Raw genomic sequence first — 72089 nt, 5'->3', positions numbered from 1 at the left:
GTTTCACGAATGTATGCCTATTTCCAAACTTCTCAAGTTGTATACATTAAATGTGTGCAGGTTTTTGAACATCAATCATACCTCATTAAAGTGATTAAAACTAACCCTCATGTTTATATTTTTCTCTTTCTCTTCTCTAATATTATTTGTAGTGTCTTTATTCTCTCAGCTAGTTTTGTGTGTGTGTGTGTGATTTTTTTGTATAGACAGGGTCTAACTATGTTACCCAGACTGGTCTTGAACTCCTGGGCTCTGCTCAACAATCCTCCTGCCTTGGCCTCCCAAAGTGCTGGCATTACAGGTATAAGCCATTACACCCAGCCTCTCTCAAATAGATTTACTTTACTAAATATCAACATTATTCAATACTTATGAATACTAGTAACAGCTACCAATGTGTGAGGCACTGTTTTTAGCACTTGACATATATAAACTCATTTGAACCTCACACCAACCTAATTAGGTAGTTGGTATTTTCCCCCCATTCTACAACTGAGTTATTGGACACAGAGAGGCCTAATGACTTGCCTGAAGTCACCCAATTAACAGGTGATGAAGGTAAAATTCAAACCCAGATTGTCTGGCCACAGAGCCTAGGTACATGGTACCAAACGTGCAGTAGCTTAATTAATATTTAAAAGGCAGAAGAATTGATCTTATTGAAAAACAAAGAAGGGAAATAAAATGATATGCAGAGATGTTAAATAGGTCAGTGGTCTACCTTCCAGGAGGACTGATCCAAGAAAATTTTCCATTCATTTATTCATCCATTCATTTACTCATTAATTTAATTCACTATTTGTTAGATGCTTTCCAAATTTTTATTATACTCCTAACAACAATTCAGCCACTAATCCAGGTGTTTGAGAAGCCTTGCCTTTGTGGATCTTACATTCTAGTTAGTGGGATGGAAGCAGGGGGAAAGTAGAGATGACAAACTTTTTGCCACAAAATATAACGTGTAGATGGCATTTGGATACATGATTAGGCTACTGAATTCTGCTGTGCACTGGTATTTCTAGTTAGCTGTGTTTATTCTATAGATGATCCTGTTCTACAAATAGTTACTAGCCTGTGCAGGGCTGTATTCATCCATTCTCTCATTGCTGTACAGAACTATCTGAGACTGGGTAATTTACAAAAAACAAACAAAAAAAGAGGTTTAATTGACTCACATTTCTGCAGGCTGCACAGGTTCTGAGGAGGCCTTGGGAAACTTACAATCATGATGGGAGGTGAAGGGGAAGCAGGCAACATCTTACATGGCCAGAGCAGGAGGAAGAGAGCTAAGGTGGAGGTGCTACAGACTTACAAACAACCAGATCTTGTGAGGACTCACTATGATGAGAACAGCAAGTGGGAAATCCACCCCCATGATCCAATCACCTCTCACCAGACCCCTCCTCCAACACTGGGTATCATAATTCAATATGAGATTTGGGCAGGGACACAAATCCAAATCAAGGGTCCTGGAGTAAATGTAGGAGCCAGACAAGCACTAGATGAGGAAACTGAGACTTGAAAAATTTAAATCTGTCCAACTTCTCATAGGAGATAGTAGAGTTGGATTTATCTATGTGACTTTGACAGGGAACAAAGAGGTGGAGCCTGATGCACCTCTATGAGGGCTCTTCACAAAAGAGAAATTAATCCACATTTTTGAATGAATGAATGATATAATTCCCAGACTTCCAGGGAGATGAACATCATTTTAGAGAATTCCAATCATCAAAAGCTCGTTCTGAGAAAAGATGAAATCGACCTCATCGCCCATAGGAAGCAGAGACATTTAGCTGGTACCGGGAGACCTTTAAATAATGACGTGCACACTCCAGGCGCTCTCAGATTGAAAGAGACAGGCATCTCAGTGGCTTTCCCTGGGCCTCACCTCCCCCTTTGGTCATCAAGGCAGACTGGAGCTGCAGACGGGACCCGCTGCCTTCAACACGGGCCTTGCATTAGATGCATGTCAACAGAGATTAGCTCAGCCTCACATGCCACCATTTGCCATTTGTTAGGCCACCTTCACCAACCCCGTAATCTAATCTTGGCTGGAGCAATGCCTCTTCCAGGTTAAATGTATTAAAGGAGCGGGGGGACGTGGGCTGTTCAAGGCGGCCGTGGATTCTCCCTTTCTGACAAGCCTGACCCCACTCCAAACCCCTCGTCCCCAAGAGACGCCAGGGGTCAGAACCTCCTTGGTGTAGAAGGGAGCAAAATGCTAACAGAGAGAGACGAGAGGATATTGGAAACATATTCTCTGGGCCTCCGTGCTTTAGAAATTCGAGAAGAACAGGAGGTGACAAGTTAAAGCTTTCACTGCTGGAAATATTTTTCTTTTCCATGTTTCAACAAGAATTTGATAAAGATATTTGTGAGGTTGGAGAGCAGAGGAGGAAGCAGAGAGAGTCCTAAAGCAGATGGTACCTGAAGGAAGGGAAGGGTACTTTAGACACCTTTAGAGGAAATTTATGCGGGACAAGTTTCCATGGCACACATCCATTCTTATTACATGTGTTTTTAAATCATGTGACATTTTTAAGCAAGTAAATGTTTCGTCAGAAAATCTTGCATTTCTTTTTCCTTTGAGTTCCTTTGATTCCCTGGCTTGGTGTAGGGGGATATCTGTGTAGTTTCCTGCTATTCTCACTCCACTTTATTAATAGAGTCGAGATGAATGATTTCCCTTTTTCTTCTGAACATACCTGGAAATCTCCAGCTCTTGTGGTTGTTCTCATGATGTTTTTCCTGCCCCCAAATCTCCCTCTACCCCCATTCATCATTCATCTCTGCAAATCCAAGTTTAGAGGTTTTATCTCCTATTTATCATTTTTTAACTCCATTCTTGAAAAGTTTGAGAACCACTATCTTGGGCCAGTCACCATTATTTCTAAAATGGTACCAAAAAAGGTCATTTTTAAAATATTTAAATTCATGTGCCATCAGAGAATGGCACAGGTCTCAAGTGTCCAGCTTAATAAATTGTCACAAACTAAACACATCGTGTAACCAGCACCCATGAGAAACAGAACCTCATCAAACCCCTGTACTCCTCTTTGCCCGAGGGCAACTGGTATCTGGACTTGTGACACAATAAACTAGTTTGATTTCTTTTTATCCTTTACCTAAGTGGAATTTTAAGGCATGCCCTCTCTTGTATCTTATTTTTGTGAGAGTCATTTGTGTTACTGTGTTTAGTTGTAGATCATTCTTTTTCATCTCTGTATAGGACTCATTATGTGAATGTGCCACAGTTATTCAATTATTTCTTAATTCTGCAGGCATTGGGCAGTTTTCAGTTAGGAATTCTTGATTTTTATAAAATTATAAAAAATTATGTATGTATGTATGTATGTATGTATTTATTTATTTATTTATTTTTGAGATGGAGTCTCGCTCTGTAGCCCAGGCTGGAGTGCAGTGGCGTGATCTCGGCTCACTGCAATCTCTGCCTCCCGAGTCCCGGTTCAAGAAATTCTTCTGCCTCAGCCCCCCGAGTAGCTGTGATTACAGGCACATGCCACCATGCCCAGCTAATTTTTGTATTTTTAGTAGAAACAGAGTTTCACCATGTTGGCCAGGCTGGTCTTGAACTACTGACCTCATGATCCGCCCAACTCAGCCTCCCAAAGTGCTGAGATTACAGTCATGAGCTACCGCACCTCAGCCAGGAATTCGTATAAATACTACTACTATGATTAGTCTAGGTCTTATCTTCTGGTGAGCGTATTATACACCAGAGAGTTCTTTTTCAAATCACAAAACTCCAATTGTTCCCCTCTTTCAAATGATTTAACAGATCCTCATTGCTTTAAAGATAAAGACCAAACAGCCTTCAAGGGTCTAGGGGATCTGGCCTCTGCTGACTTCTCTATCCCAACAACGGGTATCAGAAGCACAACTGTGTGCAGAGACCAGCTAGAGAATATAAATAAGAGAAGTGGAAGGCAAGTGTGAGGCAGTAGAGATGGGTGGAGACTATGGCAAATTACAGAGATAAGAAGTAGAAGATACATGTTCCTGGCTGACAGGTGACACATGCAAATCTGGGCCCACTGTGGCCAGATTTTCCCCCATTTAAAAAATAAGTTGAAAGTTTATATGTTTATGTGAAATCTGCCAATTTTTAAATGATAACTATTTCAAAAATATTTTTCAACAGTACACGAACGCCCCAAAACACACATTTTAAAGGTAGCGTCTGGCTCTTGAATCTGCAGTTTGGAACCACTGGCCCTTATTTATCCTTCCAGATTCTTAATTCCTATGACCCCCTTCATTGCCTACTGAGCTGCTCTTACCTCCTCAAACTCCCCATGTTCTTAACCCCGAGCTTTGCATTTTCTATTTCTTCTGCCTGGAGCATTTTATCCCTTGCAGACTCTTTCGCTCTTAGTCACCATCTTCCATCAGGAAATCCCATCTGAATCCTTGAAGTGAGTAAAGGAATCCTCTGGTACATTCTTAAGGCATTCTGCCTTACCCTCATCATAGCACCTAAAACAGTGCCCGGGGCTTCAATAGGACGAGGCGCATAGAAGGTGTTCAACAAATAGTACATGATTAATGACATTTACATAACTGGAATTGTGTTTACATGTCTATCTCCCCTATAAATAACAAAACAGATCTCTGTCACATCTGTGCTTAAAACCTGCTGTAAACTTCTTAACAATTTCAACAACAAATATTAGAATCTCAAATGGTGACAGGGTCATGGCAAGTAAGAAATGTGTAAAGCAGACTAAGGGTAACGATAGGGAGTCGCAGGGACTATGGCAAACTGAAGAATGCCTGAGAGATCCTTGAGTAAAGGGAGAACATCTTAATCTTCACTGCCCATCACAATACCTAGAACACGGCAGGTCCGCATTCAATATATTCTCACTCTAGGTTTTCAAGGGATCAGTGGAACAATTCATATGTGGGGTACAGTATTTCCCACCCGCATTTCAGAATGGCATACACCAAGGATAGGGCAATAAAAGGCACATTTGGCAATACAACTGAAGGCAGAGAGAGAGAGAGGGAGAGAGAGAGAGAGAGAGCGAGCAGGCAGGCTTTTAGCGTAATAGCACATCGATAGGTGAAGAGAAACTGAAAGTCATACTTGGAAGGTGATGTGACACCATCCCCATTGTCCTTTCCAGAGATGAGCCTGATGGACCTGAATTACTGACAACCCACAGCAGAAGCTGAAGAGGTGAGGGGGGTGCGGCGCCTGTTTAGGTGAGAGAGATGGAGAGAACTGAGCCATGGAGAGGGATGGAGGAGAGAGCCCCAGGATGTGGTGGTGAGGCAGGAAGTACCTGGTTACAAGGAGCTGGGGTGGTGTTTGGAAGAGAAGGTCCAGGAAGGGTGCCCCTGAGGATGTGCCTTTTGTACTTTGTTAAATAAATAATGAAAGACAGCTATGTCTCAGGCAGAGAGAAGCTCAGGAACAAAGGTCCTGGGACAGGAACCGGCTTGGCACTTTGGGGAAACAAAAACAAAGGCCAGTGGAACTGGGTGGGTTGAGGCTGGGGAGCTTGGGACAAGGTGGGCTCTGTTCTATGCTCCAGGGCCGGATGGGAATGGAGCCTCAGTGCCATTCTGTGGAGTGTGGATTTTACTTTCAGTTAGGCAGGAGCTTGCTCATTCTGAACTCTAGCTCTCTGCTTTGGAGGTGACTCAGCTGCCTCCTTGTTTTTCCTCTGATTCTTGGCTTCTGTTCCTAGTACCACTGCTCACGCTCTTTCCTCCATGCCTGGGCCCCACCCAACACCACTGAATCATTCTTTCTGGAGGAGGAACCCCAGATTTGTGTAAGTTACTAAAGCTCTGCATGTGATCCTGATGTACATTCAATATAGGGAACCAGAGGATCTCTCTCTCTCTCTTTCTTTCCCTCTGTCTCTCTCTGACTCTGTTTCTGTCTCTGTCTCTCTCTCTCCCCCTTTCTGTCTCTCGCTCTGTGTGTGTGTGTGTACATACATGCATACCAATATGTATCTGTGTATCTATATACACAGTATTTATATACATAATTATATATATGATATCTACCCATCCATTCACCCTACTTATTATCTGTGTATCTATCTATCTGTTTATCTATCTATCTAATCTACCTACCTGTCTATCATCTGCTATCATCTAGCTATCCATCTTTGTTTTATCTATCCACTTTTAATTAAGCAGAAAAGAAAACTTCAAAGAATATTAAAATGACATCATCTTTATGTCTCTTAGTATAACGTTAATATAAACAATAAAAAGGAAACACAAGGAAAGAAAGAATGGGCAGGTCTCACTAAATAAAATAAAGGGCTCATTTTGCTATCATTTGCAACACTACAATGATTAACCAGGTCCCTGAATATTTTGGCAGGTTCATTTGGATTTCCTTAGGAAAAATTTCCAGAAGTGGAATTGCTTACTCAAGGAGTATTAAGTTTTAAAAACTTCCAGTACACACTGTCAAATTGTTCCCTTAGCACTTACACCAATTCAGATCTCCCCAGTATCATTTATTTATTTATTTTTAAAAAGATAACTAAAAGGCAAGTGACATACTGGAAATAATTTTAGCTACATATGTATTCAACAAAGGGTTAAGTGCTCCTTTACATAAAGCAGTCATAGAATAAGCAAAATTCTAAAACCCCAAAGGAAAATAAAATGGAACTGGGACATAAACTAATAAGTGAAAGGGAATGAAAATTTCGCTAATGAATATTTAAAACTGTATATATTCACACACATTAGTTACCAGAGAAACACAAGCCATAATTGCAATAACATATTTTACTCTCAAATTTGTGATTAAAACCTACTTACCATTCTTGTGAGAGTGTGATGAAATGGACATTCATAGAATGCTGATGGGAATCTGAATTGGTATAAGCTCTATGGCAGCATTTTGACACTGCATAGCAAAACTCTTAAAAGCATTCATTTTTCTTAACTGGCTGATTCTACTTTTAGGTTTTTTTCTGAAGAAATAAATATGCAGAAATATTTTGCCATCAGCTAATTCATTGTTGAAAATAACAGCAGAGTTGGTATGACCTTTATGGAAAACAGTACGGAGGTTCCTCAGAAAATTAAAAATAGAGGCCGGGAGTGGTGGCTCATGCCTGTAATCCCAGCGCGTTGGGAGGCCAAGGTGGATGGATCACCTGAGGTCAGGAGTTCAAGACCAGCCTGACCAACATGGTGAAACCCCGTCTCTACTAAAAATACAAAATTAGCTGGGCATGGTGGCGCATGCCTGTAGTCCCAGCTACTCAGGAGGCTGAGGCAGGAGAATCGCTTGAACCCAGGAGGCAGAGGTTGCAGTGAGCTGAGATCATACCATTGCACTTCAGCCTGGGCAACAAGAGCAAAACTCAGTCCCCCCCACCCCCCAGAAAAAATAGAACTACCATATGATCCAGAAATCTCACTACTGGTTATACATCCAAAGGAAATGAAATTGGCATGTCAAGGAGATAGCCACACTCACATGTTCATGGCAGCATTAGTCACAACAGCCAAGTTATGGAAGCAACATGTGTCCATCAACAGAACAACATATAGATGAAGAAAATGTGGTAGATGTACACTGTGGAATAATATTCAGCTTTATTTTTAAAATCCTGTTATTTGTGGCAATGTGCATGAAACTGGAGGACATTACACTAAGTGAAATAAGCCAGCCACAGAAAGACAAATATTGCATGATCTCTCATTTATATGTGGAATCTAAAAACATTTAACTCATAGAAACAGAAAGTAGAATGATGGTTTTCAGGGGCTGGTGGAGGGAGCATGGTTGTTGGGGAGATGTTTGCCAAAGGACACAAAAGTTCAATTAGATAAGAGGAATAAATTCAGAAGACCAGCTCTGCAACAGAGTGACTAGAGTTAATGATGTACTGTTTCTTAAAGAAGAAAAAAAAAATGACCAAAAAATTAGAATCTGAATATTCAACAAAAAAGACTGGTTAAATACATTAGAATATTACAGCCTGAGAAAATGATGCCATCTCTAAAATCCAAGATGTGGAAATGATAAGAAAAAAAGACAGTATGCAAAAATATGCGTACAGAGTGATCTCCATTTAAAACACAGTCACTCCCAGCTTATGCAATAGTTTTTATTTTGGAAAGTCTTGTGCAATTCAAATTTTGCATAAGTCAAGAAGATCCTTTGTAGTCACTGCATATTTTAGAGTTGCAAAACTTTTGATTTGCCTTTTGTGTGCATGTAATTCGAACTGTCATTCAAATATTTTCCTTTTTGTTGTTGAAGTAGCCAGGGTTCACACGAAAGGGAGCGAAGAGTTTTTTGACTATCCCCCATAGTGCCTCACTTTGTGTGGGTTGTTTAATCAGTGCTTGGTAAACACTTGTTGGATTTATTTGTAGGAGGCTGTGATGGTTTTACTGATGCTTACCAAATATTTCTGACTCTTCACCTTTCCCAAATGTAATAGACAATCTGTGATCTCCTTGTACTTAGTTAGGGTCATGTGATTAAATCTAGCCAATGAGTTGTGAACTTCTTGATGGGTATTTAATGCCAGTGTGAGATCCACCAGAGATCTTTTCTCCTCTGCTCTTGTGAATGGCAGTATTCCATATGATAGTTCCTCCATTATTCTTATTCTTAAAGTGAGGATGTCATGGAACAGAGCCCTCAGCCAGCCTGTGATGAACATGTAGCATGCATAAAAAATGGGCCCTTGTTATTTCAACCCATCAAGATTTGGGGGATGTTTGTTACTGCCACAAATCCTAGCCCCTTGACACTCAAAGAGTGCCCTGCAGATTGACTGCATCAGCCTCGTCTGGGGGTTTGTTAGAAGTTCAAAATCTTGGACCTCCTCTTCCAGACCTACTGAATCAGGGGCTGCATTTTTTTTTTTTTTTTTTTTTTGGAGACAGAATCTCACTCTGTCACCCAGGCTGGAATGCAGTGGTGAGATCTCAGCTCACTGCAGCCTCCGCCTCTTGGGTTCAAGCAATTCTCATGCCTCAGCCTCCTGAGTAGCTGGAACTACAGGGGTGCACCACCACGCCCAGCCAATTTTTGTATTTTTAGTAGAGACATGGTTTCACCACATTGGCCAGTCTTGTCTTGAACTCCTGACCTCAAGCGATCCACCCACCTCAGTCTCCCAAAGTGCTGGGATTACAGGCATGAGCCACTGCGTCCAGACCTAGGAGTTGCATTTTAATAAGGGACCTCAGGTGATCTGTGCACACAACAAGAATCCCAGAGCTCTGCTCTAGCTTATCTAGATTGCTACGCAGGCGAAGGGAGGCAGAATCCGTGGAAGTTGAGAAGCTGTACGCAGGAGCCTCATTCCAGCAGGTATAAGTCACTTAGCTTCTCTGAGTCTCAGTTTTCTGAGAGATGAACATGAGAATCCAATAAAAATAACGTACACTTCATAATGCATATTTTAAAATAAAATATATTATGTATAGTTATCTGTTATATATATTTATCCATAATGCACATTCAATAATGTACATCAAGGGTCCTAGTAAATGCTCAATAAATGATGGTGGGCATTATCATTTCAGAAAGAGGATAGATTGCCACATGCCGGAACTGGAGTCTTGGCTTTCGAAAGATCTTTTCCATTACCTCTGCAGCAAGAATGACGTCTTCTAAAGACTCAGGATGGCCTCTAATGTAAGGATTCAGTAAATATTGATCAATTAACCCACCCACGATGAGGTTCCTGTCAACCACTTAATCACCTTCAAATGGCGTGTTTATTTACTCAATTCCTCTGCCCTGTTTCTGCAGCTTCATGGTCTAATTCCCTGATCCTCCAACCAGGAGGCCCCCCCAGGCCTGACAGAAGTGTTTGTAAAGGTAAGAACAGCTTTTAGCTTTGCATGCTTTTGTGGGATCAATGTTCTATCCCTCTTATGCCTACAGAGGGCCACTTTCTCTGAGAACTATGGTGAAATTGTTCAGCAGCAGTTAATACACACACACACACACACACACACACACACACACACACACACACACACACACACACACACTCTTCCTATTTCTATCCAAGGCAAAGAAAAGTGAATACCCCAGGGAAAGGACCCGGGTAAACAGTAATGATGATTGGACTGTTCCCCACTTGCTTTTGCTAGAGAGAACCATCTACAGTCTGTTTGTTCATTCCACCCTAAATCTTCCTGTGAGGAAGAAAATGCAGGGATTATTTATCTTTTTGTAGTATGGAGAAACTGAAGTTAAGTGGCTCCCTAAGGCCATAGAGGACAGTGCCTACCAGGGCAGTGTTTGGAGTCAGACAGGCCTGGGGATGAAGCAAGGGACCACCGAGGACGAACCTGCGGCATCCTGAGTGCAGAATTTAACTCTCTAAGCCTCAGTTTCCACATGCAGCTCCTCCCGGCTGGGAGAGCCCCGCCCCAGGCACTCCGTGATGTCAATTTTGAGTTGATTTTAAAATCAGGGAGTTGGATGCAATTATCTTACACAGAACTTTCCCAGGCATGGAGCGTTAACTCATTTAATCTTCCTAATGAGAGGAAGAAATTGAGACAGAATCAGAGAGAAGAAATATAAGGGGGGAGAGAGAGAGAGAGAGAAAGAGAAAGAGGGAGAGAAAGAGAGAGAGGCAGAGCTGCTTATGGGAAACAGCATTTCATCCTTTATAAATAACAACCACATAAACCCAAACTACACTCAAAAAACTGAAGCCCACTATGAGACAGAAATGATGCTGAATCTCTGACATGGGGACCAGCAGTCCCAGTTTGCCAGGGACTAAGGAATTCCTAGGACATGGGACTTTCAGTGCTAAAACGAGAAAAGTCCCAGGAAATCCAAGGTGAGTTGGTCACCCTCATCTTTGATCAGGCCACAGAGATCACAAACTGGCCCAGAAAAGGTGGCATTTCAGGGCATGCTGGGGCATATGTAAAAGAGAGATGTGGCCAGAAATTTCAAGAGAGGAATTGAAAATCTCCGTGGGCACCCACCACCCTCCTTCCTCATGCATGGCCTTGTCTGAGCTGAGGTTTGCAAGGCTGGGGTTGCTGGGCCAGGGGTTGGATCAATTTTTGATAGGAGAGGGAGGTGGAGAAAGAATGGGAGGAATTGAAGCAGAGAAGCTCTTTAGAAGATAGACACTAACTAGTAAAACTTAAAGAATAAATTCAAAATCAGAAATCATGAATGTATCACAAGACATTTTTTAAAAAGATGGGGCTCATGTAATTATAGAGGAGACGAAGGCTTGCTTTTCCCTGGCATTCCCTTCTGGCAGGGAAGGAAACCAACAGGGCAACTTCATCACGCTGATTCCTTCACGCTCTGGCAGGCAAGTGATAAAATTATCAGATGAGGGTCCTCAGTCTCGTCTCCTACAGCCACTTTCGCCAAGTGTGCCGTGTCTAAAATAATGAAGGTGGCTTGATTAAATGTTCGCTGGCTGCAACCGCTGTGCTAATTTGGAGATGGGCTTATTAGTTTAATGACCGCTCCAAATCATCAGAATTCATTAGCATTAGTGCCACGGCTTCATCCAACCTCAGCCCAAGGCTCCAGGCTGCCACCGTCGCCATTTCTCTATTTATATCACCCCTACTTCTCAGGGAGGACTGTGTGTGTGTGTGTGTGTGTGTGTGTGTGTGTGTGTGTGCATGTGTGTGTGTGAGACAGCAGGCACGCATACATGTGCATATGTGTGTGTACACGTGCAGGCACCACAACTAGGACTTCCTATGCACTTTACCTGCATAATGATTTTAGCTTTTCTTCCCTGAAAGAAAAGTTGTTGTAGCCTTTTTCTGTTTTTAACGCCTCCATACATGTGCAAAGAGGGGCTCTGAAAGTGCTTTGGTGAAATATTCTGTTTTAATTAGACTAAGGAGGGTAAAACCCAAATTGCTTACAATGACCCACAGGCTCTATGTGGCCACCCACCCTCCACCTACTGGGGGGTATCTGATTTCATCTCCCGCGCGGTTCTTTTCCTCACTCTCCTCCAGATGCACAGACTTCCCATCATGCTCCTCAAACATACCAGGCATGATTGCCACCTCAGGGCCTTTGCACTCACTGCCCCCTCTGCCTGAAACGCCTTCCCAAGATAGCATCATGGAATACTCCCTTACTCCCAATTGTTGTTCAAATGTCGCCTCGGGGAGGCCTATTCTGGCCATCTTATTTAAAAACATAACCTCCCTAATACCTCCCCCTCCACCTCACTCTGCCTTATTGATTCCTATCAAATACACCACATAATTTACATACATATCAATTTAATGCCTGACCCCCCTACCCACACTGGGTCACTGTTGCCTGTTTTGTCTACTGTTATATTCCCAGTGCTTAGAACTACCAGAGAGTTGGTGCTCAATACATAGTTGTTGAATGAATACATGAATGATCGTATAAATGCAAGAGTGGTGTCAATATACAAGGAAATAAGGACCACCATGGACTCAGGGGAAGTCATTTATTGGTTGCCTTTCAGCTGAGCTGTCACCGGTGGTGTTACTTGGCACAGATGAAGGTGAATAGGCCAATGTAATTCCCTGTCTTTCTGTGAGTTAGCTGGGAGGACACTGAGTGGCGGTGACAGGGACGTTCGGGAGCTAAAATGTTGTGCGGAGACATCGTGTGGGGCAAAGCTAAGGCTGGAGGAACCATGGTAACTTAAAGCTGCAAGGAAGAAGATGCTGTAAGGGACAAGGAAGATACACAGGTGGGGAAATGAGGAAGACACTCAAACATGAAAAGTGAATAGAACTGTGTTACATTAAGAGAGGAAAGGTCTCCAAATGACTGGCCCTGGGTATTTGTATTGATTCCAGCGACCTTGTAGCTAGTATCACCTTCCAAGAGGTTTTTCTCTACCTTGCTTTTGTTTGGGGTGTTCCAAGAGATTATCTCTCTTTCCATCCACCACCCTCTTGGGGTTATAAAGTAGGTTGTTAGACAACAAAAATATCCTTGCTAAAATATAGGGGTTGAAAATTCTAACTTGTATTCGACTTGATTCTTCTTCTTCTCATCTATAAAATGGGCCAGCTGTAGGTCAAATACTAGTGGTCTCCAGAAACATAGCTTAACCCTTCAAGGAGTAGACAGGTCTACAGATCTCTGCCCCTGTGGGTTCATACAGAGAGAAGGCGCATAATGAGAGACGGGGTATAATGAGAGACGGGATATAATGCAGAAAGACGTTTTTGAATGCAATTACTTTGTCTTTAAAATAAACTTTTAATTATGACAAAAGTGATAAGTACTTAATGTAGAAAACATGAGAAATGCAGAGATAATAAATAATATTTTGTTCCTTGGAATATTTTGCTCCTTCTTTCCTTCCCTCCATCCTTCTCTCCCTCCCTCCTTTCCCTCCCTCCCTCCTTCCTTCCTTCATTTCCTCCTTCCCTCCCTTCCTTCATTTCCTCCCTCCCTCCCCCCCTTCCTTCCCTCCTCCCTCCCTCCCTTTTCTTTCTTTCTTTTCTTTCTTTCTTCTTGACAGAGTCTCACTCTGTCGCTCAGGTTAGAGTGAAATGGTACAATCTTAGCTCACTGCAACCTCCGCCTCCCGGGTTCAAGCAATTCTCCTGCCTCAGCCACCCGAGTAGCTGGGATTTCAGGTACCCACCAACAAGGCCAGCAAATTTATATATTATTGGTAAAGACATGGTTTCGCCATGTTGGCCAGGCTGGTCTCGAACTGACCTCAAGTGATCCAACCACCTCAGCCTCCCAAAGTGCTGAGATTATAGGCCTGAGCCACCATGCCCGGCCTTTGGTCCTTATTTCTGCAAAGATTATCTGCCGTGAGTGTTCCTTGATTCTAAGGTACACACGTGCTCTCCTGATTTCTGAGATCCTGACACATCTTAAAATAAAGGATAGGTACATATATTTAATATTTCACACCATTCATCTCATACCCCTCTAAATAAAAGAGGACATCAAATCAATATTGAATCTTATAATGACAATCATCTTAGATGAAAATATAACATTCTCTGTCTTTCTCTCTTTCGCTCTCTCTTAGAAAAATGGTATCATACTCTTTGCTGGTCTGCTTTTTTCTCACTTCATTTTAACCACACCAATATCTAGAGCTTTGGTCAAACAACTTGGCTCCTAGAAAATGTGGTAGAGAGTTTTCAAATGAGTGTGAGTTTTGCCCTTCCCTTTAACTCTCTAAATTGCTTTCTTAGGAATTAATTCGATAGTTCTTTTTCTAGATAATGTTTTTAAAAATATCTTCACATAAAAAACACATTCCTTTTTTTTTTTTTTTTTTTTTTTTGATGGAATCTCGCTCTGTCACTAGGCTGGAGTGCAGTGGCTCAATCTCGGCTCACTGCAACCTCCGCCTCCCGGGTTCAAGTGATTCTCCTGCCTCAGCCTTGCGAATAGCTGGGACTATAGTCGTGTGCCACCACACTCGGCTAATTTTTGTATTTTTGGTAGGGACGGGGTTTCACCATTTTGACCAGGATGGTCTCGATCTCCTGACCTCGGTATCTGCCAGCCTTGACTTCCCAAAGTGCTGGGATTACAGGCGTGAGCCACAGAATCCAGCCGATCCAATCTTAAACTTACAACTTACGAGTTTTGTGACCTTACGCAAGAGTCTTAATCTTTCTGGACTTTACTTTTTTGATCTGCATAATAGGAACCCTCCCTGTGGGGTATCTAAAGGATTATAGGAGGTAGTGGATGTAAACGGCACTTATGAAAACACAGAGCAAGTATTCCATAAGTGGTAGCAATATTAAAAAGTTAAAAATCTGAAAAAAAATCAATATAAACACTAAGAGAAAAATAACAATGATCTGCAATTTTGTTACTTAAAATGAAAACTATTTACCTTTTAATTTATATTCATCCACATTTTCTGTACATTCTTAAGTATGATATATATACCCAGACACACATAGGCATGCACTTATATGTCCATACAAGTGAGATTAAACTGTATATGTGTTTCAGTAAGCAACTTTTCCCATTCACCAATAAAGTATAAATATCTTTCCAGGTCAACTCCCTTAGATCTTTTAAATTCCAAGAACAAAGATAAAAGAAGCTCTACCAAAACACAAACAACAAGCAACAACAAAAACAACAACAATCTTCCCACCTTGATGTGTACATCTGTAATTGTGGTGTTAAAGTTATATAGGGAAAAAGGGAGAAAGCTTCATTTGTCTTCCTCTAGCTTGAGTTGATAGTTGGTGATTGGACTAATGGTCCCATGTACTGTTGTAACTTCAGGAACTGCTGTGAAGCAAGGATTCATCAAAGAGGGGAAGTGAGAGGATTTTGTTTGCTTATTTAATAAAAAAAAAATTTTTTTAAAATAGAGATTTCCTTTAGCTTGGAGGTATGGTTTAATTAGAATGATTTTTTCCTGGGTTTTTGTGCCTTCATTCTCCACCCCTCCTCCATAGAGCCTGCCTGAGAAATGGCTTCTTAAATATGAACAAATAAAATCATCCTAATTATTTAATCTACTCTTATGGAACACAGCACATGGAAGAATCCTCCTTCAGTTTGACCTTCTGTGGTAGAGGAAAAGAGAGAAAGTCTAGATTTAAACAAACAAACAAACAAACAAATACAATGACAAAAAGCTCTGCTTTACTTTGGCTGTTTTGCTCTTGTCTGCTTACTTTCTCTCAATTGTGGAGTCCTTGAAGGAAGGTACCCCATCAGATTTATTTGTGCACCCTCAGAACCTCCATAATACAAGGTACAGATCTCGGAATGAATAAGTGAATGAATGGATGAATGAATGTAAGAGGGAGTGATTTGCAAAATCATTGCCAGCTTTGCTATTTCTCTTTTCTCTTAGACACTATCAGTAATAGAAGACTACTACATTTTATTCATCTAAGGAAGGGATGTTCAAACTTAGGTTTCCTCTACCTTCTTTCCCCAGAGAGAAAAAAACAATAGATTCCTATGAGGAAATTATAATAAAGAGGAGGCCATACACAGTGTTACATAACTCAAATTGCAAACCGTGATTGGTTTTGGTAGGGAGGTGGGATTTGGGGGATGAGGAAGAACTTACTCAAGCTCCTCACATTTCAGTGCCCTAGGTAATCATCCACTGGAAATCCTCTTAAAGCCTACATTCATGCATTCCACATTTAAAATGCATAAACTTTTGATGATTCAAAAGGTTCTGCTGGGGTGATGTGGTGGTCAGGGCCATGTGAATCCTAGGCCTTGTGAATCCTTATACCCCATAATATGTCTCAAGGGATTTCTCAAATCCCATGTTTACGAAAGTGAGCCTTATGCCCTTCTCTACACTTATACATGTTTAAAGGATTGTCTTGAAGTGTGAAGAAACAAAGGTGTGGGAGTCAGAGCCCATTTCATTGTCTGTGGAGCCAGGATCCCAACAGAAAAAAAAATTCCATTCAGCTGTTTAACTGAGAGATATTTCTATAAGGACTTTTTACAGAATTATGAGCTGAGTTAGGAGAACCAGAAATGGATGATGAAGCACCATCAGGGACTTCTAAAAGCAGGAAGTTGTCACCAGCCCTAAAACACAAGGGGCAGTGGGAGGAAAAGGACTCTTGGGGTCCAATGAAAGCTGGAGCCATGGAGGTGAGGCCACCCAGTGAGTGGTGTAGACATGGGGAGCCACAAACCCTTTCAGATATATAATACAGAAGCAGAAAGGGAATAGAGGCATTGATACCCAAGCGCTCTCTCTTGCCACCCTCAGTCTTCTGCTGGTGTTTATCATTGGTCAAGCCCAACTGAAAGCCAAGGGTAAGGGAACATGAGTTTTATAGTCTGCATGCATCACAGAGAGGGCAGAGCAAGGTAGAGAATTAACTTTTGTGATAAAGTTGGAGTTAGAATAATCAGCATCCTTGGTTCAAAGTGGTAGGAGGGAAGACAATGCCACCTGCCTGTTTGTTGAGGAGACTGAGTTGACAGGAACGAAGTTTATTGGGCGATATTCCTGTGCAGAATCAAGATAGAAACTCCTCATTCTTTGGCAGGAAATGTTCCCTCCAATTGTATACATTTGACATTGGTCTGAGTGATGGATGGAGAGAAAAAATAAAGGATACTAGGTCCTCGGTATGTTGTTTCACATGAAGACCACAAAGATTTTCTAGCTGAGAGATGTATTCTTATGGTAACCAGCTTCTAATAGTCCTATCCTTATGTAGTTCCCTCCCACATTGTACCAGGGTTGGTCTGACCAATGGCATACAGCAGAAGTGATGGTGTTTCACCTCTGAGATTAGATAACAAAAAATATTGCAGGTATATTATTTCTCCCCCATCCCCCACTTTCCTGCTCTCCTTTTTTCTTCCTCCATCCTCTCCTCTCTCTCCTCTCCTCTCTGTCTTTCAACTGATTGCAGGGAGCAGTTTGGGGGAGCTATTTTGGGAGCAGCCCTGAAAAGAGACCCACATAGTGAGAATCTGAGACTTCCTGCCAACAGCCACATGAATAAGCATGGAAATGGATTTCCCTCAGTCAAGCCTTCAGATGAGATGACAGCCCATCTGACTACTTGACTGCAATGTCATGAGAGACTCTGAAGTAGAACCATGTAGTTAAGCTGCTTCCAGATTCTCAACCTTCAGAAACTGTGAGGTTAACTTTGAGGTTAAATGTATTTGCTCCTTTTCAGTACTGGTTTGTAACATGCATTGGAACTTTTTATTTTGTGCTTATTGTAATCTTTCACAATGCCTGGGATTCGTGCTCTCTTAACTGTGTAACAAAGTGCTTGTCTAGCCTCTCTGAGACTTGGTTTCTTCAGTTTGCCGTGAAGATCATAATAATCCTATCAAAAGGGTTGTCCAAAATACTTACAGTATTCTAAGTCCCTAGGACAGTGCCTAAAACAGAGTAACTACTTAACAAACTTAGTTGTTATCATTAATGAGGGAGGGAAATGGGTTTCAAATACTATTTATAATTAAGAGCATGGCATCAATGAGACCTGAGATTGCAATTCGCCATTAATGCATGGTCTATTTCAGCTCTGTTATTTCTCTTGCCTCGAAGACAGTTCTGTTCCCTCACAATTGCTGCAATGCACGGTTTCCCAAAACAACATGCAGTTCTGCCAACCTCAGAGGCCTGGAGCTTTGAAACATCTCCCTCCTGACCATGGAGAATTGGCTGTCTCCACTCGTGCCTCCTTGGCAGAAGGGGAATCCCTGATTTTCTGGACATGCTTTGTCACTCCCTGGGTGTGAGCCAGATCTTGCTCATGATTTCCATTCTCTAATGACTCTGGGATGAGTATGTGACTGAGTCATAGGGAGCCGGGTGGGGTGTGGGTGGCTGTATGGTGTTTATACTGAAATCACAGGGGGTTGGGGGCCTCATAGAAAATTGCAACAATGAGTAGATGACGGGTTCAGATGTGAGTTCAGCAAACCACCAAGGCATGTGTATACCTATGTAACAAACCTGCATGTTCTGCACATGTATCCCAGAACTTAAAGTATAATTTTAAAAAAGAAAAAAAAAGGAAAATAGCAACAATGAGTAGGGAGTCAGAGCAGCTCATCCAAGCTCTGTCATGTTTCATACTTAACCTGGGAAAATTCACCAACTTTCCTTGTTGCTAAAAACTGCCAAGTTTTTTAATCAGTAAGAGCATCTTCTTTCTCTCTAGGAATGATGTGAAGAGCACTATTAATAGCTTTTGTCTTGAAGCTTGAGCTGGCCTTCATGGCAATCTTCCCACTTTGGCAAGAGAGTGCATCCATTTCAGTTTTCAATTCTCCCTTACTCCCCAGAAGCAGGTAAAAAAGAAAAGCAGCAATGAAAACAAGTAGCTGTCATTCTGTGTCAATTACCCTCTTAGGCATAGAAAACTCTGACTGGAAAAGAATGGAAGAAAATTGCCAAATGGACAGAAGGTTGAATCCCAGTATTTTCTCTCCAAAGCAATTCACCTTTCAGACTACACATGTTCAAAAAAGCATATGGGCACATGCCCGTAATACTAACCCTTCAGCAGGCCGAAGATGGGGGATCACGTGGGGTCAGGAGTTTGAGACCAGTCTGGCCGACATGGTGAAACCCCATCTTTACTAAAAATACGAAAATTATCCAGGCGTGGTGGCACACACCTGTAATCTCAGGTATTCCGGAGGCTGAGGCAGGAGAATCACTTGAACCCAGGAGGCAGAGGTTACAGTGAGCCAAGGCTGTACCACTGCACTCCAACCTGGATGATAGAGTGAGTGAGACCCTGTCTTCAAACAAACAAACAAACAAACATGTACAAGCACATATTTAGGGTCATGCTGTTTACAGTAGTGAAAAATAGGAAGCTACAAAAATGACCATCTCTTCGTGACGAATTCAACTAAGTCATATACTTTCAAAAGTGGTATACTCTATAACCATTAGTAAGAATATGCTATATTTATTTGTATTATATACCCAAAGGATTATAAATCATTCTACTATAAAGACACATGCACACATATGTTTATTGTGGCACTGTTCACAATAGCAAAGACTTGGAATCAACCCAAATGCCTATTAATGATAGACTGGATAAAGAAAATGTGGCACATATACACCGTGGAATATTATGCAGCTATAACAAAGAACAGGTTCATGTCCTTTGCAGGGAAGCTATCATGCTCAGCAAACTAATACAGGAACAGAAAAGCAAACATTGCATGTTCTCACTCATAAGTGGGAGTTAAACAATGACACACCTGGACACAGGGAAGCTAACATCACACACGGGGCCTGTCGGGGGATGGGGAGCTAGGGTAGGGAGAGCATTAGGACAAATACCTAATGCATGCGGGATTTAAAAACCTAGATGATGGGTTGATAGTTGCAGCAAACCACTATGGCACGTGTATACCTATGTAACAAACCTGCATGTTCTGCACATGTATCCCAAAACTTAAAGTAAAATAAAAAAATAGATAAATAACAAACAAACAAACAAAATCACACACAGGAATGTACACAATATCCTATTAAGTGAGCCACGTCACAGTATAATAGGAATAGTATAGTTCCATTTCTGTTTTGAATTATCATCTGAGTGTATATGTGCATATATTTATTTGAATAAAAAATGTAGATGTCTGGAACGTGACACACTAAACTATTAACAGTAATTGGGGGTTGCCTGGTTTTGGGAAGGATCAGAAGAAAAACAGCTTTTACTCTCTAAAACTCTATAAAATTCTATACTGTTTGAAATGCTAAGAAAAAACATATTTGTGGATGATTTTTAATTATTTTTTATTAACCAGCTTAAAAACGGAGAGGTATAAGACACGGTACCCTGGGTTTCTTCTAGTTTCTCTGCGACGAACTAGTTATGTACAACTAGCTGGTTGTGGAGAGAGGCCCAAAGTATAGGAGAAGGGGAAAAAATGAAGGGGTGTGGGAGAAAGAAAAGAAGGAAACTGGACAGTGGGAAGAGAAAATAACTACACGAGTATAGAGCAACAGGAACTAGGGAAGAATTCTAAAACTCTAGACTCACCTGGAAGTTTGCTAAAAGACAACCTGGGGGCTTTAGCCCTGGAGATCTTGAGTCAGTCGGTCTAGAGAGGACAGGGGAAACTGCATTTTGATGCATCTCCCAGGTGTCTCTCATGAGAAACCATGAACAATGGGGTTAAGGCCCAGCCCCGCAACCACTGCCTCTGCAACCTTGGACAGGCTGCTTGACCTCTCTGTCCTTTTGTTCCCTCATATATAAAAAGAATTCCTCACACGCTCATTCTCAAATGTGAGTTTGTATCACAATAGCCGGGAGGGCTTGTTAAAATGCAGATAAAAATGTAGATGTCTGAATCTCTCTTTCTGCACATTTCTGAGTCATTGGGTCTAGCAGTGAGCCCGATAAATCTGCATTTTGAACAAGTTCAAGTGCTGTCGATGCTGCTGGTCTAGAAATCACTCTTGAGAATCAGGACTTTACCAAGAGAACTTCCCTTTGGGACGCTTGAGAAATCAGCCAGTCAACATGATCAAGAGCTGGCTGGAAACTCAGGCTCTTTTCCTCCAGACCTATTTGGGTCTTGAGGCCTTGAACACCCATGGGTCCCTTCTCCCCTCTGAACCCAGTTCATCCTCTGTGTCCCAGTTTTTCCATCCCCGAAACACCCAGATCTTCATGCGGGTTCTGCGAAGAAGTGGCAAGAACACAAACCCTGACATCAGCATCCTGCCCACTGGTAGGCAAGCTTTGCTCCTCCCTGCTCCACTCTGATGGGGAGGGGACAGGGGACAGATGTAAGAGCTGTTGAAAGAATTGAGTTAACCCAAGGGAACCACCTGGCACATAGTAGATGCTTTCCCAATGAGATCTGTTGTTTTCAACACTCTACCATGCCTATCTGGTCACTGTCCCTTCCTGGGACACCCTAAAGTGGCTGAAGAGCTGTCCTGCCAGGGACATGACCTGGCTCCTCCCTACTCATGAGTTTCCTGCCAGCCTTTCCCATGACGTCTTTCATTGCTTTTCAGTCCATGATTCATCTAAGCAAACGCTTAGTGTTTTTTGTAAGCATGCTCACCCCAGTTCTCCATCATCAGGGCCACCCGGGAATGCTCTTTTAAGTAGCAGATTCTTCTTCTTCTTCTTCTTTTTTTTTTTTTTTTTTTTTTTTTTTGGCCAGTTCTTGGGCTCTAACTCAGATGATCTGCATCAGATTCTTTGGAAATGAGGCCACTTCTGCATTGTTAACAAGTTCCATGGATTCTCATGCACGGTGAAGTTGAAGAATCACTGTTCTCCACGATTTTGTGTCTGTACCGGAGAAGTTGGCTCAGAGATGTATGTATATTATTATCATATATTGTTAAAGCTATTTTGACAGATAACATCAATAACAATGACTGTAATTATTGAGCATTTACTAGGTGTGAGACCTTATAGCAAGGTGCAGGCAGCAAACTACAGCCCACTCGCCAAATTCAGCTCACCTCCTGTTTTTGCAAATGAAATTTTATTGGGTTCTGTACTGTCTATGGCTACTTGCACGTGCCACAACAGCAGAGCTGAGTACTTGCAACAGGACCCCAGGGTCAGCACAACAGAGAATATGTATTCTCTTACCTTTTAAGAAAAAGAGTTTGCAGAACTCTGCCAGAGATCAGCACAGACCCTGTGTGCTCAAAGACACTGTGTCCACTCTACCGTGAAATCATGGTCAGCCCTTAAAAGTGATGCCATAGAACAATAATTTCTGCTACTGAAAAATGCTCACATTGGAGAGTTAAGTAAAAAACACAGAGAGGCTAGATTTCAGTCTTGAGCAATTGTTGCTCTGTGCCTCACTCTCCTTTTTGGAAAAATGGCAGCAACAAAAATAGTTCCTCCTGGCATTTGTGAGGATTAAGTGAGAAGATTAAAGTAAAGGGCTTGGCCCCATGTCTGACACATCATAAATACTCTAAAAAAGCCTACAGTCAGTCTTTAATCTGCATGGTAAGTAAGATTTTCGTTCTCTCCAAGTTGCTTGTCCACTTATACTAAATGTTTGACAAAATTTTGCAAAAAGTTATGCATGCCATACAAAAGAACAAAGACATGCCCTTTGCAGCAACATGGATGGAGCTGGAAACCATTACTCTAAGTAAACCAACACAAGAACTGAAAACCAAATGCCTCATGTTCTCACTTGTAAATGGGAGCTAAACATTGAATGCACATAGACGTAAAGATCAGAACAACAGTCCCTGGAGACCACTAAATGCGGGAAGGAAGGAAAAGGGCTGAAAAGCCACCTATTGGGTACTATGCTCACTACCTGGTGATGGGATCGTTTGCATTCCAAACCCCAGCATCATGCACTATACCCATGTCACAAATCTGCAAATACACCCCCGAATCGAAACTAAAAGTTGACAAATTTTAAAAAGTTATGCATGTGCTTGCATAGCTGTATGATAGGCAAAGGCACTGGTTTGCTGTTTGCCTGTTTATTGTCAGGATGGGTCCTGCCTCCTGGAACTTTGCTCTATCCCCACCTACTGTTCTGCAGGACCTCATGATTCTCAGCAAATCACCTGTAAATTGCTCCCTGACATAGTTTCCGGTTGCCACCTGCAGTGTTATTTACCTGTGGATTTTGTTGATAACAAATGCCTCTGTGTGCCTTTACACAAATTCCTCTTTTCTTCATCTGGTCTTGGTTTCTCTGCCTTTAAAAGGGGAGCGTTAGGAGGAGATGGTCTCTGAGTCCCTTTCTAGCTCTCACATTCCGCTGCCTTGGGATGGCAAGGCAGCTTACACACTTGGAGTTTCTACCACGTCCAGCCCCCTCGCTGTGCTCTGGGGAGAGGAAAGCCTGTAAAACAGAGCTTCCCTCCTTCTGGGCTGCTGGGCGTGGTGACCCTTTCAGCAACTCTGGGATCTGGATTAGGAGCTTGAGCAATGCCCCTAAGCCTTGCACTCTACTTAATTTCCTTGATTTATAGCCAGGATTTCTCACACCTCCAGGGGAGAGAGGTACTGCCATCTCAGTCTGATTCCCAGGCTGAGCTCACAATTCCTCGGCCTGTTTATCCACGTCTTGCTACAACAGAGTCCATCTCCAGGGGCCACTGTGCACCCCTTTTGAATAAGGTGGCATAGCCAAGCCCTGGCTCCTCTCCACCTACTAGGATTTCCTCTCATGGAAGTGGCTTTGGGTTCTGATGATGCACACATCCTAGCCCTGAAGGCTGCCCAAGGGACAACACGTGAATTTTATCAGCAACCCCTAGTGGGCCCTCCTTGGACCCCTAAGATCCCATTTGTTTGTCTGACATTGGGGGTGGAGACCAACACAGCCCCCAAAGGTAGGGCTTGTTGAGTCTTGGGGCGGCTGGAGGGTGGGTGCAGGCCAGCAGTCGGGAGCAGAAGCCCTGGGGAGGGAGGGTTGGCTCCAGCTTCAGCTGGCAGTCCTTCTGGGTCAGAGGGGAAGTTGAGAAGGGAATCCAGGATCTGACAAGACCCAGGAGGGGAGGAGGTCAGGATAGGGAAATAAGGACGTGAGAATTCTGTCCTCCTTTCTCATGGCTTTCTCCTTTAACTGGAGCCAGGTTTGCTTCCAAAGCAGCTGGTGTAACCAAGCTGAGTCCAGGGAACTGGAAACCTAGGCATATCCACAAGCAATATGGATGGGGAAGTTGTCGCTGTGTATACAGTAGGTGTCCACACAGATGCCACAAGCTTACCTCCTACTGGTCCTTTGCCCAGATGCCAGTGTTGACACCTTGGGAACCCTTATGCAAATCTGCACGCAGCTCAGTCTCCTTCTCTGTTTTTCTTCCTCTTTTTTCTCTTTTACTCATTATTCTTCTGTTGTGGTCCTCTCTTTTCCTTGCTTTCCTCTCCTTTCCCAGCTTTATCTCTCCCCTTTTCCCTTGTTCTCCTGTCATTCTCACTATCTCCCCTTCTTCTCTCCCACTCCTCTTTTATATTTTCTTTCTTCTTTTTATTTGGTTTCCTCTTTATCTATCACTTTTATCCCCTTCCCTTCTTCTGTTGCACTTCTTTTCCTCCTGGAACAGTCCTTTTCAGTGTGGTCCCCAGACCAACAGATCAGCATCACCTGGGAACGTGTTAGAAATGTGAATTCTTTGCCCTCACTCCAGACCTGCTGCCTCAGCCACTCCCGGAGTGGAGCCCAACAATCTGTGTTTTTGTAAGCCTCCAGGGGAGCCGATGCAAGCTAAAGTTTGAGAATCATGATATGAGAGGAAAATGGCAATTTTCAAAAAAAAAAAAGGAGTATCTTTGAGTGCTGATCCAAAAAGCCATCATTTCTAAACACGTAAAGCCCTCCTGTACCCATTAGCTAATTTGGACATTGGACCACCAGCCTGGCTGAGATGCTTTCAGAAACAACACAAGCAATTACACTCAAGTTCTCTGATTACTATCAGGCTGCTTTCCCCTCGGCCAACCTATATCTTTCCTGTTCCTGGACTCTGCTTTGCTTCCTCTCCTTCTCCGGTTGCTTTAAGGAGTAAGACATCAGGGGACACTGGGCCTTATATCCAGCAGCTCATAGTCAGGATCAACATTTGGCAAAGTGTATTCCTCAGATACTGATAGGGATATTAATAGAAAAGGGTACTGTAGTCAAATACAGGTTGGGAATACTCAGTAAACAGATTTCTTGATTGCAGAAATTTTTAGAGTCCAAGTGCATAGTAGCTCTTTGTTGTTTCTTCCCCCCCCCCCCCCCCACCAAGGCTCACTGTGTCACCCAGGCTGCAGTGCGGTGGCATGATCAAGGCTCACTGCAGTCTGAACCTCTTGGGCTCAAGAGATCCTCCAGCCTCAGCCACCAGAGTAGCTGGAACCACAGACGTGCACCAGCATAGTGGCTCTTAAAAGAGGGTCAGTGCTAGTAGCATATCATAAACTTAACCACAGAGCTCCATTTTCCACTGGGCATTGCACAGGATAAGTACATTTGGAAGATGCTAATTCAGGAGTTCATAACCTGACTTCTCAGGAGTGTCATCTGTCTTAGGCAGTGTCTGGTATGGAGGAAAGGAACCAAGATGGTGCTGAGTAGAGTATTTTGACCCTGAAAGGACCTGTGGATGAAGGGAAAGGGCATGTTCAAGAGCTCCTGGGCCTCCTGACATGTCCACCTGTTGGCGTCTAAGTGGGTGATGAACAGCCTTTTGTTCTCAGATAGTGAAGCCAGCTTCCCTCTGTGATACTGACTATGCTCTGATTTCAGGAGGAGGAATGAGAAAACTATCCTTACATTGCTCTTTTTTAAAGATGCCCAGAACATACCCCTGGAGATTCTCTTCCAGTAGATCTGGCATGAGGTCTGGGAATCTAGATTTTTTTTTTAAAGTTCCCAGGGGCTTGGATATAAAATGAGGGCTAAAAGCCACTGGTTCACATGAATCCATCCATGGTGTTTAAATAATGGTATGTTCAGGGAAATAGAGAAACCAGGGCTGTGTCCATAACCTTTGAAACAGACATAAGGGAAGACAGTCAGATCCTTTTTCTAACATCGTACGTGGGGCCATCAGCAGGGAAAATGGACTGTGGTTTTGCTTGGGGGTGGTAACATTGAGGTGGGAGGAGAGAGAGAGCGCTTCTTATTTTCCTATAAACCTGAAACATACAAAACCATGGTTTAGATCAGTGACAAATAACCCTCTTTTTTTTCTTCTTCAGAAAGAATTATTCAGGAAAAATAAAACAATTTTATAGCCTATTTTTCCCACTAAATTTGAAAATAGTTTTATTGAGTCCCAAAAGGGGGAAATGTGTTTTTGCCATTGAGATGATCAACCTACTTTTAGCAGCAGAAATCTTTTCTCAAGAGAAGCCTTATATTTAAACTCCAACATATACCATATTTTAAAAAGGTCACACTACTAGAAGAGTAGATGGGAGATCTGAGGTCCAAGTAGTGGGTCGTTTTCTCACTGAGTTTTGGAGGTAATATAGGCATTTTTGGGGAACAAGAATGGGAAACCCATATCCTACTTTATAGATTCCTCCCCCAGCCAAAGTCAATGAGAAAATCAGCACTTCTCTCCCTCCACAAAAATGTTATTTTCCATGAATATTAAATTAGGTCACAACATGATAGCAGCTTCCAAATTTTTAACGTGATACCAAATCTCAAACTACATTTATTTTAATGAACTGGGATTCTAGCAATTGCACCTAAAAATTCCCTCTAATTTTTAGAATTCACATCACTTAAACTTGTACAGAGACTTCTTCATTGTTGCTGTTTTTAATCTGGGATTTGATAGAGTTCATGACTTTTTCGGCTCATCTGAAAAGACTACAGCAACAATAACAAAATAAACTTAGTGTATACTATGCTTATTCTTGCAGGAAGAAGTAACTGGAACAGAATCATCTGGCAAAATCAACTGAGAAAAATGGGAAAAAGTACCACCTGGTTTCCTTACTGGCAATATTTTTAGTGGCAGTAATATCCAAATAATGTGGATCTCAATCAAGGTAATAAACAGATCCATCACCTTCCAAAGTTTTCCTCTCTCTCTCTCTCTCTCTCTCTCTCTCTCTCTCTCTGTGTGTGTGTGTGTGTGTGTGTGTGTGTTAAGAACATAACATGAGATCCACCCTTTTAACAAATTTTAAAGTACACATTATTGTATTAACTACAGGCACTATGTTATAAGAAGATCTTGAGAACTTATCCATGTTGCATAACAGAAACTTTATACCCATTGAGAAAACAACTCCTCAAGTCTGTCTTTCCCCAGCCTTGGCAACCACTATGCTCATCTCTGCTTTTATGAGTTTGGCTATTTAAGATTTCTCATAGAAGTAGGATAATGCAGTATTTATCCTTCTGTGGCTGGTTTGTACCACTTAGCATAATGTCCTCCAGTTTGATTTATATTGTAAATGGGAAGGTTTTCTTGTTTTTTTTAAGCCTGAATGATATTTTGTTGAGGTTGCTTCCATGACTTGGCTACCCATGAGTGCTACTTGGAAGTATAGATTATCTCTTCAAAATCTTCATTTCAATTCCTTTAGCTATAAACTCTGGACTGGAATGGCTGGATCATGTGGTAGCTCTATTTTTAATTATTGGAGGAACTTCTATTTTGTTTCCTAAAATGGCTGTACCAATTTACATTCCCACCAATAGTGTACCAGAGTTCTTTTTTTTCTACATCCTTGCCAACACATCTATTTTCCCTTTGAAAATAGCCATTCTAACAGGTATGATGTGATATTTCATTGTGGTTTTGATTTGTGTTTCCTGATGATTAGTGATATTGAGCACCTTCTCATATATGAGGGGACTTCAAAAATTCGTGAACAAAAACTTTATCTTTTACATTAAAAGATAAAATTTAAAAATGTAAACTTTATTTTTCTCAACGTAAGAATCATCAACTTCAAGACACTTTTGCAAACAGTAATACCAGCCATTTAGTCCATCACTAAAGAACCTTGGGCATTTAACCATGTTAAGACAGTATTTTTTACATTATTAACTGAAGAAAAATGGGTACCATTTAAATATTTTTTTAAGATTAGGAAACCAAAAGAAGTCAGAAGAAACCAAATATGGACTGGAAGGTGGATGCCTAATAATTTTCCATTCAAACTCTTGCAAAAGTGCACTTGTTTGATGAGAGGAATGAGCAGGAGTGTTGTTGAAGTGGAGAAGGACGTTCTGGTGATGATTTCCCAGGTGTTTGTCTGCTAAAGCTTTAGCTAACTCTCCTAAAACACTCTCAGAATAAGCAGATGTTGTAATTCTTAGGCCCTCCAGAAAATCAACAAGCAAAATGTCTTGAACATCCCAGAAAACTGTTGCCATGACTTTGCTCTTGACTGTTCTGCTTTTGCTTTGACTGGACCACTTCCACCTCTTGGTAGCCATTGCTTTGAATGTGCTTTGTCTTCAGGATCATCATAATAAAGCCATGTTTCATCTCCTGTTACAATTCTTCAAAGAAATGTTTCAGAACCTTAATTGTCCTTGTCCAAAATTTTCATTGAAAGCTCTGCCCTTGTCTACAGCAGGTCTGGATGCAGTTGATGGTGTTGGTGCCATTGAGTAGAAAGTATGCTCAACTTCAGTTTTTCAGTTGAAATTGCATAAACTGAGCCAACTGAGATGTCTGTGGTGTTGGCTATTGTCTCTGCTGTTAATCACCCATCCTTTTCAATTAGGTCACACACAAGATGAATGTTTTTCCTTACAAATCATTGTGGATGGGCCACCGCTGTGGGCCACATCTTCAACATTGTCTCCTCCTTTCTTACAGTGAGGTATCCATTTGAAAACAGCTGATGTCTTTGGAGCATCATCTCCACACATTTTTCATAAAACATCGATGATTTTACCGTTCTTCTACCCAAGCTTCACCATACATTTGATGTTTGTCTTTGCTTCAATTTTAGCAGAATTCATGTTGCTTTGATAAGGGCTATTCTCAAACTGATGTCTTACCCTTCCTAGTGCCTCAAACTAGATCCTGTTGAGATGTGTTGTAACAATTTAGTATAAGTTTATTTCTATGTAAAACATTTCTAAATCCATGCCCAGTTTTTTTTTGTTTTGTTTTTTGTTTGTTTTTTTATAATACACGTTTTCCATGAACATTTTGAATTCCTTTTGTACTTGGCCATTTGTAAATCATTGGAGAAATGTTCATTCAAGCACTTTTCCCATTTTTAAATTAGGTTATTTGTATTTTTGCTATTGAGTTGTAAGAGGTTCTTGTATATTTTGTATATTAACCCCCTATCAGATAAACAGTTTGCAAATATTTTCTCCTATTCCATAGGTTGCCTTTTCACTCTGTTGATTATTTCCCTTGCACTGCAGAAGCTTTCAATTTGATGTAGTCCCATTAGTTACTTTTTGCTTTTGTTGCCTATGCTTTTGGTGTCATATCCAAGAAATCATTGCCTAGATTGAAACTTCTCAACCAAGAGAAGCCTAGCACCAGATGGCTTCACTGGGGAATTCTAGCAAACATTTAAATAAGAATTGATGCCAATATATTTCAAGCTCTTCCAAAAAATTGAAGAGGAACAAACCCTTCCAAACATATTTTATGAGGCCAAAATTACCCTGTTACTAAAGCCAGACAAAGATACTATAAGAAAAAAAAAACTATAGGCTAATATCCTTGATGAACATAGATGCAAAAATTCATAACAAATACTAGCAAATCAAATTCAACAGTACATTAGAAGTATCATACACCATGAAAAGTGAGATTTATCCCTGGGATGCAAGGATGGTTCAACATATACAGATCAATGAATGTAATATCCCATATTAAGAGAATGAAGGTTAATAAGCATATAATCATCTTAGTAGATACAGCAAAAGCATTTGACAGGATTCAACACCCTTTTATGATAAAAACTTTCAACAAATTAAGTGTAGAAGAAACTTACCTCAAAACAGTAAAGGTTATACATGAAAAGCCCAGAGCTAATATCATACTTAGTGGTGAAAAACTGAAAGTGTTTCCTTTAGGATCAGGAACAAGACAAGGATGCCCACTCTAGCAACTTCTATTAAAGATGGTAGTTGAGGCCGGGCGTGGTGGCTCACCCCTGTAATCCCAGCACTTTGGAAGGCCGAGGCGGGCGGATCACAAGGTCAGGAGATCGAGACCATGGTGAAACCCCGTCTCTACTAAAAATAGAAAAAAATTAGCCGGGCGCAGTGGCGGGCGCCTGTAGTCCCAGCTACTCGGGAGGCTGAGGCCGGAGAATGGCGTGAACCCGGGAGGCGGAGCTTGCAGTGAGCCGAGATTGCGCCACTGAACTCCAGCCTGGGCGACAGAGCGAGACTCCGTCTCAAAAAAAAAAAAAAAAAAAAAAAAGATGGTAGTTGAAGCCAGAGCAATTAGGGGAAAAAGGAGACATTTAAAAAGACATTCAGATCAGAAAAAAAGTAAAATTATCTCTATTTGCAGATAGCATAATCTAATGACTCCATTAAAAAGTGTTAGAACTAATAAACGAATTTAATAAAGTCACAGGATAGAAAATCAGCATTTAATAATCAGTTGCACCAGGCATGGTGGCTCACACCTGTAATCCCAACATTTTGGGAGGCTGAGTTAGGTGTATAGCTCGAGTTCAGGAGTTTGAGACCAGTCTGAGAAACATGGTGAGACCCTATCGGTACAAAAATAAAAAAATAAAAAAAATTAGTCAGGCATGGTGGCACACACCTGTAGTCTCAGCTACTCAGGAAGCTGAGGTGGGAGGATTGCTTGATCCTAGGAGGTTGAGGCTACAGTAAGCCATGATTGGGCCACTGCACTCTAGCCTGGGTGACAAAGTGAGACCCTCTCTCTCAAAAAAAATCAGTTGCATTTCTATACACTAAAAATAAACTATTGGCAAGAGAATTTAAGAAAGTGACCTTATTTACAATAGCATCAAAAAGATAAACATGCAAAAACAATTTTTTCTACAAACTACCAATAAAAACATCGACACAAAGATTAAAAAATACAATACTATTTACAATAGTATAGCTGTAAATCTGATAAAGCATATACAGGACTAAATGATATACATATACTAAAAAATGCAATATGCCAATGAAAGAAATCAAAGGTCTAAATAAATGGAGAGACATACTGTATTAAAAAAAGAATAAAATACTTAGAAACAAATGTAGCTATAAAGGCACATTGGTACAGTGAAAAGTACAAAACATTGATGAAAGCAATTAAAGAAGATACAACTAAATGGAAAGAAATCCATGTCATGGATTTGAAGACTTATTATTGTTAAAATATCTATTCTACCCAAAGCAGATCTGTAGATTAAATGCTATCCCCAACAAAATCCCAATGATTTTTTTAAATAGAAATAGAAAATGTTCTCTTTCCTTGTTTCTACCAGGGTTGAAGAGAGACCTTTTGGGGAGAGTTTGAAGGGGGAATGTCCTTGCGTATGTGTAAGAAAATTGAGGATGGTAAACTGTTCACTGGAAGTGACATGGGGTGAGCCATGAAATGCATCCTCAATGACATCCTTTGACAGACTCAGCTAAAGAATGAAATTCCTTTTCATTTCATTGATCGGCTGTTTGACATGGTCTGGCTGTGTCCCTGCCCAAATCTCATCTTGAATTGTAGTTCCCATAATCCTCACGTGTCATGGGAGGGACCTGGAGGGAGGCAATTGAAACATGGGGGCAGTTACCTCCATGCTGTTCTCCTGATAGTGAGATCACAAGATCTGATGGTTTTATAAGGGGCTTCCCCCCGACCCCTACTTTGCTCATTCTTCTCCTTGCTGCTTCCATGTGAAGAAGGACATGTTTGTTTCCCCTTCTGCCATGATTGTAAGTTTCCTGAGGCCTCCCCAGCCATGCAGAACTGTGAGTCAATTAAACCTCTTTCCTTTATAAATTACCCAGTCTCAGGTATGTCTTTATTACATGAGAACAGACTAATACACTGTTGAAGGACACTTTTTGAATTCTTCATCACTCAGAGGTGAAAAATCAAAGGTCAATTATGCTGCATTTATAAACAAGTGTTTTTGCTACATTTCTTTAAAACTACTCATGATTTGACATTTTAAAAAATGAGAATGGCTATGCCATAACTAGTGAATAGGGAGATGTGAATAATACACATCTTCCATGAATGTTTTGGAGTCATTGAAGCCTTTAGTAATGGACTAAATGGCTGCTTTTATTGCTTGCATAATCTGCATATTTGGAAGGTCTCAGTTCATGGGCTACCTTACCCTGGATCCTGGCCAGTCTGAATCCTGTGCACCTGGGGGAGCTTAGAACAGTGGTTCTCCAGTTGGGGTGCCTGGACTAACAGCAGCAGCATAACCTGGGAACTTGTCAGAAATTTACGTCCTCAGTCCCCGTCCTGAACCTGCTGCATCAGAAGCCATGGGGGTAGGGCCTAGCAACCTGTGTTATACTAAGCCCCCCAGGACATTCTGGTAGCCACTCAAGTTTAAGCACCCCTGGCCTTTTCCAAGGTTTTGGTGGCTAAGCCTGTTACAAAGCTCCCCCTTTTTTCTGAATTCCCCTCTCTAACCCTGGTCTCACCCTTAATTACATGGCAAAGGTGTGCATTGGGGGTTAAGAGTTCAGACTCGGAAGTCAGAGTTCTGGGTTCTAGATTCAGTTGTACCCCAACCAGTTGGGTGACCATGGCCAAGACAGGTAATTTATTTGTGTTTTGGTTTCTTTACCTGTAAAGGGGGGGGGAAGTGATAATAATAACAGTGTTTGTCTACAATAGTGATTGCAATGATTAAATGAGTTATCACATTAGGGAACCCAAGCAGTGCCTGGCACATATTAGGTGCTCAAGATATGTTACTGGTCGGGAACGGTGGCTCACACCTGTCATCCCAGCATTTTGGGAGGACAACAGGGGCAGATCACTTGAGGTCAGGAGTTTGAGACCAACCTGGACATCATGGTGAAACCACAACTTTACTAAAAATACAAAGAAAAATTAGCTGAGCTTAGTGGCATGCACCTGTAGTCCCAGCTACTCGGGTGGCTGAGCCAGGAGAATCTTTTGAACCTGGGAGGGAAAGGTTGCAGTGAGCCAAAATCGTGCCACTTCACTCCAGCCTGAGTGACAGAGTGAGACTCCATCTCAAAAAAAAAAAAAAAAAAAAGTTACTAATTGCAGTTATCAGTCTCCCACCTAGCAAGTAAGTGCTTTAGGTAGAGAACACGTGCTCTGATGGATTTTTGTCTATACAGTGCCAAGCTGCAGGCTAGATACCAAGTAGGCACCCCGCTGCATCCCCCTTGGTCATGGTTTTCCATTCCTGGCTAAAGTTTAGATCTTGTCCATTGTACTTGTTAAAAAGACAAGGCACTCATTTTTTCTTTTCTTTAATTGAACACCTTGTGCATGCCAGGCAATAGGCCAGGCCCTGTGCAAACATTACCTCACATAATCCTCATTGCCAGTCTAGGAAGAAAGGAATGTCCTTACGTAACAGAGTAGAGGATAGACTCAGAGACGCTCAGTGGTTTCCCTGGTGTCAACAGCTGGGTAAATGGCAGAGCCAGGATTAAAAAGCAGGTGTGTCTGAATTCAACATAGAGGGTTCCTCTAGGGAAGAAGTGAACTCTCTAAGATAGAGACTGCCTTTTCCTTTACTGGAAATACTCTTATATATTTTTCTAATTATAATGTGACCTATATTTGTTTAAAACTTCAAACAACATAGAAATATGACATATATGGCGAGTGGACATATTCTCGTAACTCTACCTACCAAGAATAAACACTTTGGTAATCCAGTAGGCATAAGCCTGATTTTTTAAGTACATGTAAAAACACAGACATTCACTGTTTTTCTTAATAAAAAACAAAATCATACTTTACATCTTTTTATACATTGCTATTTTTAACTTCATCTACCGAAACATCTTTGCATGTCAATACATCCATTTGCTAATGTCACATGGATTGAAAACTAGATCTCCTGGCTCCTCCCAGCTCTGTCCCATTCCAGGACCATTTTCTTTATGCCAATTGCCAATATTTCTCAGCCAAAAGCTGAGACTCTTGGCAGAGTTTTTCACTTGACCCAGCGTACCTTCATGTGTAAATAGGCTGTTCTCTAATTATAATTCATGATGTTTGCATGTAATAGAAGTCCTGCCTGAGAAGTGTTAACTTCATTGGATATCAACCACAGAATTTTTTTCTTCCAAATCACCAACCCCCCCTCCCAAAAATAGAAAAAAAGGAAAAGAAACGGCCAGGGCTACAGACAGGCCTTTATTTCGAATACATTGCCTGAGCGCTTGTATTAGGTCATGTTTTCTCTGGCGAGAACTGCCCTTGTATTTTTTTTTTCCTGTCCGTTTAGTCTATAAATGAAATGGAGTTACTGCCCCTATTAAAATGGAACATTGTGCCCTTAGTTTGCTCTTAACGGGTGGGAAAACCCCATTAAGTGTTTGTGAAATATGTCTTAAATACAGGAATTTTAATCTAGTGGTCTAATAAATCCCTCTCCTCTACTCAAATGAAAGTCTTAGGTTTTCCGGCATCTGTTCAGTTATTTGTTCACCAAAACTGCCTTACAAAAACCTGACCCTGACAACTATGAATTAAGGACGTTTCTTCCATCAGGATTTTTTTTTTTAAAGATGTCTTTCAAAGTAAGAAGGAACTTTGACAGGTGTATTCCATGGTAAGACACTATTTTTGAAACATGCCTGGAATTCTTGCTCTTCTAGGGTAAAAGCCATGAAATCTCTATGGCTGCCCCAGGATGTGACAACTCATAATATTCTAAGACCTAAGACTTCATAAAATTGTGAGTCCATTCCTTTGCCTCAATGTTCAATGGCTTCTAAAAAGTACACTCTCCTTTGGGAGCATATTTCACAGGAGTTGGAAAGTTCCTCCTTAGCATATCAAGCTGGATATAAGTAGATTAAATTCATCTCTTCTGCATATTTCTGTCTACTTTTTTTTTTTAGGGAAAAGGTGTTTATTAGGAAACTCTGAGTATATTTGCGTGTATAAGTTCTATCTTTTTATTGGAAGCAATAGGAGAAGATGTACACTTACATTTGAGGTCAAAGTTTATATTTTTTAGCCCCAACAATTTAATATTTATTTCCTAAAATCAAGGGCATTTCCCTTTATAATAAAAATGGAACTATTAAAAATGGAAGTATTAAATTCAGAACACTAGTATTGACACATTGTTACCCTATAGTTCTCAGATGTCATTCAAGTTTCCCCTGTTGTCTCTATGATGTGTTTGTAGGCTGGCACGGTGGCTCACGCCTGTAATTCTAACACTTCAGGAGGCTGAGGTGGGAGGAGGCTAAGGTGGGAGGAGGCCAAGGTGGGAGGAGGCTGAGGTGGGAGGAGGTTGAGATGGGAGGGTTGCTTGAGTCCAGGAGTTCAAGACCAGCATGGGGAACACAGCAAGACCCACCTCCACACGTAATAAAAAGATTAGCCAGGTGTGGTGGTGTGCACCTGTAGTCCTAGCTACATGGGAGGTTGATGAAGGAGGATCGCTTGAGCCCAGGAGGTCTAGGTTGCAGCAGTGAGCTGTGATCACACCACTAGGATACCCCATCTCAGAAAGAAAAAAATGATGTGTTTGTAGCCAAAGGATCCAGTTCAAAATCACACATTACATTTAGTTTTCTTGCTTCTTTTAGCTTCCTTCCAGTCTGGAGCAATTCCTCAGTTTTGCTTGACTTTCCTGTGTGTCTAGTGTATTTCAGCAGAACGAGGTAGAATGTACTTCAAAATAAACAATATCCGTGGGGATCCCACCTACACTGTGACTTTTGAAATGGGATGGAAGTAGGAAGGGAGCGTGTTCTGGCAGACATCTGGGATTGATACTTCTCAAAAAGTTCACTTGAAATCCATGGTCGTGATGTGATTCATTTCCTCTTGCCTAAGGGGTAGGTCTCACTGCTCAGGTATTCATTCACTCACCAACTTCCTTCCTTCCTTTATCCCTTCCTTCCTCCCTTCTTCCTTTCTTCATTCCTTCCTTACCCTTTCCTTCTTTCCCTCCCTTTTTCTTTCTCTCTCTTTTCTTTCTTTCTTTCTTTCTTTCTTTCTTTCTTTCTTTCTTTCTTTCTTTCTTTCTTTCTTTCTTTCTTTCTTTCTTTTCTTTCTTTCTTTCTTTCTCTTTTTTTCTTTCTTTCTTTCTTTCTTTCTTTCTCTTTCTTCTCTTTCTTTCTTTCTCTTTCTTTCTTTTTTCTTTCTTTTTTCCTTCCTTCCTCCCTCCCTCCCTCCTTTCTTTTCTCTTCTTTCTTTCTCTCTCTCTCTCTCTCTCTCTCTCCCCCTCCCTCCCTCCCTCCTCTTTCCATTTAACGAGGCAGCAAATATTTGAGTGTCTATTAAAATAAGGGGAAAAAAACAATAAATGCACTTTCCCAGTGAGTATGGACCTCAGAATCCTCCTCAACACAGCATCTCCAACCCATTTCTTCCTATAGGCGTGCTAGAGGAAAACATGAGAAAGCACATCTTAGGTGGCCAGGGATTCCCAAACACCATGTGAAACAGGGCCTTACATGCAGAAAATACTTATGGAATTAATTTAACCTGGTGTTAAATGATCTTTCCTTTCAGGGTAGGAGAGGAGATGAGTCAAAGAGCAAAAATAAAACAGAGAAGAAAACCACATAATACAATACTGAGTCAAGTATGTGCTTGTTTCTTTTGTTGCCTATCCTTAGGAGGACAGACGACTGGAAAATTTGAGTTGCTAAGAGCTCAGGATTGTCCCAGATACTATTATGAAGATAAAAGAGGAAGTGGAACTGAGTTCATTAATAGTGACTAAGAAAACCCTTAATGCTTGTTTTAGTTTGTGATTTTAGAGATCATGCCCCACCAATTGGTTCTGCCCTGATATAGTTTCCTGTCAGAGTCTTGACACTTGAAGATTTGATCATTATTCAGAGTATTTGTAAAAGTTCTTTTCTGAGTGGGGAAGGGGAAGTGGAGTGCAATATAAAAAATTCTTGCTTAATTTTTTGTAATAATTTTTTTTTACTGGTGATAAGATCTATAAACTTTGAGGATAGATTTAACTTGGGGAAAGAATAAAATATCACACAGAATAAATAGATAATTTACTTGGTTATACTAATCTAGAGTCGAGTAACTAAGATGCAATCATGATATTTTGTTTAAAAAAAAAAAGTGGCCAGGCTCGGTGACTCACGCCTGTAATCCCAGCACTTTGGGAGGCCGAGGCAGGTGGATTACCAGGTCCGGAGATCAAGACTATCCTGACCAACACAGTGAAAGCCCGTCTCTACTAAAAATACAAAAAAAGTAGCCTGGCGTGGTGGCGGGTGCCTGTAGTCCCAGCTACTCGGGAGGCTGAGGCAGGAGAATGGCGTGAACCCGGGAGGCGGAGCTTGCGGTGAGCCAAGATTGTGTCACTGCACTCCAGCCTGGGTGACAGAGTGAGACTCTGTCTCAAAAAAAAAAAAAAAAAAAAAAAAAGAATAAATGGGCTGGGCACGGTGACTCAGGCCTGAAATCCGAGCACTTTGGGAGGCTAGGGTGAATGGATGGCCTGAGCTTGGGAGTTCAAAACCAGCCTGGGCAACATGGGGAAACTCTGTCTTTACTAAAAATACAAAAATTAGCCAGGCCTCTTGTCACATGCCTATAGTCCCAGCTACTCAGGAGGCTCAGGCATGAAAATCACTTGAACCTGGGAGGCAGAGGTTGCAGGGAGCAGAGGTCACGCCACTGCACTCCAGCCTGGGCGACAGAGCGAGACTGTCTCCAAAAAAAAGGAAAAAGCCTAAATGAATAATAATGTTTTTTTGTGCCTCACTTGTAAATGCCCATTTAGACATTTCCAAAGGCCATGTTCAAAAAGGAATTCCAAGAACATTTGGTGGGAGGGGGACGGCATCGTATTTGTTCTGAAGAAATACTTGTGAAAAGTTGTCATGTGACAAACTCATTCAGGTAAGGTGACTAAAAACCTACGTTGTCACTTTATCATTGCCTCCTACTTCTCTTCTGACTGGTGCCTAGAAAAGAGAGATCCGAAAGAGGGAGAGAATAATCCACAATTAAGATCCAGATTATTTTAGGGGAAAGGGAAAGGAAGGAATGAGAGCAAAAATTGGGCCCTGGGGGTATTTCGAGACTGTTTTTGGCCATGCTTTGCTGCCATTTGGCAAGGCAACCCTGGCCTTGTGTCCTTACAGCCATCTGACCGACGATGGCCGGAAGCCGACTATGACAGAGGCTTGAGATATTGCAGATCGGGTTGGGGAAGGTCAAAATAATTAGTCATTGGAGATGATATGAGGAAGAGAAGGAGGGGGAGGTTGGGGGAGTGGGTGCAACAGTAACAGTTCTAGTGTTGGAGCTGAGGAAGCCAACTCTGAAACATTTGGACCTTTGTTGTCTGACATTGCTTTTGCCACTCCTTCCTTCCTCCCACCTTTGCCTTCCCCACCACCTCCTCCAAACTCCCCTGCCCTCTATCTCTGCCCCCGCTGATGACCTCTCCATGTGAGTCGTAGGCTTTTACTACCCAAGATTTCTTTTCTCCAAGCAAAAGAGAGAAGAATTTATTTCATTCTCAGCAGCATCCCTGGCCAGCCTCATCAAAGGTGAGATGCTCCCAGGCTGACCTTCCTTTAGGACTGCCATTGGGCGGGTCGGGGGAGAAGACATTCCAAGAAGCAAGGGGGCACTTTCTGAAAGCGCTTTTATTACCCACGCTGCTGCCCTGGCCCTCCCCCATCATTCAGCCTACTTTGAAATTAATTAATGCACAGCTCAGAGAATGTGGGCTTTATCTAATAAAACCTCTCCCTTACTCTGCCCTTGCTCTGAACCCATGCCTCAAGCATTTTAGTGAATTTGAGGCTGTTGACGTGGGTGGATTGACAGCCCTTGATTTGGGAGGCCTCCCTCTTTGACTGAAGACAGGTAGAGACAGTGGCGGCAGCAGCACCCAAAACAATCTGGCTGTTTGTTTCTCTCTCTCCTGGAAACACCCAGCCTTGGGGGCCAGGGCTGAGCTTAGATGCTGCCTTCTCTGGAAAGCCTTTTTAAAGTCATGCACACTTGTGATTCTGAAACGTTGCTGCATGTTAGAATCATCTGGGGGAATTTTAGAAAACCCTGGTGTTCAGGTCACATCCCAGACTAACCACGCTAGTTTCTGTCCGTGTGATTCTAACCAGCAGCTAAGTTTGAAAACCAATGGCCAAGAGCAGTGCTTCTTAAGCTTTAAGTTGCAAATGAACCCTCTGAGTGAAGATGTTGTTAAAACGAAGATTCTGATTCAGTAAGTCCGAGGTGGGATCTGATATTCTGCATTTCTCGTTTGCTCCCAGGTGACAATGACACCACCAATTCACAGACCACACTTTGAGAAGCAAGGTTCTATAGCAATGGTTCTCAATTCTTACTGTGCATCAGAATCACCCGGAAGACTTGCTGAAACACATACTCCTGGGCCCCATCCTTGCAGATTCTGCTTCAGTAGGTCTGGGTGGAGGGCCTGAGAATTTTCATTTCTAATAATTTCCCTGGGTGACTGATTCAGGAACCACAGTTTGAGAACCACTGGCCTAGACTGCTTTGCTCATGCCCCCCTCCAGGTCTTCCAGAGTGCCTAGGCTGACTTCGTTGTGGCAGTCATTTATTCGATCAGCTGGTATTTACTCGGACACTTCCCATGCTCCAGGGGTTGTACCAGGCACATAGGAGGCAGTGCCTTGTAGCTGTTGTCAGCAAGAACTTTAAATATGGAAGATGCGTCGTAAATTCCAGCCTAAGCTTTTTAGCTTCCTAACGAGGACAGATTGTTTTATCTATACAATCTGTCATAGAAGCTATTATATGTTGGAAATCTGTCTCTACAGAAAATACAAAAATTAGCTGGGTGTGGTGGTGCACCTGTAGTCCCAGTTATTCAGTGGCTGAGCTAGGAGAAGATCTATAAATATAGATCTGGAAGATCTATAATTACCTTTGACACTCAGCTCTACTTTGTAAGCTACATTTATTTATTCTTAGTTTCTAAATAGTATTACCATGGCCAGTGCCTTTCTAACAATTATAGAGTCATTTTATTTGTGAGATTAATGGTCTGAAACTTGGGTTTTATCAGAGATCTCTGGACTGGATGATAGGCGTGTTAAGAATTAACAGCCTGTAAGTTCTGGGATACCTGTGCAGAACATGCAGGTTTGTTACATAAGTATACACATGCCATGGTGGTTTGCAGCACCCATCAACCCATCATCTACATTAGGTATTTCTCCTAATGCTATCTGCCCCCTAGCTACCCACCCCCTGACAGGCCCTGGTGTGTGATGTTCCCCTGCCTGTGTCCATATGTTCTTATTGTTCAACTCCCACTAATGAGTGAGAACATGTGGTGTTTCGTTTTCTGTTCCTGTGTTGGTTTGCAGAGAACGATGGTTTCCATCCTTGTAGCTTCATCCATGACCCTACAAAGGACATGAACTCATCCTTTTTTATGGCTGTATGGTATTCCATGGTGTATATGTGCCACATTTTCCTTATCCAGTCGATCATTGATGGGCATTTGGGTTGGTTCCAAGTCTTTGCTATTATGAACAGTGCTGCAATAAACATACATGTGCATGTGTCTTTATAGTAGAATGATTTATAATCCTTTGGGTATACCCAGTGATGGGATTGCTGGGTCAAATTGTATTTCTGGTTCTAGATCCTCGAGGAATCGCCACACTGTCTTCCACAATGGTTAAACTAATTTACACCCCCACTAACAGTGTGAAAGCGTTCAGTGTTTCTTTAATAGTAAAGACATTTTCATTATCAAAGAATGATGTTCATGTTTTTCTAGAAAAGCTATCATTACTCCATTTGTTTAAACTTTTATCTTGAATAAAAATAAAACAAGCAAAAAAAAAAAAAAATTAACAGTCTTTGGCTGGGCGCAGTGGCTCATGCCTGTAATTCCAGCACTCTGGGAGGCTGAGGCAGGTGGATCTCTTAAGGTCGGGAGTTCAAGACTAGCCTGGTCAACATGGGGAACTCTGTCTTTACAAAAAATACAAAAATTAGCTGGGTGTGGTGGCGTACCTGTAGTCCCAGCTATTCAGTGGCTGAGCTAGGAGAATTGCTTGAACCCAGAAGGCAGAGATTGCAGTGAGCCAAGATCATGCCACTGCACTGCAGCCTGGGTGACAGAGCAAGACTCCGTTTCAAAAAAAAAAAAAAAAAAAAAGAGTTAGCAAGGAGGAGATTGGGTGGACCAATGCTGGGAATAGAATCCTGAGACTGAAAATACTGTCATTAAAAATATCTCTAATGTCCTTTGAAGTGAGGAGGCTCATTGCCTTTTCCCATTTCAAGAATCTCAGCAATTCTGAGGAACCAGAATTTTCCCTTTAAATTGAACTTCTGTCTTTCTTACTTTATTGTCAGTCCATTTTTAAGTCAAATTCCTGAGATATGATTCACATGTAAAAGCTGTGAATATTTAATGCGAACCACTGGATGAGTCTGGAGATAAGTGTATACCTGTGAAGCTATCACCACAATCAACACCATAATCATTTCCCTCACCTCCAAAAGTTTCCTTCTGTCCTCTTTGTTTAATGTGGTTATTATTGCTGTGATAAGAGGACAATGTAAGATCTACACTTCTAGCATATTTTTAGTATGCAATATGGTTAACTATAGCCACTATGTTGTTCTCTGGATATCTAGGACTTATTTATCTGACATAATCAAAACTTTGTATCACTTGACCAATATCTCTCCATTTCACCCTCCCTGTAGGCTTGGCAACCACCACTCTGCTCTCTGCTTCTGTAAGCTTGACTATTTTAGATTCTTCATAGAAATGGGTTCATCTGTGCCTGGCTCATTTCACTCACCATAATATCCTCCGGGTTCATCCACATTGTTTCAAATGGCAGGATTTTCTCGCTTTTCAAGGCTGAGTAACAATTCATTATATGTATATACCACATTTTCTTTATCCATTTATCTGTCAATGGACATTTAGGTTGCTCTCATGTCTTGGCTATTGTGAATAATGCAATTCTGATTTCAATTCCTTTGGATATACACCCAGAAGTGGGATTTCTGGATTATATAATGATCTATTTTTATTTATTTATTTATTATTTATTTATTTAGAGACAGTCTCGCTCTGTCACCCAGGCTGGAGTGCAGTGGCACCATCTCAGCTCACTGTAACCTCCACCTCCTGAATTCAAGCGATTCTCCTGCCTCAGCCTCCCAAGTAGCTGGGATTACAGGCATGTGCCACCACGCCCAGCTAATTTTTTAATTTTTAGTAGAGACGGAGTCTCACCATGTTGCTTGGGCTGGACTCAAACTCCTGGCCTCAAGTGATCCACCTGCCTTGGCCTCCCAAACTGCTGGAATTACAGGTGTGAGCCACTATGCCCAGCCATGATGACCTATTTTTAACTTTTTGAGCAACCTCTACACTGTTTTACATAGTGGCTGCACCAGTTTACATTCTGACCAAAATTATACAAGAGTTCTCTTTCTTCCACATCACCACCAAAACCTATCTTTCTAAGACAGTAGCCATCCTAACAGGTATGAGGTGAGATCTCATTGTGGTTTTGATGTGCATTTCTCTGATAATGTTGAGCATCTTTTCATACATGTTGGTCATTGGTATGTTTTCTTGGGAAAATGTCTATTCAAGTCTTTTACCCCTTGAAAAATCTGGTTCTTCTTTACTTCCTTCTTTCCTTTCTTCTTTTCTTCTTCCCTTCTTCCCTTCCTTTCTTCTTTATTTCTTTGCTTCCTCTCTTCTTTTCTCTTCTTTCCTTCCTTTCTCTTTCTTTCCTTTCTTTCTTTCTTTCTTTCTTTCTTTCTTTCTTTCTTTCTTTCTTTCTTTCTTTCTTTCTTTCTTTCTTTCCTTTCTTTCTTTCTTTCTCTTTCTTTCTTTCTTTCTTTCTTTCTTTCTTTCTTTCTTTCTTTCTTTCTTTCCTTCCTTCCTTCCTTCCTTCCTTCCTTCCTTCCTTCCTTCCTTCCTTCCTTCCTTCCGTCCGTCCGTCCTTCTTTCCTTCCTTCGTTCCCTCCTCCCTCTCCTCTCTGCCTCTCTCCTATCGAATTGTAGGAGTTTCTTATATCTTTTGGAGATCAACCTTTAATTGTACATACAGTTTTGGTTTGCAAACATTTTCTCCCATTCTGTTAGTTGTATTATCATTTTGAAGTTTTTTTTGTTCTGTGAAGAAACTTTTTAGTTAGATATAGTCCAATTTGTCTGTTTTTGCTTTTGTTGCTTGTGTTTTTGGTGCCATATCCAAGGAATCATTGCCAACGTCAATATCAAGGATACTTTTTCACATTTTTTCCTAGGATTTTTATAGGCTAGGATATTTATAGCCTCAGATCTTCATTTAAATATTTAATTCATTTTAGGTTTGTTTTTGTGTATGGGGTAAGATAAGGATCCACTTTCATTCTTTTGCACATGGATATCCAGTTTTACTAACACCATTTATTGGACAGAATACCCTTTCTCTATATGTATTCTTGGGACCCTTGTCAAATACCAACTGACTATTTATTCACAAGTTTATTCCCGGGCTCACTATTTGTTTCATTGGTCTACATGTCTGTCTTTATGCCAGTGCTATATTGTTTTAATGCCTGTAGCTTTGAAACAGATGTTCAAATTAGGAAGGTGTGATGAGTGCTTTGGTTTCTGGGTAACTTGTGGTTCCATAAGAATTTTAGAATTTGTTTTCTATTTCTGCAAAAAAAATGCCATTGGGATTTTAATAGGATGGTATTGAAACTATAGATAGCTTTGGGTAGTACAGACATTTTAACAACATTATTATTAATTGTATCAGTCCATTTCATTTAGTTGTCATCCAATAGTCTGAAAGCTTACTGAGGATAAGAATTACATCAGAAAATTCTCCTTTTATCTTTCTTGATTAATGCGCTAGTGCATAGTAAATATTAACTGAATGAGTGAATGCAGAGATAAAGATTAAGGGCCTCAAGGAGGGTGGTGGAGCTGGAATTTGGACCCAGCTCTATGTAAGTTTAGAATCTCTTCCTGTCCTAAGAATTAAATTTTTCCAGGCACCTGAATTCACTCACATATAATTGAGAAGAGGCTATGGACTCAAAAGACTGGAGTCCTTTTCTAACAGCTTTGAAATCATAAAGATGCAAAGAATGAAGATTTCTTTTCTTAATACATTGACAAATGTTAGCACACCATAGAAGGAATTTTCCTATGTTATTGGAGATACTTCTAGGTCATGCATTGTCCTAGCAAAGCTACAAATACTTAATTATGTTTCTACCTTACCTAAAATGTGTTTACCTCTCCAGCAGGTTGCTCTTTTAATAACTGCTATGAAGCAGAGCCATGGGTTCTTTGTATATCCCAGTCTACTAGAGTCAGGTGGAGCCATGTCTCCAATTCTGTCCAGTGGGCTGTGAGAAGAGGGAATACATGTCATTCACATGCCAAAGCACACAAAATCAGATGTGGGTTCTCCATGAGCTCTCTTCCCCTTCTGTGGTGACCATGGAGGACTAATATTGCAGATGATGCAGCTAAGACTAGGTAGTCAATGGATCCTGCCATCAGCCTGGATCCTTGAATGGCTATGTGGAGCAGAGCCCCCTTACATTACCTGCTGGACATACAACACAAGTAAGAAGTCAACCTTTATGATATTGAATCACTAAAATTCCAGAGAAATTGTCTGCAAAATAGTCTAGCCTCGTTTGAATAATTTAAATCCCAACAGAGCAAGTCAAGTTTGTTCTCTCATGGGGACCTTTGTTAAAATTGATGGTCTTCCTGAATTCTTTTCTTTTTCTAGCAATTCAAATTCTACTCATCTCCCACAACCCATTTAGCCTGTGACACCGTCATTGGCAGCCATAGTCAACAATGATTTCTTCCTGTAGTTCATTCATTTCACAAATATTTCATGAGTATTTATTATGTGCCAAGTAGATTAAATAAAAATTAATGAGCCTAAGTACTAAGATAGAGAAAGGACATGTTTCCTGGCCTTAATACCTCTCTAGGACCTTTTTAGTCTCTGATTACCTTATTTTTTCACAATGTGTTTATATGATCTTCTGCTATAGTTTTATGAGTGTTTGGCTGGCCAGAGAGGATCCTGATGTTCTTAAATAACCTTTCTTTTATGCCCTTTTCTTCTCTCTTTTCTCTTCTCTGTGAATTTTTGCTGCCTTAGGCTGTCAAATAAACACATTGCTAGGAGGATCACCTCAACCTGTAGGAGCTTCCTTCCTGCCAAGAAGCTGGTTCATTCACCACTGAGCATCATCATCATGGAATGTAAGTGCATGCTTTGCTCTGGGCTCTCAATCCCACTGGGACTTGGACCTGGACTCAGTCAGCTGCTTGATTTTCAGAAGGGAGGCTGACCCCGTGGGGCAGGCAAAAGCTTGTTTTGATAGTCATCACCATGTGGAAGCTGTGTGTATGTGCCAGTTTACACAGCATCAAGGTGTTACATTTGCTACTTGGAGTTTGACTCCACAAAGAAAAGCACTGCAGGTTTAGGGAAGCTTAGTTTTTCCTGGCTTCGATGCTCTCCTCTAGATGGAAGGGGACCTGTAACAGCTGAGTTGAGAGATAACCCATGATACCTGGAGCCCAGATTGGGGAAATGCCCTGCTTCATGTAGCACAGTGAGTGGGGATCAGAGCTGGAACTAGAAACCAGGACTCATGGGTCCTAATGCAATGTCCATCCTTTCATATCATACTCTCTGGCTACACTTTTCAGGACAAATATAATCATTAAGCCTCCCTTATGAGGCAAAATTCTCTAAATAAAAATAATAATTAGTAACGATAATTTCTACCTTATAGTTAACACCACTCAGTCTATACCAGGCTTGAACAGGGTAGACCGTCTACTAAGAGTGTAGTAGGCCCTCAATAAATAATAATTGGATGGGTGAATGAAAGACAGCATAGTAAAGTGCTTAAGAGGAGGGGTGGGGTTCAAATCCTGGCTCATACAGTTACAAGCTGCAAGACTTTAGCAAGTGAATACAACCTCTCTGTGCCTCCTTCTCTGCAGTGTTCACATCGGCATAATAATATTTATAACCATTGAAAGGATTGAATGAGGTGGTGCAAGCAAACACTTACTGGCACGCAGTGGGTGCTTGATAACGGGAAACCCATTACTACCCTTATCATCATCATCGTCATCGTCATCATCTTCACTCTTGCTTAGAGTAGAGGGCGGAACAGAGAAGATTAAAGTTAGAGGCAGGAAGCCTACTTAAGAAGTTATTGTAATTATCCACTCAGTATCTCCCATTACTGAGCCCTTTCCACCTGCCAGACACTGTGCTAAGTGCTTGATGTGCAATATCCCAGGTAACATCACTCTGAGTTTTATGTGTGCATTAGACAAAATAAAAAGCAAGCAGGATTCAAAATATTTGTCCCCACTCCAAGAAAAAAACCTGCCTGTGTCATCACCATGAGCCTTGTCCCAACATCCCAACTTTGTAAGGCATTTTCCAAAATGAGAGAAGATTCTGCACAATAGAAATTTGGATGTTGGGCCACTGAGAGTTTCACAACTCGTGTCCCCAAAGTATAGTGCCAGCCACCGTTCTTCTATGGGGATTCGAGTTTCATCAACTTTATCACTGGGGTTGCTGGAGAAAAGGTCATAGATGTGATAGATGCCCTGAAGCCAGGAACAGCTGTGTCTAGTAGCATCAAACATGAATGGGACTCTGGGTCAGTCTCATATTCTTTTCTCGTAGGGACCAGCGTTTCTCTTTCACCAAAGCGAAATGCTTAGGGAAGCGTTACCCTGCCATATGTCAGCCTTGATGGATGAGCCAGTGCTACGATGGATTTACCAATCCCATGACATGGTATAAAGACTTTCTCAGACCTAGCCACAATTTTGATATTCTTTCTGAGAACTTTGGAGAGGCAGACTGATGCTTTCATTGGTCATCTGAAAAAAAAAAAAAAAAAAGAGTCACTACCAAGTCGGTAGTGCTGAGCTGAGGTCTGTGGAGAAATTCATGTATAAGTTTGGTAAAGCTTCCGGGTCTTCTGGATCCAGGCAGATCTTGACAATTCAGAACTGTCCTATGAATTGCTCTCAGACCATCTCCATGTAGTTCTCCCATGCGATTAGTTACATCTCCTCCTGAAGCTTTCATGGGATGAGCAATTTGACGACTAAAAAACAAACAAAAAAAGCTTGAGACTGGAGTGCAAATTATTATTTGGAAATCTTACCTCCTAATGACCTTATTTCAAAGGCAGCTTTACTGAGTTTGGTTGAAGATATGAAGGTAAGAAGTGCCTCTGCAAATTTATGTAGGGTGGAGGTGGTATGTCCAATTGCCCACATGACACAGTGCTTGTGCAATGCAAAGAACGTTCAAGAATCATCTGCTGTAGGAATGACAGAGACGCTTCTTCTCAAAGTCTATCTTTTATCAGTGGGTAGTGGCTCCCTGAAACTCTCGGCTGAGATAGATCCTGAGAACTCATCCGGGTTCAATGGGAAAAATAAATAAAATGATTGACCAGTGATGTCTGTTGTGGATGCGACAATAGAGAGTTATGACCTGTGAGCCAAATATATATTCTCCTACCTGCTGTCCAATTTTCTCATTTTCTAGATGGGCAATCTGAGTTTCACGTAAAAATTACTTGCCCAAATTTACATAATGTACTACAAGGTAACTCTACATTAAGTTAATGCCATTGTGTCTTTTCTACCACATGATAAAAATTAGCTCCAATCACCCATGAGAGGAAGCAGGCTGATTAGAGAAAAAAAAATTGTGTATGGCCTCACAATATAAGTTAGATTTAGTTTGCTGGTTTCCACCAACATCTAACATATTGGTGACTTATGCAGTGTGGTTTATTTTAAAGCTGCCCCCAGGTTTTTTTTTTGCTTTGCAAAGAGCCTGAATTATTTTAACGGGCCACTTTGTGCCAGTCATTTACAAGCCATGGGAACTTCTTGAATTTACACAGTCAGATTAAAGTTATTGTGAAACAGGGTGATGCAGCTTTCACAGGGGATATCCAAGCGACAGGGGTTGTTGACTTGTTATTTGTTGAGTGATGGGCCCTAAACTTCCCCCAGTGATATGTTACACCACCCTGATCCTTTTTCTTCCATTTCCATGGTGTCCTCTTCCAGACTGGCTGGCGCAGCTGAAAAATAAACACTGAGTGTCCCCCGCATATGGTGTGAGGAGTGGGAAGAGAGGAATCATATTTATTTTAGATGCACCCTGGAGATCTTGACACTAATGCATTTCTATCTCTCTTCTCAATTCCATGAGTGGACGCTTAATATGATCTCTGGTTATTGCAAGGGAAGAGGCCAGTGTGACAGCGAATCTGGGATCCAACCCAGACAAACAGTGGGAAAGCAAATATCTTGACAGACCAGTATGGAAAATTCTCCTTTCTTTAGAAGACAGATCTGTCCTTCTTATTTAATCCCCAGCACAGCTGCTCTCCTCAGGGCATAGAGACATCAAATGAAAACGGATTCTGATTTGGGAATCATAGGGGCAAATCTAATTTCAGATTATTCCTTTTTCCACAGTCTTACCCTGCTGGAGGTTCAAGCCAAGACATAGAAAGAGGACATTACCTGGGACAGGAATTAATGCCTATCACTGGGGATGCCTGCAGCACCATTGTCACCATTGGCTGCAGTTCACTGAGTGCTTCCTCCCTGCCAGGCACCTTGCACACCTTATTTTCAGTCTCCGCAGCTGCCTTGTTGAGGTTGGCTCTCTATTCTTCTGTTTCACAGTTGAGGAAACTGAGGTTAAGAGATGTGAATGAATTTTCTCAAAGTAACATTAGGTATTAGTAAGATTTCATTTATCCATTCACTGTTAAATATTATTAAGTAACTACAGTGCTTTAAGAACTCCATGTAAATGGTGGATTTGAGGCAAAACTTTAAAAGCTGAATTAAATAAGGAGCTAACATTGCAAAAAGCTGAGAAACTTATGTTCTCGGTGGAGCAAATAGGTTGTGTCTTTTCGGTTACAAGTAATAAAATCCAGAGGCTACCTCAAGGGAAAAATAAAGCACTAGATGGTCTACCAAAGACAGAGAGGCAGGTGGATTTTGGGAAGGGGTAGGAATGAACAGCTAGAAAAATGTGACTTACGTTTTCTCTCTTATCTGCCCCTTAGCTTCGTAGCTTTCTTGTTCTCATGTATAGAGTGATCAAAGATGACCACCACCAACTTTAATATCAAAGATTAAAACACAAAAAAAGAAACACACAGTGGCTCATGCCTGTAATCCCAGCACCTTGAGAGGGTGAGGCAGGAGGATCACTTGAGCCCAGGAGTTTAGGACCAGCCTGGGCAACATAGCAAGATCCTGTCACTATAAATAATAACAAGATTAGGTGGACATTGTGGTTTGTACTATGGTCCCAGCTCTTCAGGGGGATGAGGCAGGAAGATCCCTTGAGCTCAGAAGTTTGAGGCTGCCATGAGCTGTGATTACGTCGCTGCACTCCACAGCTTGTGTGACAGAACAAGACCCTGTCAAAAAAAAAAAAAAAAGACATCTAAATAGATAAATAGAGCAACTCTCCCTTTCAGAATCCTGGGCACAAAACTTCTATTGGCTTACCTTCTGTCAAGTGTTTAATCCTAGTCACATATCTAAGGCTGTGGGTGGATGGGGTCATATGATAAAATATGGCCTGGATTGATCACTGTGGGTGAAGGACTCAGTTAAGGTGGCATTAGAAGGTGGAGAGATAGCTTGAAAGATGTACCTCATCCAGTTACAGAGCTAAAATCCAGACCTGAGTGTGTCTAAGTCAAAACACTACAGTTGACTACCAACTTCACATCTTCTATCATTTCAGAGTAGCACAACACTGGTCAAGAAAGCCCCACATGTTGGTCTTTGTGCCTCCCATATGGTCAATGTTACATTGCGAGGAAGCATGCTGACCACGACAGTATGCTCTACACCTGTGTGGCTACCGTGTTTTGGTTGCCTCCATATAGTGCAGTGGTTAAGAGTCCGGGTTCTGGCGCTGGAACACTGGAATTTGAGCAGCAGCTCTGCCACTGTGTGCCCTTGAGAAAGCTAACGGCCTTCATTACATGGGTTGGTCTTCTCCTCCATAACAGGCAGATAATATTAGTTTCTAGCTCAAGAGGTTATTGCCAAGATCAAATGAATGAGTACAGATTAAGACTTATTGAACAACAGCCAATAAAGGCAAGTTATTTTGACATACCCAGACTGGACACCATGGGAAACAATGATGAAAGACTCTCCCACACACAGACATGGTGTGATAAGTCAGGGGTTGCAATATTCTGGAAGCTCAGTCAGCATAATGAAATGATAGGTCCAAGCATGATGGACACAGTTCCTTTGGAATCATGTTCCAATTACCATATGGGACCATGGTCCCAGATGCTGACCAAATCTGCTGGCCCAGCTTGGCTTCATTAGTCCCCGAAGATCACCCAGACAGATCAAAGAAAACCCATCCTCGACCAGCCAGAGATTGCTCAACAAACCAATGACTGGCCCACCAGGGACTGGAATTCCAACTTGCTGGCTAGGTCTGGAGAAGGAGGAGGAGGTGGAACTGTGTCCTTCTTTCCAGTATGGACTGAGGGCCAACCATGTGTCAAGGCTTGGAGGAGGTACCGAGGTTGCAGAAAGAAAGGCCCAGTCACGGAATTCAGAGAACTCAGAGTTCAGTGGGGAAGACATAGGCATCCATAATTATACGGGACAATTAATGTTTTTCATTGCTCTGGTAAGAATTTAATGGGATTATAAAAATGACAATAAAAACAAGAACAATAAAGTGAGATTAAAAGAAATGCAAAAATATGTAATTTCATGAAGAAGTTAAAACAAGGGCAAAATGAGAGAAGAGGGGATAAAATGTAGCTGGAGTTAAATTAGTGGCTGAAGTCAAGAGACTGACTTTGGAGCCTGGGGTCTGCCTCTTCTGAGAGAGCACAGTGAGCTTGACAAAAACAGTCTACCTTCAGCATCTCTGCTTCCTCTTCTGTAACGTGGGGATAACAAAATCATATGCGGATTTTGTGATGAATGAATGACAGCAGCTCTATACGGCACCTTACACAATGTAGGGCCGATTAGAGGTGGGGATGAGGTTTCAATTATGGGCTAATGGTGCAAAGCTTGAGATCATGATGCTTTGCCATTCACCTCTTCTCCCTTAAAGGGTACTAACAGAGGGAGCTCTTCACATAAGGATTACCCGCCAAGCAGGAAGCAGGCCACTGCTTTATTAATAACTGATACAAATGAATAACCTAGCCAACATTCAATGGCACCAAACACTGAGCTTTCTACCAGAGCTAGGTTTGGGATATAAATGAGGGCTTGATTTGGGATATAAATGAGGGTTCCTGCTGCTATACCCTCATGGCAAGTTCCTAGCCAGACTAGCTTCCTCATTTCAGAGAAGGAAGAATCAGAACAGAAAACACGAAAAAGCACATATACACCATTTGAGTTAGACATATAGTCCCTGAGAATAAAGACTACGGCCTCCCTTGTCACTAGATTTGGCCATATAGCTAAGCTTTGGCCAGTACATTATAAGATCTTTCCTAAAAAGACAGCTAGCTCAGACCCTTGTTTATTTATTTGTTTGTTTTCATTTGTTGTTTCTTTCTCCTTCCTGCTGGTTGGAAGGTGACTAGCATGGTGACAGTCCTGGCAGTCAACTTGGATTACATGAACCTGGGCCACATCCTAAGGAAGGCAGGGCCAAAATCTGGAAGGAACCTTGGCCTCTGGGGACTTGACCTGCAGAAGTCTCCCATTAGCTCTAGATTTCTTCCCTTCAGATTTATACATGAGAGAGCAGGACACTTCTACTGTGGGTACGCTGCTGTCAGTTTGAGACTCTGTTAGAACTAAACTTAGTTCTAATGATACAAGAAACTTGGGGCTGAAAAAATATAAATATCAGTATCTAGAATCATAATTCAAAGTCATGGGTTTTAAAAAAAATACATAATTGGATAAGACATGTTCCAAAAAAATTCTCTGCTTGTTATTCTCTCAAACTAAAAAGAGTCTTTGAGCCTCCACTGGATTTCAGGTACCAGCAGAGGATGTTACAAAAATCCAAGGATGAGTGACATGCACAAGGGTTTGTTTTATGCATCACTGGGGCTTTTGTTTCATGTTGGAAACAGCATATGAGGTAGGTTTGAGTATGGGGAGAATTTGAGAGGGAGAGAGAGGAGGGAAGGAGAAAGGGAGAGGAGGTAGGGTGGAAATGTTTCTAGGAGAATTAAAAGTGGGACTAAGACAGGCATAGTGGCACACACCTGTAGTCCCAGCTACTCTGGAGGCTCAGGCGGGAGGAGGGCTTGAGGCCAGGAGTTTGAGTCCAGCCTGGTCAACATAAAGAGACCCCATCTCTCTAAAAAAAAAAAAAAAAAAAAAAAAATGGTAGAACCAAAGGACATGAGAGGAAAAGCCCTTTTCCCAATTTCAATATTTAGCCATGGTCTTTGTTTAATAAGAGAGTCTCTTTAATTGCTTAATCATGATGACTTGATTCTAATTCCTGTTATCTGTGTGACCTGACACAGGCTGTGATACACTGTCACTTCCCGGTAGATGATGGATGCTGCAGTTGTTGTTAGATACTCAGACCAATGCAAGCGGAGAGCAGGGCCCACCGGTAGCACCTTTTGTTCTATGTATGTTTTCGTTTCTCATTTGAGGCACTGGGTATTCATCTCAGTATAACCCAACACTAGCTCCTACCCTGTATCTTTAGGGCTGTAGTTTACAGTCAAACAGGTTAGGTGATGGATGACTCTAGGGAGGGCCACTGACATCGTCCACAGTGTGATTTGCACTGGGATTGTGCAAGAGGCTCAGTTTACACAATCATCAGCAGAACTTCACCTAGTGCCTGTCATTAGAGAAGAACACAGTGGAGACAAATGCCATTTCATCTTTTGTTGTTCTTTGGCCCAAACCCTCCACCCCACTGGAATGCCAGCTCCAAGGGGGCAAGGATGTTTTGTCTGTTCTGTTCACTGCCATATTCCCAGTGATCAATAGTAAAATGAATTATATTTGTGGTGTTACTTATGGAAACACCTTTATTCCACCCTGGAATCTCCTGGAAGCTTCCATGTCTCAACCACATGCCATAAGGTCATAAAGAAAAAAAAAAAAAAAAGACTCTTGAAAATGGACAGAACAAATGCTCCTGTTTCCTACATATATTGCTGGTGTCTAGCGCTGTGTCTGATTTCCCCACCATTTTATTTTTGGCCCTGATCTCAGAGGCTTGAAGCATTAAATCATCACTAGAGAAGGATAAGCACAGGCTGTTAGAACAGAGCAAGTTCGTGGTGCTAATAGACCCTTCCAGCAAGGACTATGATCTGGCACTGTGAGAACAGCATCTTCTTGTGTCTCTGCAGCCTGAGAAGATGGCACCCTGGCATGGAAAAGTGCGGCCTGATGCTCTGGGTTGCTGGGTTCGCTGTAGAATTTATCTGTCATGTAGTCCCCCAATCATTACACCCATACAGTACCCTGACTCATTGGTTATTGAGTGTAATGTCTCTCTATTCAGTAATGGGGATTCTTTTCTATTTAACTCGTTAGCAACTCAGTGATAACGGCTACTTCTTGCAAAAAAGTATTTGCAAGCTCCACTTCTGCCCATTCATGGGAAAACACACACCTGACTTTGGTTCAGTACCTGCTAAGTGTTCCAAGCTCTATGCTACACACAGAACAGGTGCTGTCTCATCAGTACCGTACCACACTCCTGTGAGTCAGGAAGAATTAGCCACAAGTCTAGCCTTCCTAGAGAAATTAGGAAAACTTCCCAAGATAGTGCTACTAGCTAATATCTGTAGAACTTAATTGCATGCTCAACTAGCTCTTTTCAACTCCCACAGCTACCCTAAGTGAGAGGTAAGGGTACCTGTGCCCATTTTACAGATGACATAACTGAGGTGCATTTACCAAGGAAGTGAGGGAACCAGGATTCAAGTCAGCCAGTCAGCACCGGAACCCACACACTGAATCTAGTCCTGAGGTTGGGGTTGGAATCCTTCCCTTTCTCCCCATCTGCAGGCCCCAGTACCAGGAGCTCAGTCAAACAGGTTTTACAAACTCCTTTCAGAGATCTGGCATACAAATGAATGATGCAGGCTAAGGGTGTACAAACTTCCTGTTGTTCCTGAAACATAGCATTGTCTCAGTGTTTCTTTAGGTTTTTTTTTTTCGTAGAGATGTAGGTACCGGAAATACATTACGGTATTCTTAGCTCAGCTCTGTGAATGCCAGAAAACAAGTAAATGCAGATAACATAGAAGCAGAATCTGAACTCAGGGAACAGCTTTCCTTCCAAACAGTTTACCTTGCATGCATGTGGTGAACAGGGAACACTTTTACACTGCAGGTGGGATTGTAAATTAGCACAGTCACTATGGAAAACAGTATGGAGACTTCTTAAAGAAATGAAAGTAGAGCTACTATTTGATCCAGCAATCCCAGTACTGGGTAGTTATCCAAAGGAAAGGAAGTCATTATATAAAGAGGGCACATGCACACACATGTTAATAGCAGCACAATTCACAATTGCACAGATATGCAACCACGCTAAGTGTCCATCAATCAACGAGCGGATAAAGAAAATGTGGTATATATACACCATGGAATATGATTCAGCCATAAAAAGCAATGAAATAATGTCTTTTATAGCAACTTGGATGGAGCTGGAGGCCATTACTCTAAGTGAAGTAACTCAGGAATGGAAAACCAAATATGGTGTGTTCTCTCTTATAAGTGGGAGCTAAGCTATGAGGACACAAAGGTGTAAGAGTGGTATAATAGACTTTGAGGACTTGGGGGAGAAGTTTGGGAGGGGGTGAAGGATAAAAGACTACCTACTGGGAACAGTGTACACTGCTTCAGTGATGGGTGTCCTAAAGTCTCAGAAGTCACTACTAAAGAACTTACCTATGTAATGAAAAACCACCTGTACCCCCAAAACTACTGAAATTAAAAAAAACAAAGTGGATGTCTCATCACCAAAAACCAAAAAACTCAAAAGAAGTTTGCCTCGGAAAACAGTTGGAGTTTTCACAAACTTGCTGAGCATCACCCAAGGCCTGTGCTTCCTAAGGCTACAGGCAAGAATGTTAGAGACTCTCTTTTAAATTATTTAGTTTTTGCGTCTTCCATTACAAAAAATAGTTAAGGTGATAAATCACAGAGAGTTAAAAAGCTTTTGAAAACATGAGCTTCTCTCTGCAGCAACTGGCCTTCAGAAGGCAGATTGGGGCAGCCTGCAGATCTGCCTGCAATTCCTGGTCCTGACTGTTGTTCTGCAACTGGAATTAAGGAACCAGACAACATACCCAAGATTTATGGATTCCATTGTTTATGATGTGTGTTCCTCACATATGTTCCCTCTGCCTCACCCGACAGGGAACACCACATCACAAGGTCTGTGGGAGTTGGAGAAAACTCTTGCTGACTCCCCGAATATGGTCCCAGTGTGAACCACCTTGGGGAGAGGCTCTCTCCAGCTGGACCCTCCAGTGCACCGTGTGGTTGGCTGCAGAGGCTTGGAGTGAGAGAGGAGACCAGGGTCCAGCTTCTCGGACACCATTCACTGGGGTAGGCTGTGTCCGGCACATTTTCAGCAACTGTTTTCAAAGTAATAATAATAGGAATTATAATCTTAAAAGAATGGCTTCCACATGTTGCTCTGCTTGTTTAAAATCCAGGTTCACAACCCTTCTTCTTGAATTCCCAGTTAAGAAGAGTCTGATGGAATCCAGTGATCTCTGCATTGAACTATCTTTCGGAATAATTTATCAGCAATTAATTATGACATTTGAAAATCACTGATCTAAGAATGTCAATATCCTATTCACAGACATTTCAAAAAGTTTCCTGAAATAATAGTTCAAGGCTTTCTTTGACAGTGACTCCCCTACGATACAAAGCAAATGCACGTATATGAAACGTATATAATGGCCAGAATAGTTTGGTAATTCAGTGAGCATCTATGATGTACCAGGCACTGCACAGAAAACTTTACATGTATTACTGCATTTAATCCTTTCTGAAAATTGTATGGGGAGAGGGTTATGAATGCACCCATTTCACAAATTATAAAACCATGACTCAGAAAACAAGAGCTGTTGGAGGTCACACAGCCAGTGAGTGACAGAGCTGTGATTTGGGCCCAGGTTAATTTTATTTCCATTTGATTCCTTCTTTGATGAAAACTGGGCAGAAATTGGTGTTTTACTTTTCCTGAAAAGCAAACTGAAACAGGGGAGAGTTTGGGGAACTGTATTAGTTTTCTGTGGCTGCCGTACCAATTTACTACAAGCTTGGTGGCTTAAAACAACAAAAATGTTGTGTTTCCTCACAATTCTAGAGGCAAGAAGTCTGGAATAAGTATCAGTGGGCCAAAATCAAGGTGTCAGAAGAACTGCACATCCCCCAAAACCTCCAGGAGAGAAGCCATTCCTTGCCCTTTCCAACTTCTGGGGCTCCAGACATTCTTTGGCTTGTGTCTGCATCACGCCAATCTCTGTCACTGCCTTCGCATGGCCTTCTCTTCAGTGTCTCTCCAATTTGTCTTTGTATTTCTCCTATAAAGACACTATCATTGGATGTAGGGCCTACCTGAATAATTTACAATGATCTCCTGTGGGGATCTGTAATTATACCTGCAAAGGGCCTTTTTCCAAATGCTACATGGTGAACACGTTTTAGGGGGACTAGCATTCAACTTGCTGCGGGGTCCTCTAGCTAGGAAGTGGTAGAAGCAGGACCTAATGTAGTTCTAGCCACAATCCCACATGGGTTGCTTAGACTGCATCCATTGTGAATGACAGACACCCATTGCAGTTTAAGCTTTCTGCATGATGGTTGAATAGGGGGAGGAGGAACTGGCGGATATAGAGTCACTGTAGCTGAAGATGCCAAAGGTAGATATTTCTAGTTACAGACATCATCTACATTTTGTGGTCATGGCTCAAGCATCTCTTGGGCAGGCTTTCTTCACCCAGTAGGTGAAATGTCTTCTGATAGCTCAACACCCACATTCCTCTAGTGCAGCCAGTGGAAAGTGACTTCTCTTTCCATTAACTCAAGAGAAAAAGCCCGAAAAGTTTTGGCCCTGCCAAAATCACGTCACCCTGGTGAAATCATATGATCAGCCCTAAACCCATCACTCTAGTCAGGGAGATCATTTATTCAATAGCAATAATAAATATATATTGAGTACATTCTACGTGTCAGAAATTCTTCAAGATGTATAAAAATACCCCAGCAAACAGAAGACAAATTCCTACCCTCATGGAGCTTATATTCTAGAGGAAAATGCAGACAATGAACATATAAACAAATTTTAAAAACTGTCATTCAAATTCAGACAGAGAGTAGAGCTGTGTAATAAATTAATTAGGGCAATGTGCTTAAAAATGGCCAGAGGTGGTGTGGACTCCTTTAGCTGGTATGATCCGTTAAGACCTCTCTGTAGAGGTGGTAGATGAGGTGCAACTCAAGTCATGGGAGGCAACCATTTAAAGATTTGTGGAAGATCCTTCTAAGTGGAAGGAATAGCAGGTGCAAAAACAGTGGGGTGGGAATAAGCTTAGACGAAGAGAAACATGGATAGTATAGCTTGACTATAGTCCATGAGCAGGAGAGAGTATGAGATGGAGTACTTCAGTGGTGAAGCTGGCATCTCAAAACCAAAATGTGATTTCCAAGTCATCTGCTCTTTAACTCTCTTCTATACAACCCTGCTCAGGGGAGGTATGTCTGTCCACCAAGCATAGGTCTCCTGTGCATTGTGTCATCCCTCTCACTGCATGGCTAGAAGGTGTTCTTTGAGCAGCTGGAAGATTTTAAATATGACACCATCTATCTGATGGGTAATTTTTGCTCCAGCTGTTATAAGAGGATGTAACTGGGGAAATAGCACAAGAGTTAACAAACTCTATAAGGTCTCATTGGATCTTCACCCAAACTCAAACTTGGTCCAAACAAAACACTTTGACAATATTTAGGTGTGAGTGGGGGAGTTAATACATGATGTTTTCTCTTTTCTCTTCTTTTTCACTTTCATACACCTCTGGGTTGATGGTTTCTGGCCAAGGCCAGAGGTACTAAAATACCACAAGAAAGGAGAACTTTGAAGTGATCATCTGTTCAGCCAAGAAGGAGGTGGTGCTGCCCAAAGGTTCACCAGGAATGCAGTCTTCTGGAGCTTTAGACAGAGTTCCTAGGAGGCCCCCAGAGACAGACAGATGCCTTGGAGTTGATTTGGAGAAACATCTGAACTTCTGGATGGAGTTCTGAGCCGAGCCTGAAACCCTATGGGAGCCTTCATTTGCTCCCAGACAATCCATGGAAACACCTGTTCCAAGTCCGAGCTGACTGAACCACCACCTTTGATTTTGGAAAACTCAAAGACCAGATCTTGAATCGCCCTTTCAGAATGTACCCTGGAATTCCTTGTTCTCCAGTGCAATTATTTAGATAAAGTTATTTGACCATGTGAATGACAGATCTGAGAACATGATGATTTTATTGATAGTTCCTACCGGACACTTCTGTGGCCCAGCAGCATCAGCACCTCCTGGGATCTTGCTAGAAATACTAAACCTCAGGCCCCACCTCAGACCTGCTATTTCAGAATCTGTAATTTAGCAAGATCCCAGTTAATTAGCATGCACATTCCAGTTTGAGAAGAGCGGCACTAGGCAAGCTTAGTCAAATATGCTGTGTGCTCCCATTTCTTGATATTGTGCCTGTGACAGGCGTCCATCGTCAATCAGAGAATCACTTCCTTCTGAGATCAGAATCTTCTCAAGTCATGGTTTCAGGTCATAGTGACCAATCAATGGGAGTTGGCCCAAAATTCTACTTGTCTTCCATACTGGTGTCCACACTTGAAGAAAACTCTGTGGCTCTTTTATTTCCACCCATATACACATCATACATGCCTGATAAATGTTTGTGGAATGAATGTGTTTTCTCCTAGCCTTCTTTCCTGTGATATTCACATGATTCCGGTCCATATCACAGAAAATCAGAACTTCACTGGGCATCTGGGAAGTTCAGCAGCTGTTCTAGGTGTTGGGTTTTGCTGTTGGCCATGACCTATTGGAAGGTTGAGGTGAGGTTGGAAAGATGTTAGGGATGGAATGAAGGCACATGGGAACGCATCTGGCTGTGGCACATGGACCTCAAACCATGCAAGTTTTCTTTTTTCTTTTCTTTTCTTTCTTTTTTTTTTTTTTTCTTTTTGAGATGGAGTCTTGCTCTGTCTCCCAGGCTGAAGTGCAATGGTGCGATCTCAGCTTACTTCAACCTCCGCCTCCCAGGTTCTAGCTACTCTTCTGCCTTAGCCTCCCGAGTAGCTGGGATTACAGGTGCATGCCACCATGCTCAGCTAATTTTTGTATTTTTAGTAGAGACGGGGTTTCACCATGTCAGCCAGGCTTGTCTCAAACTCCTGACCTTAGGTGATCCACCCACCTCTGCCTCCCACCCTCTGCTGGGATTACAGGTGTGAGCCACCACACTTGGCTGCAAGTTTTCTTCAGGACATGGCCCCACAGAGTCCGGCTCTACAAGGTGGCTGCTGTGTGAACTAGGCTACATGCAGAAACGGGACTGTGGGGGGAGTCAGCAGGGATGGCAGACCCACAGCCCTCTAAGACATAGCAATAATGATTATAAATAGCATCCTTCTGACGGCCTTTTGATGTACTGTCCAAGGCCAGGTGGAAAATCTTTCCTCCCCTGCCTTTCCCCACTAATCACCTTCCCCTCATTTTTCAATAAAGATTCTGAGCCCAGTCGGTTCCTTGTCAGGAGCATTTGTTTCCCATTAGAATACTTTTTGCAATTTCGGTTTGTTATGCTAGATAATTGCTTTAATAACAAACCGAGGAAAGACTTTTGAACATTTTAGGAAGTAACTTTTTTTTTTTTCTTCAATGAAAATTAACAGAGACTGACAGAGAATTTGGGAATAGTGAAAGAGAAGAAAAGAGTGGTTGGGGAAATGGGGGTTTGGGGGAGTTCAACCAGGATGTATCGGCCAGTGGGTGCAGGTGAAGATCATCAGCAGGCAGAGAATTGTCAGGGGCCTGGATGCTTGTGAATGGAAGGGGAAGTTTAAATATTTGGCAGGCTTGCTGAGGGTAAGCGTGAAGCAACTTTACCATTTTGTCTTTCTTGTGATTAAAAGGGAGAGCACTCCAGCGTGTGTTGTCTTCCCCCCGTGGTGGGAAATGCATTCGGGAGCCATGTCCTCATAGAATTTGCCCATCATAGCTAGAAGTACCCAACGTATTCTGTGTGTGAGTGATTCATTAAAACATGTGAAATGGCCTAACAAATATATGTGTTAATATATGTATATATATTGTTAAACATATATATATAACAAATACATATGTTAAATAGCAATATTTGTTCAGAAACAAGAGTGCTAAGTATCCTACATAATTGCTCTTCTACATTTTGCCATGTTAAAAAAAATCAAGAATGGATAACACTTATAGAGTGTTTACTATGTGCCTCAAACTGGTCTAAACCCTTTACATATATTAATGTGTGTACATTTAGCAGTCAGCTCATTTTTATCTCTATTTTGTGGATGAAGAAACTGAGACGCAGAGAGGGTAGGGTTAAAAATGCACAATGAGTAAATGGCAAATACCTATTTGGGTGCTGGAAGTCTGACTCCACAGTCTATGTGTTCAGCCTCTCCATGTGCTTTGTCTCAGTGATAATTGCAGAAACTGTAGTATTGGGCTACCTTGTATTGATCCCCTGCTGTAAAAACAAAACACTAAGTAGCGTTTATCAAAAGCCCTGTGTGTCAGGTGCTGAGCTAAGGCCATTGCATGAATAATAAGTTGGAGGATGGTGGGGGTGAGACCACTGCAGTTGCCCAGGAAGTATCGATGTTATTCCGGTCTAGGGAGTGGTGATTAGGGGAGGTGACCAGATTCAAAATATATTAGGAATATTTTAGGATCTGTGTATATAGGACCTAGCAACTGATCAAGCATGGGATGTGAGCAGAGAATGATGTTCCCATTGTATGAGAAAAACAACACTTGATCCCTGGGGAGGAGGACTCTGAAAAGACTCCTACTCTGGCAACTGTGGGTGATAAATCAGTTTCATTTCTTCCGCCAAATCTGTAGAATAAAAACAGCTACGGGGTAGAGAGCTGGCTTTTTATCCAATGCCATGTTCCATAGTGTCCAGAACAGTGCCTTGCACCATTGAGGCCCTGGATTGATAGTTGCTGAATAAATAATTGGAAGTGGCTGCCACAAGAACTGAGACTGCATCCGGACTCACAGGATGGGAATCTGTCAACATTGGCTGTGGGTGTGGAGAGGAGACATAGAGAACGTATCCTGTTTATCTAGCGTCCCACGAGGAAATTTATTTATTCTTTTGTTCATTCATTTATTCAATCACTTATTTATTCCACAAACATTTATTGAGCACATACTATGTGTCAGGTCCCTGGGCAGAACTCAGGGATATAGCATTTAAAGCAACAGACATCGTCTGTTCCCTGGTGGAAGCAGGGGACCTTGACTCAGTATTTTATCAGATCCAAGGGGAGCTTATGACCCCAAATCCTGGACTACCATGAGGTCAATTGATCCTATTAGTGCCTAGAATCAACAAAGGACCTTTCTGGAAGAAGTAGTGCTCAGTGCTTCCAGGAGCAAAGGTCCTGAACTTTTATGACCCACTTCCCCTTGTTTCCTTCACAAAAGTATGTTGACTTACAGGCAAAACACAACAGCATCCACAAGCAGAGGCCAGGAGCCTTGTCTGATGTCTTCAACTTGTTCTACTGTTCACTGGGTCGCGCTGCCAAAGCTCAGACTGAATCAGCTTGTCCAGCTATAGAACGGGTTCATGTATGTTCATTAGAGAGCCTTGGGGTACTTTGGCATGGGCATCTCAGGGGCCCTGGAAACCGGTAATGATCATAATAACCTGTGATACTTGCACAGCTCTCCAGTCTTTTCAAAGAAAGCAGCCACACCTAAATTATTTCACAACATTTTGGGGACAGAAAAAGTAGGGTTATTATCCCAATTTTACGGCTCCAGAGACACAGAGCCGTTCAGAGACATGCCCAGGTCCCCAAAAAGAAAACTGTGATAAGGTTGATGTTGAAGGGACTTGGAAAAATGAATGAAAGAGAATGAAATAGCAACACAAACGTGTGTGCAAGTGCTTGTGTGTATGTGTGTGTGTGTGTTTCACTCCCTAGGAACCTCATGGCATGTTCATGGCTGTGAATGACTACTTTTTCCCCTCCCTCCCTCCTTCCCTGCCTTCCTTTATTCCTTTCTCTCTTTTTTTTTTTGTAGTATTTATTTATCTCAGTGATTAATATGTTAACTTCTCCCTTTGACTAATATGTTAAATTCTTCTGCTCAGTGGAAATTGTATTTCCTCATTGAAAGCTAGAGGCAGCACTGTATGCTGTAGGGCAGGGATCCCCAGCCCTCAGGCCGTGGACTGGTACTGGTCTGTGGCCTCTCAGGAACTGAAACACACAGCAGGAGGTGAGCAGCAGATGAGGGAGCATAACCACCTGAGCTCCCTCTCTTGTTAGATCAGCAGCGTCATTAGATTCACATAGGAGCGTGAACCCTAGCGTGAACTGTGCATGTGAGGGATCTAGGTTGCGTGCTCCTTTTGAGAATCTAACTAATGCCTGATGATATGAGGTGGAACAGTTTATCCCAAAACCACCAACCCACAATCCATGGAAAAAATTGTCTTCCATGAAACCAGTCCTGATGCTGAAAAAGTTGGGGAACACTTACTGCTCTAAGGCAAAGCTACACCCAGGGACAGTTGGAACAGAGTGGAACATGGTGCAGAACACGCATGAATTCAGGGGTGCCGGAGCCAGGCAGAGCTACAATATCTGTCTCCAGTAGCAAATGAGGGGATGATCCCAAGGGTGCACAGTGGATAAGAGACATGAGAAGCCATCCCCCACAGGAACTCAGCTTCCCGAGCTCACTTGGAGTGCAGAGTTTTATGTGCTCAGGTTGAGGAAGCGCTTGCTTTTCCTCTCCCACTTGCCAAAGTTCTGTGTCAGGAGTTTCCAGACTTCAGTGTGCCTAGGAACCACTCAGGGAGATCATTAAAAATGAACACTCTGGGACCCTGCTCCCAGAAATTTGAACTAAGTAGGTTGGGGGCAAGGCCCAGGAACCTGAATTTTCACAAACAGCTAGTGTACACACCTCACTTAAAGAATGATCACAATATGTTGACATGACACAACTTGGCTGTGATAGAAAGGTAGAGGTTAAAAAAACAGGAAACTGAAGTCTCAAGCAGAACTGTCCTTGTCATTGGGAGTGTCACTGGGGATGAATATGCCCTCCTTCCCTTCCCTTGAGTTTGAATGTCTGCTTCCTATCAGTTGGTGGGACCTGAGGAGGCCAAGTCAAGGAAATTTTTTTGTTTGTTCTTCAATGTTTTCCAACTTGAAGTAGAGTTTGGGGAAAGATGGGCGAATAAAAAACAGGATTGGTGAGAGAAGATGGTATGAGAGATCAAGAGGAAGAGGGAGACGGTATTTATTGACTACCTACCGTGTGTGAAGTGTGTTATGCATATTGACTTCAGTATCTAATATCTATAGCTCCTTAGGATGGCTGGAATAGGCTTTGAAGGCAGGCAGGTTTGTGTCCTAATCTTGACTCTGTCACATGTAAGCTATGTGATCTTGAACAACTGACTTCACCATTCGGAACCTTGGTTTCAACATCTGAAAAATGGGAAGAGTTATAGCATCTACCTTATAGGATTGTTGTAAGAATCAGTTACCCCCACCCATAAAAAATGTATTTATTGAGTAACTTCAATGGATCAGGGATGGACAGAGACACCAAAGATACACCAGTAGGCAACTTAGGGAGAAACCTTACCCTCGCAGGACACATATTCTAGTGGATATGCACAAAATTCTTGGCATGAGCCATGAGTGCACGTCATTATCACCATGGACACTGAAGCTTGGGAAGCTCAAGTCGCTTACTCCTGGTCCCACAGTTGGTTAGAGGCCAAGCAGGGATTTGATTTTTGGCATGTTACATTCTAAAGACCCTGCTCTTCAGACTCTCCCTTAGTCAGGGGACAGAAGAGAAAACCCAGTTTTAGAATCCATGGAGAAAAGTAGAACTCTCAAAGTAGAGGAACGAAGATAGGTCTTCTGGAAGGTCTGCTTGGAGAAAAAAGACAAGCCTAGGCTGGTGTGACTCATGGGCCCTGTTGCTCTAACAAAGCTTTTTTTCTCTTCCTTTCCCTGGGAGACTTGGAGTTAATCAAGAAACCCAAACAGGAATGACCCAAGATTGAACTAGTCTGGCAAGGAGCGGTACAAGGAAGAAATCAGCCAAAAGCTGAATCCATTCCAACAAACAAGGGTATTCTTGGGCATGGGCCAGGGTAGCACCAACTCTGAGAGCTTCTACAGCATAGTCTAGCAGAGGCAGGAGAGGAGCGGGAAACTTATTTTTGAACTTGGAGCTCTCAAAGACGAGAAGAAACCTAGCTATTCTTAGCTGTGTCTGGGGGCTTAGCAAAAGCTTTCTTGCTGAATTATAGACAACAAGAGCATTTATTAACTCACTCCCTGTTGCAGCCTGGCTGCTAAGCAGATTCCAGGAGATGTTATCTGGAAGGTGCATCACTGTGTATAAATATTTCAGAGGTCAAGACCCAACACAGAGCTTGAACTTTTCAGGTCCTGGATGTGTTTATCAAGGGATGGATGTTTAGGCTTCTTTTCTGGGTGTTGGGTAATCTTGCAACCACTTTGGAGAGCTGCTAACAGCAAATTCTGGTTGCCTTACGAGGCTCAGAATGAAGTCCAGCAAGCATCAAAAAAAAAAAAAAAAAAAATCTGCTTGCACGGATAGGTTCTGATTTTGCATCTTTAGAGCATTTTCAGACAAGTGTCCGTAAATCAAAAGGTTAGAAAATCTAACTGTTCCCTGAGGATTTTCTACAGAAGTGTTTCTAAATTTTTATTATTGTGGAATGAATATTTGGAGAACTTATTAAAATGTAAATTTTGTTAGGAGGTCCAGGGTGGGACCTGAGACTCTATATTTCTAACCAGCTTCCGGGTGCTGTGAATCCTGTTGGTTCTTGAACCAGAATTTCAGTGAGAAGTTTCTAGGGTCTTTTGACTGGCTTCTTATAGCCACATTGCATATTATACTGGCTGGAAAATTCATTTGTATCAGTTAGGAATACATTGAGCTGCAAGTAATGGAACACACAGCTTCAGTGGCTTAAATAGACAAGGAATTTTAAAAAATTAATTATTTTTTAATCAACAAATAAAAATTGAATATATATATAGTATATAACATAAATATGTTTTGATATATATATATATAAACTGTGGGGTAGCTAACTCAGTCTAATTAGTATATTCATTATCTCTCATTTCTGTGTGTGATGAGAGCTTTTTTGTGTAATAAGAACATGTAAAATCTACTCTGTTAGCAGTTTTCAAGATTACAGTACACTGTTAGTAACTATAGTCACCTTGTGTACAATAGATATCCTGAACTTCTTCCTCCTCTTTAACTGCAATTTTGTGTCCTTTGGCAAACATCTCTCCTGCCCCCAGCTCTTGGTAACCACCATTCCACTCTCTGCTTCTATGAGTTTCACTCTTTTTCAGTTTTCATATAAAAGTAAGATCATGAAGAATTTGTCTTTCTGTGTCTGGCTTATTTCACTTAGCAAAATGTCTTTGAGGTTCATCCATGTTGTCACAAATGACAGGACTGCCTTTTTTTAAATGCTTAAGAGTATTTTATTGTGTTTATATGACCCCCAAATCACAGGCAACAGAAGCAAAAATTAACAAATAGGATTACCTCAAACTAAAAAGCTTATGTACAGCAAAGAGAACAATCAATAGAGTGGAAAGATGACCTACAGAATAGGAGAAAATATTTTCAAATTGTATGTCTGATAAAGGATTAATACTCAAAATATATAAGAAGCTCCTAGAACTCAAGGAAATTAATAACCTGATTAAGAAACAGGCAAAGAACATGAAAAGACATTTCTCAAAAGAAGACATCCAAATGGCCAACAGGTTTATGTAGACATGCTCAGTATCACTGATCATCAGGGAAATGCAAATGAAAACCACAATGATTTATCACCTCACACCTCTTAGAAAGGCTATTAAAAAAAAGATCATGAATGTCGGCCAGGGTGTGGAGAAAAGGGAGCCCTTGCACCCTGTTGGTGGGAATGTAAATTGGTGCAGCCACTGTGGAAAACAGTACGGAGGTTCTTTAAAAAACTAAAAATAGAACCATTCGATCCAGCAATCCTGCTTCTGAATTCTATACCCAAAGGAAATAAAATCAGCAAATCAAAGAGATATTTGCACTCCCATGTTCACTGTATTATTCATATCAACCAAGACATTGAATCAGCCTAAGTGTCCATCAATGGATGAATGGACATAAACGACAGATTTGGAAACTACCATATAAAAGTCCAGAGAAGGACCATTCCAGTGGCTCCCTGTTAGCATCAGTGATCCCAAGTTTTTCATTCTTCTTCTCCTCCATGCATCCTCAACATAGAAATGGATGGAATGTTTTATGCTCTTGTAAAAATTTGTATGTTGAAATCCTAATACCCAAGATACTGCTGTTAGGAGATGAGGGCTTTGGGAGGTGATTAGGTCATGAGGGAAGAAGCCTCATGAATGGGATTAGTGTTCTTATTTAAGGCGTCTGAGAGAGATCCCTTGCTTTCCCCTTCAGCCACGTGAGGTTACAGTCAGAAGACAGCTGTGTATGAAGATCAGTGCCTCATCAGACATGGAATCTGCCAGCACGTTGGTCTTGGATTTCCAGTCTCCAGAACTGTAAGAAATATTTTTTTGTTGTTTGGAAGCCTCTCCATATATGGTATTTTGTTATAGCAGCTCAAAGACACACACAAATGCAAAAATGCCTGTTGCAGCTTCAAGCCCCGTGTCCACATTAAAGTTACGAAGAGCATCCAGAAAGGGTTTTTTCCCAAGACCCTCAGTTATGTCTCTTTGGTCAACACTGAGTGCTGTGGCTTTCTGGAACTCCACAGAACCTGGGATCACAAATATTATAACTAAGTACCTTGCTACCCTGAACAATACTGCAGTTCTGTTAAGTTGAGGAAGAAGGGATGGGGTGGATATTGGGTAGGCAGCTAGTAGTATCTGCCACCCTGTTTCTTAACAATCTACACCTAAAAGCTACCATTGGAAGCAACTGGACACTGCTGAACTTAAAAAAAAATCTACCATTATTAAGAGCTTAGTATGTGCTAGGCACTGTTTTAAACAGTTTATATGGGTTATTCTATTTAGTCCATAGAACCCTTTGAGGTAGAGATTCTTAGTATTCTCAATGAACTTGTTTCAATTTCTCAAATATGTCATGTTACTCTCTACCATGGGGCCTTTTTATGAACCATCCCTATTATCTGTAATGTTCTCCTTGAATCCCCTTTGCCAGATTGTGTGCTGGTAAATGTTTAATAACTGGCTTTCTAGGTGGAGGTGGGTGGATAATAAAACAAAAACCTCATCTACAGCCCTTGCCAATTTCTGTGGCGTAAATACTCCCACCATGGCCAAGTTTCAAGCTACTAACGTGATGTCACTGGACACAAAGTTGGGAAGAGAAGGACCATAGAACCTAATTATATGGCATTTCCACCATATAGTTATAATCATTATAAGTGACCTCAGAGAAAAAATAGTAAAACATAGTAAGAAAATCAGGGAGTGATAAGTTGTGAGAATTTATTGCTTTGTTTTTAATGTAGCATTTAAAATTTTATGTTTGTATAATTTAATTATTAATAAGTACTGTGCTTAATAACCAGCTTGCACAGTTCCTGAACATTGCACTATCAGTTCTCACGAGGCATATGGGCAGGCTTGAGCATACCACATCTGATGTCCAATTGATGCCTACTCTTTCTTCAGATTCCACTTCCTTCGCTTCCTAGGGAAGCCCTCCACACAGCTCATGCCACGTGGTCTCACAGACAGAACTCGTCTTCATGGGATTTAGTATTAGGCTGATGCAGTTACAATAGAATTATAACTTTGCATTTATTTGTATGAGTCTTTGAATCCTGTCCCATTGGGCAGGATTCTGTCTTTATTCTTTCCTCATCATTCTATTCTGGGAACCTTCCAGTGCCAGCACATAGCAGCCGTATAAAAATTATTGTCAACAGAATGAGGGCAAAGAGAGACACAGGAAGGTAAAAAAAAAAAAAAAAAAAAAAAAAAAAAAAAAAAACACACATCTGGTCACTCATGTTACTGAGCTGGGATAAATACTCAGGACTATTCAATTTCAGAGTTGTGTGTATGTGTATGTGCATGCGTATGTGTATGTGCACTCATGTGATTGTGTTTGTGCAAGTGTATGTATGTGTATATAGCTGCAGGATTGCAGCTGGAAGTGAAAGTTGGCCTACATATTGAAACAAAATCAGTTGATTAACTAAATACCATGATAGGGTAACATATAGGTTCTGATTCCATCTTTATGACAATCTTTATGAAAACCTTTGGGACAACCTTTTGTAATTTCTCTCAAGGTTAAGAAACTAAACATTTTAACCGTGGCCAGGTGCTGTGGCTCATGCCTGTAATCCCAACACTTTGGGGGAGCCATGGCAGGTGGATCAGCTTGAGCTCAGGAGTTCAAGACTAGTCTAGCCAAAACGGCAAAAAGCCATCTCTACAAAGAATACAAAAAGTAACAAGGCATGGTGGTGTGTGCCTGTCATCTCAGCTACTCAGGAGGCTGAGGTGGGAGGATTGCTTGAACCTGGAAGGTCAAGGCTGCAGTGGGCCATGATTGTGCCACAGCACTAGAACCTGAGTGACAGCGCTAGACCCCGTCTCAAGCAAACAAACTAAAAATTCTGATTGGCTCAAGGCAATCACAGTCAATCCAATCTCTTGGTCTGCGATTGGTTGATGAGTAGGCATGTGACTTTGCTCTGGGCGGAGGGGGGGAGGGGGAGTGGGCGGGGGGAACAAAAAAACCTGAGGGAAGTCTCTTGGGTGCTCATGAGAATGGTGTTCTGCTCTTATAAAGGAGGAGAGAGGATAGTGATGAAGCAATGATACAACACTTATACTAATGATTAGCTCCCTGGAGGGAGTAGACAGGGAGAGAGAGATAATTGGAGGTGGGCATACAGGAAGATTCCATAGCTCAATTAAGTATTGTTTCTTTCACTCATCAATGAGTTATAGGAACATTAATTAATTTTATTCTCCTTTAAACCCAATATGTCATATACATTACATATAAACTACGTAGACTTAAAGTCATGTATAAGTGTGTGTGTGTGTATATGTATATATGTGTATATATATGTGTGTATTTATATATGTATATACTTGTTTATATGAAATAATTCAAAATAAAAATATGCAAAAATCCCCAAAGATAGGAAAAATAGTCTATTCTTTACCTGGACATTATTGTATCTGGAAGAGATGCTGAGAACTGTGGTACATGGCTAACAAGTAGAAGAAGCTGCTAAGCTTGGATCCATTCTACTCTTTCTTCTCATTCTTTTAATAAATGTTCTTTGAGCATCTATGTGGCCAGCATTGGGCTGCATCAAGACTATAATCATGAATGATTCGGAGGTTTTTGATGATTTGTTTAGGCCACTGAGTGAACTGATGTTGGGGTAGTCTGCCTCTGAGTGACCTGTTTTGCCAGCTTTTACACCTCTATAGATACATAGATGTACATATATAAACATTTTAATATTAGACATCACTTTGAATTGACTTGATCTGTTGCCTGTAACTGAAGTCCTGACAGATGCAGGCTTTAGCATGTTTTGCTTGCTTGTCTCATGGCTAGATCCCCTGCGTGTCCCTGGTGTCTGGTTGTACGTTGGTAAGTCGAAGCTTGGTGCATATGAGCACATGCCTGTGATTTACAAGCCAAAGGGACAGGAGCTGTGAAACCATTTATAGCAGCCTCCAGAAGATAGCCAAGCAGGAGGGACTGGAGTCGAAGACAGACTCTTTCTGGTCCCTGGAAAGAGCAAATTGATGAGTTTCAGTTACAAAGAATGGCTTAACATTGCATACATCATGATTAAAAGAATGCATGATCTCTTTCTTGATTGGATCTAATAAAACCTTTGTCTATTAACTAATAAGTTAAAAAATGACATGCAAAGCCGTTTGAGTTATAAGCCATAAAGCAATAAATAAATGAAATTGCATTTTAGAAAAAAGCCCAGGCTTCAGGCAGTGCCAGCAGGAGGCCCCTGGGAAAGGCTCTCTGAACAGAGATTTGGGGCTTGATTACATCTTGTCCCTCATTTTCATGCTTCCTGCTTGTGGGTTTCAACTGAAACTTCAGTTTGGCTTCCTTATCCCAGCTCCAGGAAAACCTGCTGACAAACCTGACTTCCCACAAATACCTTTAAGTTCCAGCTGGGGTGGGGCCTGGAGAAAACCCACGTATCATCAGATAGATACTCTGTGATCAGGCCAGGCACAGTGGATCACGCCTGTAATCCCAACACTTTGGGAGGCTGAGACGGGCGGATCACAAGGCCGGGAGTTTGAGATCAGCCTGACCAACATGGTGAAACCCCGTCTCTACTAAAAATATGAAAATTAGCTGGGTGTGGTGGTATGGTGTGCACTTGTAGTCCCAGCTACTCGAGGCAGGAGAATCGCTTGAACCTGGGAGACAGAGGTTGCAGTAAGCCGAGATTTTGCCACTGTACTCCAGCCTGGGTGACAGAGTGAGACTCCATCAAAAGAAAAGAAGAAGAAAGAGAGAGAGACAGAGAGAGAAAGAAGAAAGAAAAAAGAAAGAGAAAAAGAAAGAAAAGAAAGAAAGAGAAAAGAAAAGAGAGAGAGAGAAAATAAAAAGAAACTCTGTGATCAGTTTGGTACGTCAATCAATGAGCATTCATTGCATATCTACTATGTCCCAGGTCTTGCTCTCAGTGCTGGCATACACAATGAATAAGAAATACTCTCTTTCAGTAATCGTGGCTAAAATTTAGGAAGTGCTTACTCTGTGTTAGGCACTATTGTAAGTGCATTACATTTTTACTCCATAAGACATCTATGCAGTAGGTAGAATTTTTAATCCTCATTTTCCAGTTTGAAAAAAGCTGAGGTCCAGAGAGATGAAATGATTTCCCAATATCATACAACCAGTACACAGGGAGCTAGTAAGTAAATTAATATGTTAAAAATGGAACTACTGGTCTTTCCTAACGATATGTCTTGCTCTCAGCCCAACCTGTTCCACCTTCTGCACATAGGCTTCTGAAGTTGAGTGCTATTGACATTTGGATGGGACCATCCTTTGTGGTGGGGCGCTTTCCTGTGTGTTAGAGGATGTTTAATAGTATCCTTGGCCTCTACTTATTAGATACTAGCAGCACCTCTGAATTTGTGACAATCAAAACTATCTCCAGATATTGCCTAATGTCCCCTGAACCTCTTTCCTGTGGCTCTCATCAACTTCGGAGTCCTCCATGACTCTTCTTTCTCTCACACCCCTACTCCCCAGGCATTAGGAAATTCTGTTCTCTTGTCTGTCATGCTCTCCTCAGAATCTGACAATGGCTCTCCCCTCCAGCCTAATCCAAGTCACCTTCATCTCCCCCGTGAATTGTTTCATCAAATTTCTATTGTTCTTCCAGCTTCTATTCCTTTCTTCTACAATTTATTCGCAGCAGAGCAACCAGAGGAATGCTTTTGGAGCATAGTTCAGAGTGTGTCACTCTCAGCTCAAAATGCTGCCACGGCTCCCCAGTTCCCTTGGAGTGAAAGCAAAGTTCATACAGTGCCCCACAAAGCCCTAGCTGTTTTGTTTCCCTCTTGTCTAGCTCCTTGG

At 41.6% G+C, this 72089-nt stretch overlaps 1 long non-coding RNA gene across 1 annotated transcript; it reads left to right on the top strand.

Moving 5' to 3' along the window:
- Nucleotides 1-21516: 21516 nt before the first annotated feature.
- On the top strand, nucleotides 21517-48810 carry LOC114671079 (uncharacterized). Its single transcript, XR_013400719.1, has 5 exons — nucleotides 21517-21804; nucleotides 26845-26973; nucleotides 45236-45339; nucleotides 46796-46909; nucleotides 48622-48810. It is a non-coding gene; the product is annotated as an uncharacterized LOC114671079 (long non-coding RNA).
- The last annotated feature ends 23279 nt before the right edge of the window (nucleotides 48811-72089 follow it).

This window comes from Macaca mulatta, chromosome 11 (genome assembly GCF_049350105.2).
Source record: "Macaca mulatta isolate MMU2019108-1 chromosome 11, T2T-MMU8v2.0, whole genome shotgun sequence".
Taxonomy (NCBI): Eukaryota; Metazoa; Chordata; class Mammalia; order Primates; family Cercopithecidae; genus Macaca; species Macaca mulatta.
Note: the sequence above shows the minus strand (reverse complement) of the source record. Positions and strands in the feature narration are given on the sequence as shown.